The following is a 72,089-nucleotide window of genomic DNA, read 5'->3' on the forward strand; positions in this document are numbered from 1 at the left end:
AACCGTCCAGTTTGGGGGGCTGTCACAAGAGGATCCTAATATCATATTGCAAATTTCCTAGAAATTTGTGATACTTTTCAACACAAAGGAGTGACAAATGATGCGATTCGATTGAGACTTTTTTCTTTTTCACTTAGGGAAAAAGTAAAACCTTGGTTAAATTCTTTGCCGCTTGGCGTCATCACCACCTGGGAGCAGTTGACACAAAATTTCTTACAAAATATTTCCCTTCGGCCAAGATAGCGAAGTTAAAGAATGATATCACTACCTTCACCTAATTTAAGGGTGAATCATTATATGAGGCACGGCAGAGATACAAGGATGTATTGCGCAAGTGTCCATATCATGACCTCCCAACCTGGCTTCAAGTACAGACACTTTACAATGGTTTGTTACCCACAATTCGATCTATGGTTGATGCAGCTGCAGGAGAAGCATTAATGAGTAAGACCCCTAAAGCCGCATATGAACTTTTGGAAGAGTTGACGTCTAACAACTATCAGTGGGCTGCAAAGAGATCAATGTCAAAGAAGGCGGCCAGCATCGTTGAGCTTGACTTTATATCCACAATTACGGCTCAGTTAGCAAATATATCCAAACAAATAGGTAAAATGAACGTTAATGATATTCAAACTAATGTTGTTTGTGATCATTGCATAGAAAATCATTCAAGAGTAGATTGTAAAGTGGGGAATCCTTTTGCCCAGCCAAGTTATGAACAATTCCATTATGTGTCCAATTTCCAACGTCAAAACAATCATTATTCAAACACGTTCAATCCAGGATAGAGAATGTAATACCCGAACCCTACTACGTAGGTCCTTACGTTATTTATTAAATTTTTTTAAGTTAAATATTTGAGATAAAGACTTTTATTAATTTATTAATTTATTTTAAGATGGGTGTACTCTTATTTTTATGTGGGTATTAAATAATTCAAGGGTATGATTTTTATGACCTTACAATATTTTCTTTCAAGCCCTTTAATTTTATTTACTCAAGAAAAGGTCCAAACTCTTTTGATCTCCACCATCCATTCCCTAGCTTATGGGACAAGTTTGATTTAAATCCATTGACTTTTCTTCCCCTTGAAACCGTAGCTTCCTCAAGAAGCCAAGTAAATCTCATTTACCCGTAGCTTCCTCCATAAGCCAAATTAAATCCCCTTTCCTTCTCCTACACAACGGCTTCCAAGGCAAGTAAGTGAATTATTTTCCTCATTTCCCTACACCCGTCGGCCCTAAGGCAAACAAAAGAGAAAAATTCTTCAAGAGCACCTTTCATCACACGAGAAACCTCTCAGTTTCCCCTAGCCGCGCGACCTCTCTTCTCTTCCAAAACGTTCCTCCCACTTCCTAAACCTAAGATCCCCACCGAAATTCTTCAAGGAAAATGACCTTGTAAGTGAATTTCTATGACTCTAGTCTCTAGTTTGGAATCTTAGATCTATGGGTTTAACCTAGGGTTTTTTTTTAGGAAATTTTCTACTGTGTTTCAGCCTTGGATCTTTTGGATTTCTCTTCCTCTTCTCGTCTACTATGTGTTTCCGTGGCTTGAAAGGGAGCCCAAACAGGTGACGTTCCTTCTGTAAGATTTTCTTGAGATTGAGGTTTTTGCTAAGCAAGTTTGTGCCTTGTAATTGAGGGTTTTCGAATTTTTGGGCTAGCGGATTATTGTGTGGTAGTTCCTAGACTGGTTTCTCATTTTTTTTCCCTAATGATTGATCTAGTGGGTAGTAACCGAAAGCCCTGTTTTTCTGGTCAAACTAAGTATCTTAAGGTTGTTTTGCCGTGTGTCTCTTATAATTTGAAATGGTATATTTTCTTGTTTAAGTTGGTTAGTCACGAGTGATGATTAATTGATCTGTTGTGTATATATGTATATGAAGGAGCCGTGGGTCATGCTCTGTTTTGGTGTGTGTTCCAGTCATGTGTTGCAAGGCCAATTGTGTAGTCTTTCTTGTGTTTCCTTGAGTCTAAGCAATGTTTTGATTATGCCTTTATGTATTAAATTAATGGAGTGAAGGTTTATAAAAATTAGAGATACTTTCCTCAAATTTATGGCCTAGGTAAGCCACTAAGAATTTCTAGATTGAACTAGTAAACTTACTTTAGGAATTTTAAGTTGCCAAGAGTTGTATCCTTTTATTTATGCTATGTTTTTAGAAAATATATGAGGCTTTCATTAAGTTTTCTACCACTCTTGTATTATTTAATTGTATAGTTGAGATTTGGTTAAGAAAGGGATGTTTAAGACCATGAATGTACTAAGACTTGCTAGCTGCCCATGTATTGCAAAATCCCTGAAAATATGTTCTGTTTTGGAAGCCTAAATCAGCCCATTGCATCCCTTGCTCAACTTCACCTATTTTGTTTAATCAAAGATAAATTTTAGTATGAAAAACCCTTGAAAAACAAGTGACTACTTCCCACATGATGTTACAAAGCTGTCAAAATGCCCTTTTGATAAAATTCTAGATTTGGTAGTACCTCCTCGTTCACTACCATTCTTAAATAAATCCCTACCGTTCTATACATCTTAACTTATGATTTCTATCTATCCCTTATATAGAAAAACAATGGCCTAAAAGGGGGCAGCAAGTGAGTTATGTACTTTCATGGGTTTCTCTAAATGTCGAAATGAGGGTATTAATATTGACTTAGTGCCACGTATGTAGCTAAGAGGGTTAAGGAACACACTCTAATTCCAATTTGAAATTTGAGTGAGCACGTATGGGTGTCAGATAGTAAAGCTTAAAGTGAAATGCATATTAATATGTTTATCTCATTTTATTGAATATGAGTTTATTTTCAAGATTCAAGGAACCTACTTGTAAAGCATCGAGGTAAGTAGCTATGATCATGCTCCTTACACAAAATGCTCTTATGAAAGAATGTCTCTCTCTCTCTCTCACTTCAAATATTCTTTTAAAAAAAGAGTATATATTATGTACAAGCCCTTCTTGGTAGCCCATGTTAAGCACCCTATTGATTTTAATTGTGTGTATGTAAGGTAATGCATCATGAGACTTTTATGCATGCTCTCTCTTAAATAGCTATGCCTTACTTATATGTAACATGACATGAAACACTCTTTTCAAAGAAATGCATATGCATTTGGACTAAGGAAAGATAATGAAAATGTTTGACTACAAGTAAAGGAAAGAAAATGAATGAAAGCATGAAAGTACGTAACAGCCATATGAATGAAAGGGTATCAAAGGAATGAGCAGATTGCAATGCCGGGTAAGTAGTACTGGTAGTGCACCTAATGTTGTCCCCCATGAAAGGGATTCCCAACCTGTGGCCACGGACGGGATCTAGGTCTAAAAGACCACTAACCCTAACACACGGGGCGTAATAGTGTGTACTGGCCAAAGAAAGTGAAACGTAAAGTAAGGTTAATTCTTAGAAATGTTATGCATAAAAGTAAAGAAACGTTTATGGATGAAAGTATAGTTATTCCTTAAACTGTTTATGCATGAAAACATTGTCAAGAATCAGCAAATGTTTTATGTATGCATGTTTTCAAAAGAAAAGATTATGTGAATAATATGTTAACAGCATGGTGTACTGCTTATTGAGTATTAGACTCACTTTATGTTTATGTTTTAAACGTCCAGGTATGGATAAAGAGGCTGTGGAGCTAAGCACTACCGAGGAGGGAGGGGCCAATGCTTAGAGTTCCCTGGCAGTTCGGTTTTTTATGAAAATGGTTATGTTTTTATGTTTTTATGATGGGTCCCATGTTAGGACATTTTGTTGGCTTGACTTTAAAACAATATGCCTTCGAGCATGATGTAAATACTATGGTAGGCTGATGGTAATGGCGTAACATCTATGGTGGGGTGATGGTAACCCCACATAAGACGGTTAAAAGCCTTTTTGTATGTATTGTAGGGACTGAGTCCCCTCTTATTTAGGACTGGTTATGTTTGGTGAATGAATGATGGACTCTAAGAGTCCTTTATTTAGAATATTGAACAGATCGTTTATCAGTTGTTCCTTTTAAACTAGAAGTGCAGAGTACATGCATAACATGTTCACGCATATCCCTCGTAGAAAATATATATATATATAATATAAATAGTACTAATAATGATAAGGAAAGAACAGGTAAATCGTCGCGGCCTCATCCTAGGATTAGGGCGGGGTTGTGACAGAGAAATCACCCCAACTTTTCATGAAGCAATAACCAAGTGCCAGTTAGACCACCTCTACAGTTTCCACAGCAAGAGAAGAAGCCGACACTTGAAGATATGTTTATGCAGTACATGCAAAAGAATGATATGGTGATCCAAAACAACTCGGCTTCAATCCACAATCTTGAGGCGCAAATCAGTCAGCTCTCAAACATGCTTACCAAGAGGACAAGTGGGACTTTACCCAGGAACATTGTGACCAATCAGAAGGAACATGTCAAAGCTATCACATTGAGAAGCGGACGGACATATGACCAGCCACAGACAGTAAATACATAGCAAGATGTAGAAGCTGTCAAAAATATGGAGTCCGAGAAGAAGGAAACCGAGTACAAGATGAAAGAAACCAATCAGGATGCGACCGACCAGCAAGCTGGGAAGACTAAAGAGAATAAAGGGGTTGCAAAACCCAAGAAATCCAGGGAGTTTAATTCTAAAACTTATTCTCCTTCAATTTATGATCCACCAATTCTTTTTCCGCAAAGATTAAGAAAAATAAGATTGATAATCAATTTTTTAAATTTTTGAGTATTTTTAAGCAACTGCATATTAATATTCCTCTTATTGAAGCTTTACAGCAAATTCCTAAATATACAAAATTTTTTAAGGATATATTATCAAACAAGCAGAACTTGGAGGGGCATGAAACTGTAATGTTGACTAAGGAGAATGGTGCAATTTTACAAAAGAAGTTGTCGCCTAAGTTGAAAGATCCGGGGAGTTTCACGATCCCTTGCACTATAGGAAATTCATATTTTGATAAAGTTTTATGTGACTTAAGGACAAGTATTAATCTAATGCCTCTCTATTTTCAGGAAACTAGGTTTTGGAGAAGCAAAGCTGACCACCATCTCTCTACAGTTGGCGGACAAAACTATTAAATATCCGAGATGACTCATTAAGGATGTACTGGTGAAAGTTGATAAGTTCATCTTCTCGGTTGACTTCATTGCACTCGATATGGAGGAGGACGAGGAGATTCCTTTGATACTGGGCCGATCTTTCCTTGCAACGGGGAGAACCTTAATTGATGTCCAGCAAGGGAAACTCATTTTGAGGGTCAACGAGGAGTAGGTCACTTTTGATGTATTTAAATCTATAGAATTCCCTTCCGAGGTATATTTTTGTTTTCAAATAAGCGATCGAAATGTGGTCAGGGCTGATGAGACTTATGGAGCTAAATTTCAAAAGCTACCACTTGAGGTATGTCTTACTCACTCTACATCTATTGAATCCAAAGATGAAGAAGTTAGGAAGTGTGAGAGATATTTGGAAGCTACACCAATCCTTTCTCCTTCAATAAAACCCAAAGTGGAAGAGTTATACTCATTTTGGCCGACATCTCCAAGTAAGGAACCACCCAAACTTGAACTCAAACCGCTTCTATCAAATTTAAGGTACGTTTTCTTAGGCCAAAACTCTACTTTTCTAGTTATTATTAACAATTCATTGAGTGATGTAGAAGAAGAGAAGTTGCTGAGAGTCGTGCAGGAACACAAAATGGTCTTGGGTTGGACCATCTCGAACATTAAAGGAATTAGTCATTCAATTCGCATGCACAAGATTTTAATAGAAAATAATTTTAAACCGATTGTCCAACCCCAGAGGAGACTGAACCCATCAATGCAAGAAGTGGTGCATAAAGAAGTATTGAAGTTTGTAAATGCCAGGATCATTTGTCCAATCTCAGATAGTGCTTGGATAAGTCCAGTGCAAGTCGTCCCTAAGAAATGAGGGATAATTGTGATCAAGAATGATAACAATGAACTCATATCGACAAGGACGGTCACGAGATGATTAGTATGCAAAGACTATCGAAGATTGAATAATGCAACTCAGAAAGACTATTTTTCCTAACCTTTTATTGATCAAATGCAAGAAAGACTTGCCGGTCACGCTTACTACGGTTTTATAGATGGATATTCTTGTTACAATCAAATAGGCATTACACCCCATGATCAAGAGAAGACAACTTTCACCTGTCTTTATAGCACTTTTGCATATAGGTGCATGCCTTTTGGTCTTTGTAATGCGCCAACCACTTTCCAAAGATGCATGATGTCCACCTTCTCAGAGATGGTGTAAACATTTTTAGAAATCTTCATGGATGACTTCTCGGTTTTTTGTCACTCTTTTAAAAATTGCTTATCTAACTTATCTTTGGTTTTGTAGAGATGCAAGGAGATAAATCTTGTTTTAAATTAGAAAAAATGCCACTTTATGATCGAGGAGGGAATAGTGCTTGGCCACCGTAGTTCCATCAAGGGAATTGAGGTCGATCGAGCAAAAATAGAAATTATTGACAAACTCCCACCACCGACCAATGTGAAGGGGGTGAGGAGCTTCTTGGGTCACGTCGGGATTTTATCATCGGTTTATCAAGGATTTTTCCCAAATTACTAAACCCTTCTTCAATCTGTTGATTAAAAATACTTGGTTTGAACTTTCTGGTGAATGCTTGCATACTTTTGAAACATTGAAAAAGAAATTAATTTCAGCACCTATCATTGTATCACCAAATTGGAATTTACCTTTTGAATTAACGTGTGATGCTAGCGATTATGCTATAGGGGCTATTTTGGAGCAGAGAAAAGATAAAAATTATCATGTTATTTATTATGCAAGTTGAACCTTAACAGAAGTTCAACTTAATTATGTTACTACTGAAAAAGAATTGTTAGCAGTTATGTTTGCCTTTGACAAATTTCGTTCTTATTTGATAGGTTCAAATGTGGTCATCTACACCGATCGCTCAGCTCTTAAATACTTGTTATCGAAAAGGGATGCCAAACCAAAACTGTTAAGATGGATTTTGCTATTACAAGAGTTCGATTTGAAAATAAAAGATAAGAGAGGTACCGAGAATGTAGTAGCCGACCACTTATCTCATCCTGAACTTAAAGAGGCAGCTGGCAAGGAGAAATTCCCAATTAATGAAACCTTCCCAAACGAGCAATTAATGACTATACAAGTTGTTCCATGGTATGCTGACATGGTAAATTATTTGGTGTCCAAAATTCTACCGGCCGAGATGACATATCAACAAAAAAAGAAATTCTTCTTTGACTTGAAATATTATTTTTGGGAGGAAACTTTTCTATACTGGCATTGCGTGGACTAGATAATCAGGAGATGTGTGCCCAAGGAGGAGATGAAGAGCATACTCAAACATTGCCACTCATTGGAAGCAGGCGGCCACTTTGGTGGAGCAAAAACAGCAGCGAAAGTTTTACAATACGACTTTTATTGGCCGACTATTTTTAAAGACTATTTTAATTTTGTTAATTTCTGTGATTATTGTCAAAGGTTTGGTAACATTTCTAGGAAACAAGAGATGTCTTTAAACAATATTTTAGTATTGAATTATTTGATGTTTGGGGTATAGATTTCATGGATCCTTTTTCATCCTTATATTCTAATAAATTTATTTTGGTTGTTGAAAGTTATGTCTCCAAATGGATGGAAGTGGTCGACTTACCGACCAATGATACGAGGATCGTAGTGAATTTCCTACGAAAGAACATATTCTCCCGATTCGGCACTCCAAGGGCCATAATTAGTGATGGCGGGAAGCATTTTTGCAATTGTCAATTTGAAGTGTTATTGACCAAGTATGGAGTTACCCATCACATGGCGACACCATACCATCCTCAAACGAGCGGCCAGGTCAAGGTGTCTAATCAGGAGCTGAAGCACATATTGGAGAAGATCGTAAGTGTCTCTCAGACAGACTGGGCGAGAGGTTAGATGATGCACTATGGGCCTATCGGACAGCATTCAAAACACCGATCTGGATGTCGCCTTATTGGTTCGTTTATGGAAAAGTCTGTTATCTACTCGTGGAGCTAAAACACAGTGCCTATTGGGCAACGAGAATATTGAACTTTGATTTACAAGCAGCTGACGAGAAGAGAATATTGCAGATCAACGAGATGGATAAGTTTCGCAATAATGATTATGAGAATGCTCGGATTTACAAATATAAAACTAAAAGATGGCACGATAAGCATATTCTGATAAAGGAATTCGATGTTGGGTAGAAAAATAACTCAAGACTTCGACTCTTCCCAGGAAAGCTATGCTCTTGGTGGTCGGGACCGTTTGTGGTGACCTGTGTTTTTCTCTATGAGGCAGTTGAAGTCCATCACGAGACAAAAGACACATTTAAAGTAAATGGACACCGATTAAAACCCTATGTGGATGGAGATTTTAACTCGAAAAAGTATTCCATCGATCTCATCAGTAATAAATGATGAGAGGACAATGTCTAACTATAGACTTTAAACAAAGTGTTTTTGGGAGGCAATCCAAGTTTTTATTTTATTTTATTTCTTTTACTTAATATTATTCATTTGCTTTCATCTTGTAGGAACGAAAAGGGAAGGGGATCTCCAAGGAGTACATGGTTACACCTTTAAGGAAAATATTCAATTGGTAGAACTGGACACAATCAAGGGAGCATCTCTTATATTCTCTCATTCTTTGCTCTAGTTTTTCTTCCTTCTTCTCATTGAGGATAATGTGATATTTAAGTTTGGGGAGAAAAGATATTATATTATTTTAAAAAAAGCATAATAATAATAATAATAATAATAATAATAATAATAATAATAATATGATTTGATGAATAAAAAGCCTATGATAAGAATATGATTGAAATTGATTATAATTTTTAGGAAAAATTCTCATTGCTTAAGTCTAGTCGTTAATTCTATACTTGATCTTACTTAATTTGATATCTTCTATGTTCAATAAATGCTTCTTATGATCATTAATCATTTTTGAGTACCTAGAGAAATTTTATGTGAATTTTGTGAATTTGAATGGTCTCGACTTACTCTAGAACTTGTTTGATTACACTCGAGGTGAAATCCTAGACAGAATATTATTGGGGAAATGATTAAGGCATTTTTTGGACCGATTGAGTCTTTCAAGCTTACATGTTTAATTGTTTTATCCCTAGTCACCCCTTTGAGTTTTATTGAATTATATTTTGGCCTTATATTTTTCTTTCTTGAAAACCTCATATTCCATGTCCTATTTGAGCTTAAATATTGATTTCCTTACCTTTCAAGAGAACTAAGTTTATACAAATTCACAGACTCGCAAAAGTATGAAAGACAAGAGAGGTAGAAGGTCTACAAGTAAAGTTAATTATAACCATATTGTCAAAATCATAACTTTGGAGGTGAGAAAAGCCAACTTGTCTACTGTGTGGCCAACAAGAAAAGGCCAACGAGACTCATCCACAAAGGCAGTTGAAAAGGTATGGAATACTTCCATGAAAAACAAAAAAGAAAAAGAAAATGTCCGACCTACCAAATTGAGGGGAAAAGAGGAAGATACTTGAAAATACAATAAAGAGAGGTATGTTGAGAGATTTACAATGATTGAAAAGAGATGTTAGAAGTGAGAATGCTCTATTTGTTCTGTTGGTGTTCAAACTTAAGTTCTCTTACTTTGTTTGAATCCTACATTTTCTTTGTAGCCCTCACCCTAGCCGTACATTACAAGCTTAATAAAGACCTATTGATCCCTGGTAATAGTTTCTGTTCTACATTAGTGGAGAGTAATTTGAAAAGCAAACCTATGGAGTATCTAGAGATCCATTATTTATTTATTTATTTGCATAAAACTATCCAGAGAGCTAATGATGAAGTGAGAGTGATAGGTATGCATGAATGTGGGGATGGATAATGCAGTAAAATTGAGTTTTGAATTAACTTTTGGACTTGATTGATCTTAAATGATTCCTTTGAATTATAGACTTTAGGCAATCTTTGAGACAATAAATTTTATGAATCAAACCAATACTTGTTTTAATTGTCTTTCTTTTCTTCTTTGCTCGAGGGCAAGCAAAGCTTAAGTTTGGGGGTATTTGATAAGTGTTATTTTTATGTGATTTTTATTACTTTTTTATTTATGAAAAAATCATTTTTCCTTCAATTCAATTGATTTTACTTTATTTCTATATCTTTTTTCTTTATTTTCTTGGAATGAGAAGATTTAGTGCAAAATGAGTGCATTTTGGTACAAAAGAAGAAGACCTGGGCACGAAGACCTAGCGAGAAGACTTGGCGCAAGGCTCCGGGCGACTAGTCTAAGCGACCAACCTAAACGACATCGTGGGCGACAATTAGCAAAGGCAAACAGCTTTACCGCTTGATAGGTTGGCGAGGGTCTATCATCCCGATTTGGAGTCTTTCCTCTCAGCAATTGAGGAGACCAGTTATATTCAGGGCACACAACATCTACCCAGTGGGACCCTTCCGAGTTTCGCAATAAATCTGCTGACTACCAAATCCTCCCGAACTCTGCAATTCAAACCGCATATCACTAAATCTTCTATTTTAGATAATCCTATTATTTTTGGGATAATTTCTTTTATGTTAACTTTTATTTTTAGAAACTATTTTCCAGATCTTAAGCTAGACTGTAGTTGCATTTATCTTGTTTTCAGATTTGAATTTTGACATCTATTTAATCACGTCTTGTGGGATGAATAGAGGGTTCTGAGTTTTAGATTTCAATAATCCAGAGTTTATCATTTAAGTTTCTTTTAAGGAGGCAGATATGGGGAGCAGAGGCGAGAGCCGCATGCTTCATCAACTAACCCCAACGAATAATACTAGTTTTATTGTTTTTCTTTTCAGTTTTATTATGAACTAATTCTATTTTCTAGAGTTTTGATGTAGTCTAGCATTGAACACACAATTTATATTTTAAGTTATTTTATTTCAATATTTCCATGGTTGAGTGTTTATTCCTTGTTCTTAATGTTTACAATTTTCTAACTAATTATTATTCAATCTACTGAATCATAATGAGACTAAGAGGTGATTTGTGATTAAAATTCTAGGATTAAACACCATTAGTTAAGCGAAAGTAAAGATACTTTACCGCGATTAGTGTGATTTTCAAGAAAAGTTCAAAGGACTTAATGAGTCTTCAATTAGTTAAATTCACATAGAGATATAGAGTTATTAGTTGGAGATATGTTTGGTATTGTTCGAGAGAAAATATTGAATAGTTAGGAGATTTTTATCATTAACTTCGGATAATTGAAATTCTATAACAATGAAGAATAAATTGTGTGGGATTTGCTAGGTGAAATCAAACACTCTAGATCTATTCTTATTATCTTTAAAATCTAAATTTTGATGATATTTTCTTCAGTTTAATTTAGATAATTCATTCTTCAAATTTCAATTTTTCAAATAGTAATTAATTTAGTAAATTTCAATACTCAATAGAAAAATTATTCCTTGTGGGTTCGATTTCCGTTTTCTTAAAAACATTTTACTACTTGTTATGATTTTATGCACTTGCAGATATATTTTAATGTGAACAGGTGGAGATTTGATTTTGTGAAGGGTTATGCCCCTAGTATTATAAAACATTATATGGAACAAACGAAGCCAGATTTTGCAGTAGGGGAAAACTGGAATTCTCTTGCTTATGGGGAAGACGGGAAACCTAACCCCAACCAGAATGCACATCATGGTGCTCTAGCTGAATGGGTTGGGTCTGCAGGTGGGCTGTCACTGCATTTGATTTCACAACCAAAGGGATTCTGCAAGCGGCTGTGGAAGGGGAGTTATGGAGGTTAAAGGACTCCAACGGAAAGCCACCAGGATTGATTAGAATAAAGTCAGAAAGTGCTGTGATATTTATTGACAACCATGACACATGGGTCTACTCAAAATATTTGGCCATTCCCCTCTGATAAAGTCATGCAGGGATATGCTTACATTCTAAGTCATCCTGGCACCCCAACCATTGTAATTCCCATCTTATTTATTCGTATAATTTTTTGTTCTAAAGATGGCTAATGATTCATCATGGTATCATACCAACTTTGTTAACCGAAAGAGATTGTTCTATGCTTTGCAGTTCTATGAGCATTTCTTTGATTGGGGTTTAAAGGAGGAAATAAGCAAATTGACTGCAATTAGGTCGAGGAATGGGATCAATACCAGAAGCATTGTGAGCATACTAGCATTTGATGGTGATTTAAATGTAGCTGGGATTGATGACAAGATCATCATGAAGATTGGACCAAAGATGGATCTTGGAAACCTCATTCCCTCAAACTTTCAAGTTTCAACCTCTGGCAAAGATTACTCTGTGTGAGAGAAAAAGTGAAGAATAGAAATGATTTTGTGCTGGATCAACGTCATAATACCCTGTTACTAATACTTTAATGTAGAATAACGTTTGGCGACCCTTGAGCTGCTCAATCTAAGCCCTTAAAGGGTGACCAACATCGGCCAACCCTATAGAATTGTTGCAAATTCAATGAATATTGTTAGATAAAGAGACAATGAAGAGACAAGGAAAGGCAACATGTGTTTGATAGGCGACAGAGAGCGGAATCAGCAATTAAGATTTTCTTTGAGCATTTAAGAGGGTAGAAAAGGCACATACATGTGCCTAGGACCTAGCTAATCAGCCCTTTTGGGCGAAGTTGGAAGAGAAGATAAAGAGATGGAAGAGGCATGTTAGTAGGTCTCCGGTCACTTGTGTGAGGCCAACATTAGTGAGGAACATATGTGAGGAGCATGATCATAGGCATGCATGGGGTATTCCTGCAGTCCTGATAGGTGAGGAGCATGCTCGTGTTGGGAGAGCAAAACATATTGCTAGCATTATGGCGTTAGCTCCATTTTACATATTTTTGGGTTTTCCTTGAGTGCGTGCATCTGGCATGTAGAGCATAATATGGAAGATAGAGAGAATATAATCAAAACAATGTTTTCTAAAAAAAGAAAAAGGCGATACCCCCATATTACTGATAACCCTTACTTTTTGCAGATGAATATCTCTTACAAGTAAAGTTTGGGGAAGACAAGAAATCCCAACAAAACCAAGGCCTTGAAAAAACTATATCTATACCCTGTACTAATTGTAGTTGAAATCTACAAAACAATAGAACAAATTAGGGTTGTAAATTTAAACCGGAAAACCGGACCGGACCGAATCGGATTGGACCGGTTGGTCAGGTTTTGAACCGGTCCAGTCCGGAACCGGTTCCTATATTATGAAAACCGGTCGGAGCCGGTCCGGTTTCGGTTCCGTAGTTTCCGGAACCGGACCGGACCGGTTCAAAACCGGACAGATTAGGAAAAATATATATATAAAAATTAATTTTATATATTATACAAAATATTTATATATATAAGTTTTATATATAATATATAATTATATATTAAATTTTTATATATAATATATAATTATATATCATATATGAAATAATTTCATATTATAATTTATAAATTATAACATAAAATGTTAATCTTAAATATGAACATTTGTAATTTGTTTGATCATATGCTATTAATATAATTATATATAAGATAATGTTATTATAATTTATAAAATAAAAGTTTAATCTTAAAGATGAAAATTTAATTGATCATATGCTTTAAACATAATATATATATATTAAATTATTAATAACATTTTATCATAAGAAGTAACACTTTATTATATGTTTTTTATATTTTAAAAAAATCGAAAAACGAGACCGAACCTGACCGGAAACCAGTAAAACCGGATGTACCGGTTTAGGAGGGTAACCGAGGCGTAATCGGTATTGAAAAATAAAAATCGGTACATACCGGTTCGGTCTTAAGTTTTGTCCAAAACCGGACCGGATCGGGCCGGTTACATCCCTAGAACAAATGCTTACATGTTATTAGATAAAAGTGACTGAATCGAGGCATTCTCATAACATCCCTCCTATATTTCCCCAATGCCAAAGATGGCAACTGATTACCAAAAGAATAGACTGAGATGGCCGAAGCTCCTACCTTTGCAAGATGATCAGCCACAAAATTACCCTCTTGATAAGAATGTGGTATGGAATAATCTAACACTTGCTGGAATCCAAGAATGTCCTCCAAATATGAAAATATCATAGTGGTGGAGAAGTGGAATTATGAAACCATTGAACAACAATAGCTAATCAGTTTCAAAGAGAATATTTGAATAGTCTAGCTGTAAACAATACGACAAACCTTGTTTCAATGCCATCAACTCTGCCAGTGTGTTAGTTCCATTTTTCAAATAAAGTGTAAATGCAAACATAAGCTCGCTATTTGCATTCCCCAACACAACACCATGTCCTGCCATACCTGGATTTCCAAGAGTAGACCCATCAATACTAAACTTTAAATGTCTAGAAGGGGGAAAGGCTACCAAGTCACTGGTAAAGGCCTTTTAACCCAGAGTTTAATAGGATTACTACCCAGGATCGGTAGAGAGATCTGATAATGAAATTGAAGCTGCCGAGATGGCTTAATGAGGCCATTATACTCAATTACAGAAAGTTTTATCTTCTGAACTACTGCTGCAGCCACAGGTTCCTTATCATTTTGAAGATGCTCATTTCGAGTTAGCCATATGTCCCGTAAAGTAAAAAACAGGAGTTATGGAAACCAAAATAGAAGCTTGATCTTTTCTTCTGGAAAGCTGCCACCATCTCACAAACCTGTCTTTCTATAGTAATGAAATGAGATTTGAAAAACCAAGGATGAGGCAAAATGCTCCCATACCAACAAGCTTAATCTCCTTCAGCAAATAAGCGCTCAATATTTTCAATATTAGGTGCCATTTGCGGCAATGACATTTTGAAACTAATAGAATGCCACATCTTCTGACAATATAGTGTCAAATGCTAATCTCCAAACAAATACTTAAGAGAGATCAAATTACCCCAAATTGTTTTTGAACTAAGTGTAAAACCAAAAACTCCAAGTGTTGTTTTGTGATTTTTGGTGACTTTTGTTTGATGATTTAAAGCATGGTTGATTTTAGGATGATGTCATAAATATGTTAGAAGTAAGATTTGATTTTTTTTAAATTCTTGGAGATATTTTTATTAAGGTCAAAACTTGTGAATTAAGGGTTTACTTTTTGTTAAAAAGTTTGGGTCTTCTTACAAAAAATTTGGTGTTGATGATTAGCTTTTTCTTAATGGATATTTTAAGTTTGCTTTTAAACTTAGGATAGGAAGATCTTTGTTACAAAATTTTGGTTTAATCATGGGTTTTGAAGATGAAAGAAATTACAACCAAAATCAAGAGAAATGACCTATGAATGTTTCGGCCATAGTGAGTTTTCCATAGTTGTGAATGGTTTTAAATTTTTCTGAGTTGATATTTGAGTTTAGGACAGAATTTATATGAAAAATGTAAATTTTGATAATTTTTGGAGTTAGGATGTGAAATCCTTAAGTAAGGGATAAAATGATAATTTTCCCATATGTAGAGGGTAAAACTGTAATTTTACTCTAAATTGTCTCTTTTCATATTTCTAATTGTTAGTAATTAAATTTCTAACTTTTAGAATACCCTCTTACAGTTTCTCATATTTCGTGCTTTATTCTTGTAGAACGCAACGATCGAGGTAAATTAGCTCTTAACTTATTATCAGTTTACTGTGTATGTGTGATGGGTAAAGAAACTACAGTTTATGTTCATATGTTATTATATATGCCATGTCATCACATGTTTATCTATTGCACGAATTATTCTATCACAAAAATCTTATCTGTTACACAAGATCTCATGCTGCTATCGATTGCAAGTATGTCACATTACGTATGCCATTTGTTACATGTATGTCATGTCACGTAATATTCACTGTCACATGTTACAAAATATTGTTTGTTATATGGTATGTCATGTTACGAAATATTGTCTGTTACATGTATGACATGCTATGGAATATTGTCTGTTACATTTATGTCTCAAAGTATGTCATGTATGTCGTCTTATGTTTATGTCACGTTACGCTACATCAGGACTTCTGTCTTCTATGTCACGTTCATGTCACGTCACGTTATAAAAAGTCATGTATGTTAGCTAAGTTATTCAAGTCAATCATGACCCTAAGTGTTAGGATAAGATAATATACTAGTAGAACTCATTTGTTTACGCTAGAGTGTTTAAATAGGTGTGAAATTTTCTGGGTTGAAGAAGTACAGTCAACAGGTTGCAAATGGGGCCTAACTAGCTGGTCACCGGAGCGCGCCATACACTAACGCCGATGGAGCCATACTTTATTTTACGTATGTCCATAGTAAGTATGGCACAAACAATTCATGGGGCCACAACAACTGTGGAGCATGAAGTATGGGGCCACAACAATTATGGAGCATACACAACGTGAGACACAGCGATTGTGACACGTAGAATACGTGAGACCACAACAACTGTGGAGTACGTATTAACACACTCACAAATGGTATAGACACATGTGTTGTGATACGGTAATCGGCAGGGATACACGGCTTAAGGGGACCCGTGTAGCTCCCATATGGTCACTTTATTAATTAAGTCTATTGAATAAGATTCCAAATTCATATATTTCACGTTTAAGTCATATTTCAAGTTATGTTATGTTCAAGTTTACGTTCTTGTTATGTATACTCACGTTCATGCTTGTTTCAAGTTCATATCATGTTTCAAGTTCACGTTCATGATATGTCATGTTCACGTTTACGTTATGTTTCAAGTTCACGTTTATGTTATATTATGCTCAGGTTCATGTTATGCTCAAGTTCATGTTCAAATTATGTATGTTCACGTTCATTCTATGTTTCAAGTCAATGTTATGTTTCAAGTTCACATTTATGCTATGTTGCTAGTCCATGTTATATTTTAAGTTCACGTACATGCCATGTCATGTCAAACTAAGTTTCAATTTCAGTTCAAGTTATGTCATTTATGACATGCTATATGTCAAGTTATGATATGCTTATTTATGACTTTGATTATGCATTCATGCTTTTACTACCATGCATGCATCATTAACCTGTGTGGAAGTTTCCTGTTAACTTGATGAGATTTGTAATCAAATCTCACCGTGATAGTCTCAACTATCATTTCTCCCAAATGGTAGGCAATGTGTCAGGATCAGAACAAGAAGCAGACACTGGCAGACTGGAAGAGGTTGACTAGACGCCGTAGACGCAACACAGAGATTGCAGCCTCCATAGTTAGGTCTTTGGATAGTATTCCGGCATCGTTAGTCGAGTTATGCGAGTTACTCAACGAACTAGCCCCATAGTGTATTTTGGCAATGTAATTATGAAGCCAGGTCTCTGTTATTTTGAGATTACAGTCTTCTGAGACTCTTGCTGTAATCGTGGATGTTTATTTTGTTAAGTATGCATGAATTATGTTTTAACTATTTGGGATATTATAAATTTGGTGCATAGTATTGCTAAAAAAAAAATTATCCGCTGCGAATATTGCATAATGTTATATGCATGTTAGAAACATTGCATCTTATATGTCATGAACGGGGACAAGTAACCTTGTGTTGCATGTCTCGACGCTTCGGATGTCCGTCCAATCCTAAGTAGAATCTGGGGGCATCACAATTACCCTTCTGAATCATAGAGATCCTTCTCTACTCCAGTTTTTTTACCATAAGTTTATTTTGCCTTCTCTAATTTTTCATGTACTTTCAAAGAGTATGAATGGAAAAAGGTTGAGAAAACCTGAAGATGCTGATTAATAACCTTTTTAGGGTGTATATTTAGGAGTATATGGATAGGCATTCAAGACGAGACCTATTTTAATAATACAAGCTTACCACCAGATGAAAGCAGCTTCCATTTCCATCCTGCTACCTTCCTCTTAACTTTTTCCACCAGTGGTTCAAGCATTGCTACTGAGAGTTTTTTGTAGTGCAGTGGAGCCCCCAAGTAATTCAAAGGAAAACTTCCTTCTCAGAATTTGGTAGTAGCTGCAATAATTGCCCTCCTATTAACAGGCAACTTGGGATGCACTATATAATTACCCTTCTGAAGATTAATCAGCTGACTAGAAGCACTCTCATAGATTGATAAGAATTCCAGTAAGTTGATTAGAATTCTTATCAATCTATGAGAGTGCTTCTAGTCAATACTTTGTTTTCCCTTTGTGTCCCACCTCTTGGTTTATTTTTTTCCATTTTTATCCCTGCTTTTTATATTTGTTCTCGTCTATGTCCTTTCTTTTATTTTTTTCACCCTTTTTACCCCTACCTTTTTGTTGATCTTATTGTTGCGTCCTGGTAGCTGTTTCTCGAATATGTTCTCATTTTCTAGATCACTCTTTGATATTCCACATGGCTTCCACTTCCACCGCTTTCACTGCTTCGTTTTTCTTCTTATTTATTAGATTCTCAGTTTCTTTACCGTTTTTGATTTTTTTTCCCCATCTTTTTTGTTGTTATTTAGTGATTGAACCGCTTGTTATCAAATTTTTAATCTTAAAATTTCACCACCGCCTAAACAAGGGATATCAGATGATCTACTTTTTTTAGGCTGCTTTCACCGCCTGTGCTTCAGTATAAAAGCAATTGCTATGTCTTGTATTTTCTACTATTTGCAATCTGATGAAATCACAAATCTAACTGATGCCTTCTGACTTCTAAATTTGGTCGACTCAACTCTTTCATTTGTGAGTTTCTCGAGATAAATTAGGTATGTTTGTGTTTGCTTTTATACTTAGTTAAATATGCTTTTCCTAATAGAAATATTAAACATTTATGGATTTGATATTTCCAAGTTTCTTGCCTCCACTAATTTCTATGGATGCATCAAATAATACATACACATACATGTCAGGAAAAGTTTAGAGTGAAAAATTAAACAATATTATACAAAATAAGGTCAGATATGTGAAAATCTATTTAGATTTACAGAAAAATGAATATCACAGGTTAGAACACATTAACGTCAAACAAAATAAGACCACTTACAAAAAAAAAAAAAATTACATCTGCAGAAAAACATACAACAAACAAGGAAACTTGTCTACATAATTTTATGGAATATAGATTTTATTTCTCTGGTCTACACCAACTTGAGAAATAAAATTTAATGTGTTCTAATACACAAACAGAATACCAAATCACAGAAATAAAACCGCTTACAAAAAAAAATTACAACTGCAGAAAAAGATAAAATAAACAAAAGAAGTTATCTACATTCATACAAATCTAATATGTGAAGATGTGTTAAGATGTATAGGAAAAACAAAACAGAAATCAACAGTCATACATTTATGTACAAATTCACACAAGAAAGATAGAAAAAAAAATTGAACATCTAAAAAACAAATAACATTAACATCTGACACAATAACATCACAGATTTTGGAATTTGAGATGATAACAAACATAGCAAGTAAACATATTAGTATTATTAACAGACCTAATAAGAAAATAAAAAATGCAACAGAAAAATAGATAACAAACAAAGTAAATAAAAAGATCGAAAATATTGGAGTGGAAGTGAAAACAAAAAAAATTAGAGAGAATGGCAGAAAAAATTTGCACCTCTTTCTTCATTTACATTCAGCCAAACCATTGAGGGAAAAAAAAAATCAAGAAAAGCAAAAAAGAAATTTGAAAATCAACGAAAAAGTAAAGAAAAGAAAAATTAACAAGGGCTCAAATCAGGACATGAATTTCTTCAAATATATGAAGATCTATTCAGATCTATAGAGAAAACAAAATTAGAGATAGACGAACTAAAAATAAATAGAATAGATAAGACCACAAATAAAGATCTGTTATGGAGATCTATTATGAAATAGATAGATCTTATAAAATAAATTTAATAAACAAAATAGATTTCATCAAGACGAAGAAGGTCTCCATCTTATAGAATATATAAAATAGATAAACATAACAGAAAAAAAAAATCACCTGTTATGAAAATTTGTTATGGAGAAACCGCAAATAAAGATAACAACTCAGATTTGAACATAATCTCTTCAGATATATGAATATCTATTCAGATCTAAAGACAAAACAAATTCAGGGATAGACTAACTAAAAATAAATAAAATAGATCATGTTCGATCTGTATGTGCAAAACAGAAACATAAAAAAAAACCCAAAGAAATAAAACCATTCAGAGAAGAAAAAAAAAAAAACCTGCACATCAACGAAGAAAAAGACCAAAAAAATATAAAAGGGGAAGAAACAAACTGATGAGAGCCAAAACGTGGAGGCCTTCTTAGTATTCATCCGTTTGAGACAAGAACAAAGCCGGTCTCTGTAGTCTAATGGTGAGACTGCGATACAGATGAGAGAAAATGAGAAAGAAAGAGTACGGGGAGGAGGTGGTGAGATTGTTGGTGAAAGCAAGCGGTGGAGAAAGGGGTGGAAAAGGGAGGAAGAAGAATTTGGAGGCACGCTGTGATATGCATTGCTCATTTCGTGTACAGAGAGAGAGAGAGAGGAAGATGAGATTAGGGTTTGCTTGGAGAAAGAGGGGCGGCGAGAGAGAAATGCTCATTTCGTGTAGAGAGAGAGAGAGAGAGAGAGAGAGGAAGATGAGATTAGGGTTTGCTTGGAGAACGAGGGGTGGCGAAAGGGAAAGACGGAGACAATGTGTTCAGGAACTATGCAGTCCATAAGAATGTATTTATAGTGCCCTTGTGAATGTTAGGGTTGCTTTACCTGAAAACGATGCCGTTTTAATCTAGTGTTCTTCTCTATACATGAAGATCGGTGTGTTGGAAAATATAAGAAAACAAAAGATAGTTTAAAAGAAAAAAAAAAGTTTTGGACATTACTTATTACAATTATATTTGAAAGTTAAACTTTAAATTGATAATAAATTATATTAAAATTATTAATAAAGATAAATTTGTAAAAAAATCAATTTTAACATTCTGCAAAATTTATTTCTAATCACAAAAAAATCTCTTCTAAATACATAGTCAATTTTATTTACATAACATGACAGTTCTTCGTAAAATTTGAAAAAAAAATTATTGCAAAAAATAATAATATATTATTAAAATGATTATGTTATTTCTTATAATATATTTTTTTGCAACAGGATTGCTGCTTCTGTACTTTTGTTGCTGTCTCCCAATCTACTGGTTGCTGTTCTTCTCCATTTCCACTGATCTTTTATTCATTTTTATCTCTAGGTATGTTTTATTACTATGGATACAAATAGATGTTATTGTCCGTGTTGTGTAGCATTTTATGCACTTATTTGCTTGAAGCATTTTGTAATTAATAATAAATTATATTAGATTTATTAATAAAGATAAATTTGTTAAAAAAATCAATTTCAATATTCTGCAAAATTTATTTCTAATCACAAAAAAAAAAAAAAAAAAAAATCTCTTCTAAATACATAGTCAATTTTGTTTACATGATATGACAATTCTTCATAAAATTTGAAAAAAAAAATTATTGCAAAAAACAATAATATAATATTAAAATGATTATGTTATTTTTTATAATATATTTTTTTGCAACAGAATTGCTGCTTCTGTACTTTTGTTGCTGTCTCCCAATCTCCCAATTGCTATTCTGCTTTATTTCCACTGATCTTTTATTCGTTCCTATCTCTAGGTATGTTTTATTACTATCGTTCCAGTTATTATAATGTATAGCTATAAGAAACTCATATGTAAATGTAAATGTATTTATAAAATTTTGTATCTTAAGATGATAATGCATTAACTTCAATAGTCACTTTTTTTATCTAATATAGAAAATTGTGTAATTATATATATGTTCGTACAAATTCCTATGTTATAATCATAGATATTCTGCAGATAATGTGTGATTATTTTTATGATCAATGAGAATCTTAAAATATAAACAAAACTATTACATTTTATAATTATATATATTAACCTAATTTTTATTATTACATATTTTTAAATTTCATAAATGTTATTTTTAAAAATATTTTTTATATTTTTACAACTGGGCACACGTGCAATGCACGTGTTTGCCCTTTACTAGTGTATATATAAGTATGTATCATATATGTATATATGTGTATATTTATCGCTATTATATTATAGAAGAATTAAAGATTTATAAAATAAAGATACGTTGAAAATGTAAAAAAATAAATAAATAAACAAAAAGGTGGAGATATATGTGTCAAAAGATAATGATATAAAAATCACAAACTTGAGAAACACAATAAATAAATAAATAATAATGAGATTTAAAAAAAGATTGAGGGGACTTTCTTCACCAAATTTCTGTCTTATTTAGTTTTCTGGTTTCTTCATAATTTGGTAATCATGTGCTTGCTTTAATTCAAATCGGAGCTGTGATAATAAATATTCACAATTTCGTCAAGAAAAACAAAGTTATGCAATTGCCTTTCATAATCTGGGCGATCTTCAAGCCGCCCCCTTAGCTCTGGAGTCAGAAACACATGATGCAGTAATGAAAAGATTGAATCAAACTAAAATATATCATTCGCTTGACATATCTCGTTAATCTTCAATATAATGGGGTTGGTCCCCTGTTTTCAAAGAAGGAAAGAATAACGTATTGGTTTATTAGTACAAAAATTTCTTTTAAGAACCAAATATCTCCCTCCTCTGATTGATCGATCTCAACATTTTTCTTTATCTCTACGTTCTTTCCTGTATATGTGTGTATATTATATATATATATATATACACACATATGTATATATGTATACTATCTTGGATGCTGATTCCCCTCTATAAAGTTTTTGGAAGTAGCTTGCGCATTTATCTTCCAGTATTTTCCAGGGACTAACTGCTAATTAAAGGCTGTACTTGATTTTGTGTGGCTGTTAACTTCTTCAGTTGCTCCTGCTTCCAGCATATCTCCGGTTGCTATATGATGGGGTTTCACAGATCCATTTGAAAGGTGAAGGTTCTGCTCATGATGAGCTTGTGACATCCATATCAGAACCAAAATCATCATGATCACTGACAGGAACAACATTGACACCCACACCATCCGAACATATCTCTTCAAAGGTTTGCAGTGCTTAAACAGGATCTCAGAAAATGCATCCTTCACTGATTGACATTCTACTAGACTTTCCATTCCCGGATATGCGTCGAGCAGATTTTGTATTGAATTTGAGTAAGCCACCACTATCTTGTAGTTGCTATTAGATAGAGGTTGACCATTTTCGCATGTCCCATTGTTGGCATCCGAACAAGTAAAGAACTTCAATACCTTAACAAATGAGATAAGTAGAAATAATGAGAGAATGGACTCGCAGGGTTTTGTCAGGTCTTTCAAATAGTAGTAGAGATAAATTGTGAATAAAGAAAGAAGAGTTTCTCAATTTCAATTGGCATACCTTTGGGATGTCTCCTATTCGAATTGTATTAGCTGAACAATTGTCTGGCTGGTATTGGTAGTCTGGTGGTGCAGAGAAAGGATTGCAAACAAAAAGAAGATTTGGATTCGATGTTGCTTGAAAGAGGGATATGTTTGTATTCACCTGGAGAAAGATTTGACAGCATAAGAAAATTCTTAATTTTGTAGAAGTTTTTTCCTTTTTGTAGAAAATAAAGTAGCTGAGGCTACTTTGAAAGAGGATTGAATTAGTTAGAGCATTGGACCCTTTCTTTCCTCTTTCCCTTCCTTGATTTTGTTTTTCCCAATATATACAGTTTTAGGCATATTGAAATCTCTCCAGGTTTTTGCATTATCATGATGATAGTAATTCATTGAGGAAGTGCTCCAAGCATTATTTTCTATATCAAATTGGATTTGATTTAGTGGCCTTGTTTGGGAAATTTCACTAAGAGGCATGCAAAATGCAGCACAGACAACTTAGAATATTGGCAAAGAAACAACTCATAGCCAGCCAAGTAAATTTCTACAAGGTTAATAAAGAACTACAAAGTAGACATCTCAAAATAGTGACTTTGTGAGATGAGGACTCTTCTCATTACCTCATTAACAAGGTTGTAGATCCCTGCACTGACATCAAATAGGACTGATTTAGCTGATAGTACTTCATCACAAGGAAGGATTGAGCTCAAGCTGCTGTTGCTGGGATTTTCTTGGAAATTTTCAAGAGCTGTGCACGTATCACTAGAGAACCTGAAATAGAATTGAAACTCTTCTCAATTTTTATGCAGAGACTTCTTTTGGAATCCCACTTTCATGTTTTGGGTAATTCTATAAGCAAGAACTTGGCTTACTTCTCTAGAAAGAAATATATTCCAGAGAACAACCAGCAAAGAACCGTCAGGGACCAGCATAGTATAATGAACCTGTATGGAAAGAAGCTTAGTAAGCTTTGTACTCTAAATATATCGTGACTGAGAATTGTGCTATTAGATCCATGAATGGTATCTGTATACTCACAGGTAAAGTGCCTGGCGAAACCTCATACTTCCAGACACTACAAACAGGAAGAATTTTTACTTCAGTGACTTTAGGTAATTGGAGTATAAATAGTGAAAAGCTTACCTACTGTTTCCCATAATTTTAAGAAACTAAAGGCTTAGTATTTCCCTTGTTTTTAGTATAAAATTCTCTGATCCAAGTAATTTCTGCTTCTTTTTGGATTCTTTTCAAGTTTGAGCAGGTTCAGATTGATGTATCAATCAAATTTTACCACTAAATCCAAAGTTGAAGGAATTAGTTAATTGGTAATAGATCACTTAAGACTGACTACACTTTCAAAACACAACAAAAACACACCCATCCACCCACCTGAAAGAGCTATTACCGCAACCAGGTTGAATGAGACGGTAACTGTCGTTATTATATATCTGCAAGCATGAAAATGTCATTTACTGATGTTTAATGGGGGGAGAGAGAGAGAGAGAGAGAGAGACTAACACTATCCTCAGACCCTTGTCGATCAGATGCCTGTTCTTCTTTGCCTGCCTTTGTATTTCTGCAGCTTCAACATTAAGTTTCTCAGATGTGGAGGCAAGGAAGTCAGAAGCATCACTACTTCCTTCTGCCGCTCCCAAGTTATTTGTTATGTCTTTCATTGCTCCTGTTGTATTGTATATGGTTTCTGAAGCCTCATTTGCTGTGTTCATGATAATGTTCACCACTGTTTTGGCTCTTGAGTGAAACCTTGCGTTGGCCCCCAGAACTAACCCAGATGCAGTTCTGCAAGATAGCCACAATTATGCTTGGGCAGAGATATAATTAAGAATCTCTGAAACAAATGTTCTTTTATTCCTTCCATATTATGGAGACCAAATGTTGGTTTCGCTTTTGTTTTGACAATCTAAAGTGTAAACGCTCTACATTTGCAATACTTTTAAACAAAATCATCTTTCATGGAAAGCATTTTCAGAAGGATAAAACAAAAAGAAAGACAGTTCAATTTCAATTTCAAATGCAATATCATGTGCTTTAATTTTAGTAGAGATTATAGGTTAATCATAATTTTGATAATATATTTTTGTAGCTTTATTGAATGTGGACTTCAAAGTTAAATTGCTTACATTGCTAGAATTGTGAACAATGTGACAAGGAGAATTGGTCTGAGGCAACAATGCTTATTATGCAATCTTTTCCTCAGCTTTCCAATCTTTCTACTTGTACAACAAAAAGTAGTTGCCAGCAGAAAGCCTCCATATACAACTCCACACAAAAGCCACAGCAACCCAGCGCAATATCCATAAATTCCAGTAAATATGGTTGACTGCACAAAACAATATCCATCACACAATAGAATTTAGATATAACACACACACACACACAGAGAGAGAGAGATATATATATATATATATATATATATAGAGAGAGAGAGAGAGAGAGAGTTACACTCCAATAGTGCTTGTTGGTGATATCATATCCTCCCCTGTATTTTTTTAAGTTGTCTAGAGGATCCACCCTCACAGTATCATCGGACTGTTTAACTGGTTCTGAGACATTGTCTGTCTGAAGCAAATTTCTCCCTAGGTAATCAGAAAAGAAAAGGAAAATTAGTAGCTTATTAATCAAGGTGACTAGTGGTGTAGTTAGAACTGTATGCTTGTGCATATGTGCCAATCAAATTTTTAAGGGATGAAAACAGATAAATTTCAATTCTTTGGATTAGTGAATTGAAGTGCTCAAGTCTCTTCACTTAAGCTTGTATGGTAGACAGCTTTACATACATGAGCTAAACCATAAATGACCTTTATTCTATGGTAAAATGAGGTTAAGATACAGTTTTCATTCTGTTACCTATCTCTCCTTTTCTTTTTATGATTCACTCAGTTATCTTCATTTTATATCATTTTGAAAAAGGAGAAGAATCCATCAACTTTGATGAGGTGTCACTCTATCATGTATCCCACACAATAATTTTTTCCAATTATATAAACAATATGAAACAAAAAAAATCTACAACCATAACCCTTCTCACCCTCAAATTCAAACTTATCTGTGTAGATGCATATTTATGATTGAAGAGACTCTGGATTCAGCTTATTGCAGGGATCAATAAACCTTAAAAGTCCTAATGTTTTTACTTGAATCCTTAAGAGGAGCTCTAAAATGAATTGACATTAAGATTTGAAAATCATAAAGTTCTCAACCTCACCTGGTGCAAAGCCACTTGATGAAATTGTCTGTCCTGCAATTTCTGGAAGAGCCCTCAAGGCTAAAATTACCATCATGAAAGTCAGGGGCAGGACCAGTTGTATTCTGTGTGTGGAACCCATGATCTCTAACCTTTGAAAAAAGTAGAAGAAACAACAAGTTCAAATATAATACTCAACAGATTGATAAAATCTGCAACATTCTTTTCTAACGCATTAAACTTTAGATGGAAATCCATACCCATCAAACAAGATGAAAACAAAAACAAAAACCCATTCAAAGAAGCTCTTAATCAATCCAAACAGGCACCTAACCAATCAAAGAGACAGATGGAGCTCTCTCATTTCTTGAGTTAAGAAATAAGAACCGCTGACGTTTATATTAGCAAACAAAAAGCCAAACTCCTTAAAGAAGACTTGCATTTAAACTTAACAATTTTTATTGCAGCAGCACAACTTTTCTAAAAGTAGCCTCTTTTGTGTAGAATGAGTTCTTTGCTTGCAAGTAAAGAACATTTTTAGCGAACAAAATCTCAACATATGTACATATATATTCCAAAATAAACTTATATTGTTTTAAAGACTCTGAGAAAGTTGGAGAAAAAGCTGCAAAGTTTACGAAATTTGCCCATGAACCATAGCAGGAAGTTCCACGAACTTACCTGATCATAGAGATGAAATGTTTGTTAAATTTCAATGATGATTCTTCCAAAGATTTGAAAAAGACATCAAGGGAAAGAGCTCTGCATAAATTTCAGTCAAGGTTCTTCCACAGACAACTTCTATATAGAACTCGAGCCTCTAAAAAGTTTCTGAACTCCAATTCTCAAACACAGAATACCCATATAAAAAGAATTCTCTGCAATCCAATCTCTATATAGCCAAAAAAAATCCTGCTTGGATACTTGTGCCAAGTGAGCAATCCCGTTCTGGGCTCTCTGAGAATAACTTCTTGTGTCGATATTAATGCAGTACAATTATCTAGAAACTCCAATACTCTTCAAATACCACCTATCGGCCTCCGAGTCCTCTTAAACTCAAAATCTCAACTGAAACACCTCAAAAATCAAAATTCCCGTCAATAATTTTTATTGAATTTCAGACGTTCCACTATGTTGTCTAACATGATTTAAGGGCCAACAAAAACCGTGTCAAACACGCCCTTTGAGAATGGAGAGTTTTTTTTCTTTTGTTCTTCTCAACTGACTCCACTTCTGAATTAATGCAACAACTCCGTAGTTTCCCAATACATGTCATTCATTTCTAATGGGGTAGTCTGAACTGCATCTGATTCCAACCAAACCTCTCTCTCTCTCTCTCTCTCTCTCTCTCTCTCTCTCTGCAAAGTCAAAAAACAACAGACGTTACTCAAGTCAAAATGGACGACAATTTTAGTCATGGAAGTCGCAGATCTCTCTCTCTCTCTCTCTCTCTCTCTCTCTCTCTATCCCTTTTGTTTTCCGAAGTAGATGTGAATACAAAGGCAAACGAGCTGCCTCCTCGGCGTGAAAGAAGAATCAAGGAACCGAACGGACAAAAAGTAATATAATATAAATAAGGCGGTTCTGTTATTTTGGCAAAGAGAAAAAGGTGATCATCATGTTTCGAGTTTCTACGCAAATAAAACTGCATGGATACGAGGGAGGAGGAGTCAAGCAACCATTCTTTAATTGTAGAGTTGTGCTAGATGTAAGTTTTACATTTTGTACATCCTTTAAAAAATATATTTATTTTTTTATTTTTATATTTAATATTTCATATTTTATGAAATATTAAATTTACATATTGCGTAAAAATACGAAACTTATGTATAAAATTTATTTCTTTGTGACAGATCGTTGCATGTAAATCTCATCCGTCAATATTGGAGCGCGTTGGGATAAGTTTGAAAAGACTGAAGACAGGACCGTCCGACTCCTTCTCCTTCTCCTTCTCTCTCCTATGCTTATAAAGTTGTCAACCATAAGTTCTCTCTCATTCTCTAATAGGACAGATTCAGGTATGGTTTGTTTTCAAAAAATATTTTATCTCATCTCATTTCATTTTATTATTATAATTTTTTTAAATCTTTACATAAAATAAAATAAATAATTTAATTTTTTTAAATTTTAAAATAAAAATAATATTAAAAAATATATTCTAATAATATTTTATTTAACTTTTTAATTTTAATCTCATCTCATCTCATCTCATCTCTGAAAACAAACCAGTACACTGAAATTCTTGCTATAATTTGATATCCTCAGTTGGAAATGAGAAATGTCGTATTCATCATATACACTCTGTTTATTTAAATTTTTATTTATTTGACTTTCTTAAATACTTGTATGGATAGTACTAATAAATATTATAGAATCTATTTTTGAACAGAAATTTGAAGGGTCTCTATATGCAATTGCATATTCACAGAAAATAATAACTGAATATTTTCTTGTTTATTAATTATAGAAGATGCGGGAGATCATTAATTTCATGCAAAAATGATTTGAAAATGAGAAAATTCATGGGTTCAACATAGGGTAAGGCAAATTAAGGTCTTTTAGATTAGATGGAATAAGTCTGATCTTCAAATGAGAGAATTAGGTTCGAACTTCTCACCCTTATATTTATAAAAATAAATAAATAAATAACAAACACAAATACCGGATATGGTAAAAGAGTCCTACTAGAACCACCAGAGTGGCTTTCAAGGATTCCGACCGAGAAGTGCAATGCACTTTTTTATTTCATGTTATTTTATCCCTTTAAATATTTTTTTATAAAAAGAACAAATTTTATAAACTCATTTAAAAATATTTTATTAATAATTAAGTAAAAAAATATAAAAAAAAAAAAAAGGAAGAGGAATCGGTAGATTTTGTCGGGATGCATCCTTGGTGGCTGTAGCATTTTCCTATTCAGAATGAAATTAACAAACGTGTACGTACAACTTTGAAACCGAAGAGATGTAAAAAGAGCCTATAGATTTGTGAATAGTGCTGTTTTACTTGAAGGGTGGTTTTACTATTTTGCCCTTCTTTTTTGTTAAAGATTATATTCTTATTCTGATATAATTAATTTTTAATTTTATTATTGATGTAAATCGAAATTAGTATTATTTTTATATCAATTTATAGCCTTAAAAAGCCACGGTTTGTCAATAGTGGCTTTTACTTAATGAATGTATTTACGATTTCACCTTTTTTTTTTTTTTTTTTTTTTTTTTTTTTTTGCCTTTGCTTTGGGGCTTTTTTTACTTAATAATCTGTGGCAGAAACCGTCTTAACCTTGCTATCCTATATATTATTCTTATATGTGTATATATATATATATATATATATATATACACACATACATACGTACACATATACGTACTATACTAGAAAAGAGCTTACGAGGCACGTATTTCCTGTTGAAACTGCTACTACATTTCTGATATAGTAAATATGAATTTTAAGATGCATATTAGTTAGAATAAGAAGTATGATAAATGTAAAGATAATTTATTAATCTATATAACAAATTTTACAAATGAATGAAACAGAAAATTTAAAATTATTGAATTCTTAACAAATCAAATGTTTAGAATTAACACGTTATATTAAAATTATAATATTACCAATTAGACATGTACATAATACTAATAATAATAAAAATAATAATTTTCTTATAAATGAAAATAATATAATATAATATTATTTATATTATTGTTATTGGAATGATAAAATTTAAAAATAGAGTATTAATTTGAAATTTAAAAAAGTATAATATTCTTTTTTTCAAATGAAAATAAAATTACTTTAAAAAGTGTTAATCAATATGATTCATTGTTATGAGAAATAATATGAAGACAATTATTATTTTTTCAAAACAATATCTTACTGTAATAAAATATTAATCTTTATATTTAAAGACAATATTTTCATTTTTGGACTTCAATATAATATTATTATTCCTTTCAAATTTGGAATTTTAATATTGATCTTAGAAAATAAAGGCATGTTCTTACCAAAATAATTTTTAAAGGATAACAAGTGTTATTAATAATTTTTACAAATATTTTAAGAATTCATTACAAATATATTAATATGAAATGTGTTACCACAAAAAATAAAATAGTGAATATGATAAATTAAAGGCCATTATAAACTTATGCATAAATTGAAACCTAAAAATAATAATTACATTTTGTAAAATGAAAATATTATTAGTTCAATAACTATGATTTATTTTTATGAATTACTATGAAAAAGAATATGAAGATTATTGTTATTTTTTTTTTCATATAATATTATATGCAACAAACTACTATTATTTTTAAATATGAGAAGAAATAGAAATAAAAATCCTAAGTTGTTAATTTGTTCAAAATCTTCAATTGAGATTATTTGTAAGATATTAATATTTCATTCTTATTATTATTATATTCTAATTAATATTAGAATAAAAGAAAATTTTAATGTTGAATTAGAGGATAAAAACGTAATTATGCAAATAGGGATAGTGTGAACAACTCAAACGCAAATAACTATATATTTATGAGGCTATAGCCTCTTTTATTGTAGAATATATATATAGTATTTTAATACCATTATAGCCTATAAATTTGTGAATAGTGCTTTTTTACATTAAAGGTAGTTTTACGATTTTGCCCTTCTATATTTGTTTCGCCGTTGTTTCTAATTATGGTTGCGCTTCTGTGTTTTTCATTTGGAGAAGCGAGTTGAAAAGAAATCATACTATTATTCTGATATAGTTTAATTTCTTAAATTTATTATAGATGCAAATCGAAATTAATAGTCTTTTTTTCTTATATCAATTTTTAGTGTTAAGAATTTTTAAAACCTAAAAGTACCAATGTTTAATGGTTCATATTTAGAAATATCACTTTGCAGGTCATAATTTTCTAAATAAAATCTCTCTTAAAACAACCCAACTTATATAATCTATGTATTAATCATTCACACAAAAAATATCATTTTAGTGTACTCCAAACAATTGAAAGCTAAAATATTATCTAGAAGTTTAATAAGAGACCGTTTGGCCCTAAAAACGTACGTAAAAATGCTTTTTTATTGTGTTTGATAAAGGAAATTAAGGAGATATTTCATAAATTATCCACCTTATTTCAAAGTCATGTACTCCAAAGTCCAAACAATTAATTAAAACTCTGAATTTATATGTCAAACTACCACATTTCAGCAATTTACACCCTACATCCATTTACTCAATTGAATCTAATAGAATGCCTACACACGTGAATTACAAGTTTTTCTTAGGGAGGGCCACGTCCTTTGGTGGCCACCCATTTTATTTTATTTTATTTGAATTTTATTATTTTATTATTTTAATTCTAACTTAGGGATAGCTAAGTAAAGTAATCAAATTGATATTGGCGACCACATTATAATATTCAAACTATATATTAAGCAACAAGAGTAAGGCTACTCTGCTATCCAGAGTAGCCCGCTCAAGTTGACTGCTTATTATTGTTTAGTTTTTTTTTTTTCATTTTTTTTCATTTTTTTTTAATATATTTAAATATTTAAAAAAAATAAAAAAAATACCCAAATACACTTAAAATCACTAAGTAAAAAAAAATTGTCAAGCGATCAAATTGAACTGTACAACTTGGGAGGCAAAATAGTTTTTTTCAAGCAACAAAGAGATGTAATTAAAGGTGTAGGCTTGCTGGCTGGCTAGCTAGCTAGGATGCATATATGGTCCTAAACTTTATTGTTTATGATAATGAAATCAATTGATTATCTCAAACAGAACTAAGGGCTCGTTTATTTTCGGAAATGATATGAAATGAGTTGAGATTAAAATTAAAAAGTTGAATAAAATATTGTTAGAATATATTTTTTAATATTATTTTATTTTGAGATTTGAAAAAGTTGAATTGTTTATTTTATTTTGTATTAGAAGTTGAGAAAGTTGTAATGATTAGATGAGATGGGATGAGATGTTTTTTAAAAGCAAACGAGACCTAAGATTCTATGAAAGTTTCTCTTTGATGTGATGCTTATCGAGTTAGTTAATAGTAGTAATAATAGACCTATGAACTTTAATTTTATTTAGTGGTCCTTAATTGGAATTCGATCAGTTTTCAAGTTAACTTTTGAGTAAAAAAGTTTCTCAACTTAATACTCATAAATCAAAATGAATTTTCTCTGTACAGATTCTGCTCATTCATTAAATGAAATGTTGACATTGTGCTTATTTATCATGACATGAAAAATCGTATACAAAAATTGTAAAGCTTACAAACTAACATAATTCAATTTGATCTGTCAGATTGTAAAATTAAAATAAATCTGACTGATCACATTAAGTTACACCATTTGTAAGCCTACAAATGTAAGATTTCTGTGTAGACTAAGGAAGCGTTTGGTTACCAAACTCACCTCAACTCATCTCAACTTATCATTACAACTTTTTCAAATTCCAACACAAAATATAATAAATAATTCAACTTTTCCAAATTTTAAAATAATAATAATATTAAAAAATAATATTCTAACAATATTTTATCATCACAACTCAACTCAACTCAACTCACTTCAACATCCAAACACTAAGAATTTCTCAAATAAAGTTTTGATGCGATTGAAATATTTTGTTCCAATACCTGAACCGGATAGGTTAATGAAATGAAATTCAAAACTTTATTCCACATACATGTACCTAAATTTCTAATAGGACCAATACCAATCAAAGTGTGTTATATGGACTCCAAGTCCATTCACTTCTGGCAGTTTTTCCTTTTTTTTCTTTTTAAGTACCTAATGGAATCTTTTGATAGTAAAAATGGCTCCAGAAATCAAGACATCACATGAGAAAAACAAAAACAGACATGCAATCCAATCCTCGTCAAAGCCACCTCACAAAGGTTGACGAAAAGACACTTTGTTGCTGCTATACCTACTCCACAACGACCCGCAAGCACAGAACAGTGCTGCTAATGGAATTGGGATGGTCAGGAAAAGTGTTTGGCAGCCGAAGCGGCTAAAGAATAGTGGAGAGCCACCACAATCAACGGGGAAAGCTGATTGAGGTTGAAGTCAAAATTTTCTACTAGTTTTGTTTGAACACTAAAAGGCTGGAAGAGAGAGAGAGAGAGAGAGAGAGAGAGAGAGAGAGAGATGAAGTAGGTCTTCCAACTTTATTGAGCATGAAATCTCATGATGTCCAAAAAGTTAAAACAGATAACAAGGTCACAGTTCATTATCCTCAAACTGTAATCAGCTGTACGAAACTATAAGCACTAATTACATCATCATAAAAACATCCAAAATGATACTAAATTCTTACTCTTTTCATTCCCTAGTTTTTACCAAAAGATAACAAAAGAATCCTTATTCCCTAATTTCCAACTATCCAAAACAAAGAAAAAGAAAAAGAAATACTGCCTTTCTGAATTGGGACCACAATGGTCAATTTGGTAGAGAATTATTTTCCTTGTTTGGATGCCAGGATTTCATTGACAGATCCCAGTTGAGGAAGGACCATCTTTCCCTTGAGGCTGCGTAACGGGCCTTGGGAACAGATCTAAAACCTAGGTAAGGATAAGGGTGATCATTTCATTGGAAGGTTTGTGCGATTCAGCATGGAGTTAGCTAGCTCTTCATTCAACTTCACTGGCAGTGGTGGCATTTGCTTCATTACCTCCGGCGTGCCATTCAAGCTCAAGCTACATAGAAGATAAAGCAAAGGAGTAGCATTTATACATATTCAGTGATTCTACCAGAAAATTGATTGGCATAGCTCTTTCGACAGCATATCCAAATCAATCTCCCATTTCATAAAACATATTGTAACTAACTAATATTTTCATGCTACCTAATGGGTCAGAATGGAAACAATTAAAGATCTAGGTCATATTACACACATGGGAAACTTAGTGGAATTATATTATATTTATTACAATGCATGCGTGAATGATGTCTAAGCTAAAGCAGCATGATACTCTAATCTTGTCGTTTAAAAACTGTATTATACAATAAACTCAATCCACCTCAATACTTAAGGGGCATTGAAATGTATTTCATTGGCGTATAAAACTTGCTCCAGCCCTCCCCCCCCCCCAAAAAAAAAAAGAAAAAAGGAAAGATCTACCAAGATCTTTGTTTCGAGCCGGTTTCAACACAATGTGGGGATTTACTTTTCTATCTTTCTGTATGGAAAGCATCATAGTGCATTATATGGCAACCTTCTACATGGAAAGCATCACGGTGCAAGTATATGACAAATCAAAACATTTTCCCAACATACCAATCCTCTCTCATAACTCCCACTCCCCAGTTTTTCTTCTCATCTCCCCCCCCCCCCCCCCCCCCCCCCCCCCCGGCCCCCGCCCCCCCCAAAAAAAAAAAAAAAGAAAAACCTTTTGTCCTGGTCATTGGAGGCCGCTACACTGCCACTCCAAGATCCACTAGGCCCAACCTTTTTTGGGTAGAATCCATGCTACATGGCCTCCATGTGCCGCCTTTTTGAGGCCTCTTTCAGCTTGTTTTGAAGATCCAGCCTCCTCTGGGCTTAGTCCTCTGACCCACTTTCTTTTCTTTTTTTATGTTGCTATTTTGTTTGTGTTCTTTCTTTTTTTCCTTATTAGTTGTAGGGGACTAGAACTGGCCCACCAGATTTGCAGGCCCTGGTTCCCCCACAACCTAACCTCTGACACAATGTGTGGCTCATGCAGCACCGTCTCTTTCGGTGGCTTGTATGCACCTATAGAGCTCCAGATCTCACCTGTACCACTCTTTTGCGCGAGACTGAATTCCACTTTTGCCAGAAGCTATTGATGTGTGCTTTCTTTTCCATAGAAGGGAAGACAAGATCCTCATCGACCACCCCAACACCAGTGAACATTCTAGTGCTGTTGGGCTCTCCTTGAGCCAAAAAACTCCCTTCAAGATGGCCTCTGTCTTGACTTTTACTCCAAAAAATAAGGAACAGGAACCATCAGGTTCCATTTCATTTTGTTTCATATTTTACGGCATGTTTTTTTGGAGTGTTTGCTGGGATCCCCCCGCCCCTTCGATACTATTTAAATTGTAGTTAATTTTATATTTCTCTTAAAGAAACATATTCTCAATAGCTACAAGTAGAGCCAGCTACTTATCAAAAAGTATTACATAATGATGCATAAGATAAATGTGTACCTATATTACTAAGGTGATTTTGGTTCACAAAGATTAAAGAAGGTCAATAACATGTAGGTCACCAGGACAAATGCAAGTGATGATCAAGCAACTCAAGCCAATGTAGGCAACATGAACCAAATGCTCCAAACTAGCTGTTCTCTATTTTCATTGTGCGCTAAACTAGTTGTACCCATTGAAAATCAAAGCTCAGTCTAGCGATTACAAGAATAGTGAGAAAAGGGCAGTAAAAATGTAAAACACACAATGCACAAATATTTGAGAAACATATATCCACACGTATATGAAGGAAAATACTAATATTTCATATAAACTGATGCTAGGACAACTGTTAAAAACTAAAGATAATACCAGAATATTTAAAGAAAGCATTAAGCATGGTCAGCAACATACTCATTCATGATTTTGTGGATGTTATCGCGGGTTTGACAGAAGAGACTTATGTTGTCCTGCAGCTGAATGCAAAATGAAAATACAGCCACTTCATTTCGGTAATCACAAAGAGTACATGAGAATTAATAACAAAAACCCACTCCTTTAATTATAGTATTTTTTATTACTAAAATATCACAGGAAAATATATTTGATATGCTAATCACAGATGATCTTGGACAAAGTTAAAAAAATTCTAGACAACATTATGGGACGCTTAAAAACTAAATCGTTACAAGAAGTTAAAAATGATACATTAAGACTAGGCATTCCTTTCCAGAAATTAAAGTCAACGATTACAGCAGAACCTCTATTATTCGTATGTCGACTAGTGGGCTTCCCTATTAAGCACCTAAAACAAAGTCTTTTTTTGTTTTTTATCTAATAATTAATGAGGTCAGGAAGGGTGAGGGTTGGGATTTGGGAAATCCAGTAGCTAAACTGCAAATACTAAGCAAATAAATGGTGTTGCGCGAGAAAGGTAAACTGCAGCTAGATTATCTATAATCCACCCAAACCATCTAAACACAAGCATTCAAGCATAGAAATTAAAATAGCAGCAAGCAAAAGGTACATCAACATCTACAAGAGAGGGCTGTTGATTTTTTTTCATCAATATTAATGAAAAATTGGTAGCATTATTCTTGACTTTAAGATGCCTCCCAAACCAATGTAATAATTAGACTAATGTAAAAATAACTAACCATATGGTGCGTGTATGTTTTTTTTTTTTTTAATCGGTAAACAAGATTTTATTGATCAAGAGAATAGGCAAAATCCCAAGTATACGGGACATATACAAGAGCAACACCTATGCGGTGTATGTTCTTATTCACCTGCATAGCTGAAAGGTTTATAGAAATTTGATGTAAGGCCTGTGCATTTTGCTCCAGAGACTCTCCCGTGGCACCGCCAATAGCTGCAAACAACATAATTCAAATTTTCTGTAAGGCATTTTATGCTGCATAGAAAACAAACTCTGCTTCAAAACATGCTTGTGTAATGCCACAAGGGAGGCGCGAGCCATATCTGAGCCATATGCCAAAAGGATTAGTCAATGGCACAATTAGAGTCCCTTGAAATCATTCTAAAGAGCAAGGACTTTTCCCTCCCAAAATGTGCGATTCCATACACCACCTACACTCGTCAATCAATATGGAGTATCCCAGCTTGCCTAAAGGACTATACATTTTTTTAAAGACGCTTTGTTTGTTGAAAAAAAAAATCTCTTCTTGAAACCATTTTTTTATTAAAAAAATTGGTAAGTGCATTAGAGCATTTAAAAAAAATTAGTTTAGGACATTCTCTCATTGAAAATTTGGCACGTCAGATGCTTAAAGGCTCAACATTCAAGTCAATCTATCTATGACACTTGTTTGGACACTAACCAAAAAGAAATGTTTTTATTTACTGGTCAAACAAGTATGGTCAATTCGCTGTGCCCACATGAGAAAGAAGGTAAGTTTGCAGTTGATGAACTCATTCAGCCGGTCTCATACAGGCCAGTTGGCAAAGAGATGGTTCATAGCATAGACCAACTGAACTACGATGTACATAGATGTAAACATATAGTGTATATATAATTAAATTAGAAAGAATTTACTTTGTATTTTATATTGAAAGCATTGATTCCAAAGTACAACAAGCAATATCATGTCACCAACAAGGTGAATATAATAAGGCCTTCAAATAAGACCACATCAATGGCCACATACATCAACTCTTTCTAAATCAGTTCCTCTGTAGTGATTTCGCATAACTTTGAAAAATGAAAACAGCTTCTGGCAAAACTTAGAAGTACAATACTTATATTATGTTAGAGACAGCACGTGTTATTAAATCAGTAATCATCAAAGTTTCATAAAGCAATCCATTTCAGGCCTAGACATAATAAAACTTCCATTTTTTAGATGCAAATTTGTGCAAAGATACCAATTCGTGTCCAATATTGATCATAAGATACAAATACCAGAAAAAAAAATGCAAGAGTCATATGTATAACATTGAATAATGATGATGAAAATGTTAATTAAATGCGGCTAATAGTTGTAATTTTGAGGTTAGATTAAAAAAACCATGAGAAAGTAGGTGAGCAACTTGTTAAAATGAGATGCAACCTGAGTGGGGTAAACCAAAGAAATAAGTTTTTTGTACGTGCAACTATATAACTTGCCGCTGCATTGAAACAAGATATGATACCTTGCCGCTGCATTGAAAACTTAAAAAATAAAAAATAAATTAAAAAAAAAAAAGCAACTATATAACTAACCTTTGAATGAGATGCCATCATCATTATCCATTGCTGGTGGAGCATATGTGGGAACATTCGGCCGTGCCGCAAAGGGAGATGACTTAACTGAAGGATCATTGACTTTTTCCTACAAGATAATACAGAAAATACAATCATGGAGCATCTGGTGCTGAAAAAACAGACAATCCACAGGAACATTGCACCATGATATACACCTTAAATACTATTTTATGAGATAACAGACGGTATAAGGGAAGAGAGATAAAAAAAATATGCACTATAAACAAAACGAGGACTCCCAACTCTCAAGCCTCATTCATTCAGGTGGTGTGAAAGCATTATAATCCTAAGGCTGGTGAAAAAAAAAGAAAGATACCAAAGTAGCATATTGTCAAGACTATGTTTTCTATATGAAACAATGAGGTCTTCCCCGAAGAATCGGAGCACTTGAACATCATCGCATGAATGCCACCAAAGGTTAACTAGTTACTTAATTATTATTTAATATAAGGCTCTCGCATACATGTAGCAAGAGTAATGGACTTCTCATTCAAATTCCATAAACAGTAAGCATAACAAGACCACTTATCTACACATGTAAATATATTCCATGAGAATATTCAGAGATGTAGTGCAATTCGTTGAGTAATCATTTCTCTCATGCCCATTTGTCTTGTGTGGTTGCATCAGCTGTGCTTAAGCGTATACATTTTGTTGACCATCTATTCATCATCCAACTTGGCTATATCTGGTGCTTTCTAATCATATCAATCCCCAGATCTCAAGATCAAATAATGATGTCACATCCAATGATAAGGTGGCACCCCAAACAGCTAATAAGATTACTGTGTTACACATTCTCTCGCCAACAGAGTTATTTCCACAATATGCACATGGATGAACTTGTAAGTTAGTATATCAGCTTAAGGCTCAAGAATAATAAAAGTAACAGCAACAAACTGAAAGTATCATAATTAATGACAAGAGCTACCCAAATATGCTAATCATGAAATTCTCAAGCGAAACAAGGGGATTGATATTACCATTAGATGAAAGAGACATACATATCATTAAATAATCTATTCGATGTACCATGAAATGGTGTGGAACTGGTAAGAAAATTGCTGCTGTTTCTCAACTTTGCAATGTAACGTCATCAGAAATTTCCAATGCATGATGAGTAGATGATTTGATATATATATATATATAAAGGAACCAATTCATTCAGGGAACTAACAAAAACAAATCAAAGATCAAAGACACATTTGCACAAATGTCCACATCAAGAAACAAACTAAAAACTTCGCACAAGTAATTTCCAAAATATCATATAAGAAAAAAATAACTGCAAAACCTACCTTTTTGTCTTTGTGTTTCCTTGTTAAATTATGTTCGTCCTTCCTTCTCTTGCTATTTTCTTTTTTCTGGGAAGACAAAAAGAATCCATCAGAACACCATAAAATACAACTATCTTTTCTTCCTAAGTAACTCAAGCTTTATATCAAATAAAAAAGGAACAAATACAGAGTAGTGCCCTCTCAACAGGTTACAAATGGAGATTTAAAAAGCAATAAAATTCAAGAACAATGAAAACTGACTATAACACAAACCAGTCACAGAAACGATGGAAACTTTATCTAAGCAAGTTCCTATTAAGCACCGTTATTCCCATCCTGCCAAAATGTCCACATAATATAGGTTGAGACTGCACCTCAAATCACATCACTCTGTCGACAGCCAAATATACCTTTCCAATCTGTCAAGCCTCAAACACCATCCCAGGCTGATGCATCCTATATATAGACAATGCTAATGGCCACAATTTGCTCTGCCACTTCACGATGTAGGTTGAGATGATTTCCTGTCTCACCATTATTTTTACACATAACCCAAATCCACACTAATTTTACCCATTTTCATAAAATTTTTCAACACTTGAAATTCACAGAAAGTAGGTCCATCCAAAATATGCTACTTTTCATGATGCCTTCATAGAAATTATAGACAAAAGATTTCAGCAAGTTCCTATTAAGATCTACACCATTAAATGTGCAGTTGTCCCTCTTTCCAAAGTGACCACATAGTACCTTTCTTTATAAGGTAAATTTTATTCCAATACTGCTAGGTACAACCGGCCTGCGTAAATGTGGGGTAACCGGCTAGCCCACGTGGAAGAGAAAAAAAAGAGAATGCAAAAATACAAACGGAAAAAGCAAAGAAAGAAAAAAGGAAAGAAGAAAGCGGGTAAGCAAAAAGCTGAGATTTTCTTCTTCTTCAGGCCAGTAGCAAACCAGAGCTGGTACGTTGAAGCATTTCTCCACCAAGAAAAAAAAAAAACCCATCTCTTAGATTTCATTGTTAACATATTTCTCCCAAACCCATTTCAGATTTTTGCCAAACCCATTTCCTAGATTTTCCCCAAAACTCATTTCCAACGCATTTCTGTTGTTTCTTGTTGATCTTTCCAGACAAACCTCTGTTTGTAGCCAAATCTGCGCGGTGGGTAGGACCAAATCTGCATCTGTGTTTGGTGTCGTCACGCATTGTGGGTAGGACTGAATCTGCCGTCGTCAACTTCAAAGCTAGTTTTCTCCTTCCTTGTCTTGCAGCCTCTAAAATAGTCAGAAAACTAAAAGAAAACTGGAAAAAAAAAAGAAAAGGAAAGGGACCATGTCTGCTGCAAGTGCCATTACTTCGCTTCCTTTCTTAAAGCATAAAGCCAACTAACTTGTTCTCTTGTATCTCCCATTCTGTCTTCAATTTTTCAGAAAGCAAAATCTGAATTCTTGTAATGGATAAATATAGCAATCATTTGGACGTGGGGAACTCTGCTCCTGTTTCACTCAGTGAAACTTGTTTTATGGCAGTGCTACTAATTATAAGACGAATCTTCGGCTAAAAAAAAAAAAAGGCAAAGGAAGAATAGATATGGCGGCAACAGTGTCTCCTTGGGCCAAGCCCCGTGCCTGGGCACTTGACTTTGAGCAACACGAGGCCGAGCTTCACCAACTACAACAGAACAAAAACCAGCCCATCTCTAGAATTCCAACCAAGCCTCTTATCGATTTTCCATCCCTGTGAGCGCTCTGTAGAGGAGCTCTACCGCAACGGGCTCGGAGGCCAGATCTGAGTGGAGAAGAGAAGGGGTTGCTCTAAGTGGAGATGGTGAAGTGGTCTTCGATGGTAGCTTCGTGGGTTCACAGAGACAACTGGGGGTGGACAAGACGAAGGGAAGGGGTTGGCTTCGTGGAGAAGACGTTGGGCAACGGTGCATTTTGAGACATCAAATGAAATGGCGCATTTCATCTCCACATGGGAACGGTTCCCCAAAGGTTTCCCAAGGGCGGTTGTATACAGCATTTTTCATTTTATTTATATTCAACTCACAATCCAAGTACACGAGAGGCTCCAAACCTAACTCCGACTAATCCTTTGGCGTATGGCACAAATATGGCTAGTGCTTCCCTGGGTCATGATGGCTGGGATCCAAGAAACTTCTTACTGCCATAGGCTGGCTTATGGAAATATTCAGAAAGCAGGTAGAGCTACGTCACTATACATATTTAAAAACTCTAACAAAACCTAATTTGACCCTTAGACCCACAAATTCCAAACTTTACACTAAACCCTAAATCTAAGAAACCACAGTATAATAACTAGTATGCCTGAAATGATTATCATGGACATTAAAGCCAACCAAAGAACTCCCTAATTGGTTTGAGTATTTCAATTGCAGCAGACCAAACTCTCCGTCAATCACCCACAAAAGATTGTTCACATGCATAAGAAAGCATGTGCGACACAGTTTAAAGATGTCGCATAAAATATATGGAATCTCTTAGCAGTAACTACAAAAACTGTCAAATCTACCACATTTCATAGAACAAACAGCAAAAAGACATATGCCTATCCATAATTTCAATCTTCCCCGGATGTCCCCAACCAATGATTCCAGAGACTAATCACCTATGGATGCATAAGTGATCGTCTCAGCCAACTTGACCACTCTTGCAGGGTATTTAACTGAACAATCTGAACTTTTTTCAGCAATTATAATAGCATGTAGGGCCCAAGCTCTGTTATGGTTACTATAGCATAGCACATTAAATTTCAGGACACTAACTTGATGATTATTGATAAAATAAGTGAGTCAGAAGAATAATAGAGCTTACAGTCATCCATCGACAGCGCAATGCCACATCCCGAACAAGCTTCTCTGGAAGATTCATAGCAATCATTGAGCAGCGTCTTAAGAACGGTTCTGAGCTAAAGCTGAAAGGTAAATACAATATCATTTGGATGAACAGAATATGCATGAATAGAAATTGACATGAAAAATAATTAAAAATGAAAGATTCTAATTAAGATAACAAATCTGTAACTATATACATTAAAGTAAAAGAAATAAAAGTCGATATATATTGCCATTTCAAGCAAGTTAAACCTTTAAATATACAAAACTGTAATTCTATAACTAAAAAATAATAGGAATAAAAAAGTTAATACATGTCTCAAAACCAGTTTTTTCAAGGTTGCAATAATACAATATAATTTTTTTTTATAAGTGATAACACAATAAGATTCATGATTTTTAAAATCTCTAATTCAAAGCCGAACATGAGACTTTGGTTTGACTTCAACAGAGATATTGACACCATGTCGGTAGTTTAAAAGAGATGAAAGAGATGTTGACTTCAACAGACTTTGGTCAATAAATAGAGTTTGGAGGGTGTAGACTCCAAGGGGTGTGGTAGTCTTAGTGTTGTGGGTTTAGTGGAATGTTTGAATATGATTTGGAGTCATAGCTGAGTAGTAGTTGTGGTTGCCATCAGAGTTGCGGTTGGAGTAGAAATAGGTGACATGTAGTTGGAGTAGAACTAGACTTGTGCCTGCGCCTAGAAGTATAGTGCAAGTAGGTTTCGGGTATAACCTATGTGGGCTCACATTCATGGGCTATCTATTGACTTAGCAAGGATACTACTTGGGCTTGCTCATCCTTACATGGGCTTAGCGGGCATGTGGGTTTCTAAATCTTCATAAAATTAATCCTCCATAATCTTAGGGTCTAATCCTATGTGCCCAATAATTAACCTTAAGGAATGAACACGGATCTAACCCTAATTCATTCTCTAAAAATAGAAACCTTAATTATATTGTAAACCCCAATTTTCCTAAATTAGAACCTCAAAAGTTCAGGGTGTCACACGCTTCCTATCCATCACATTATTTTCTTCCATTTAAAGCATCAAACAAGGGATGGGAGCCCTTCTTCATTAGACACCTTTCCTTTACTTCCAACTCCCTACATCCAATTAGGCTATGAAGGCCTGAAAATCAAGGGATATGACTGAATAGGTGATAAAATTTAATAGTCAAATATAAATTATCATCAAATCTGGAAATCTTATCAAATAGAAAATCTATTACTCTAAGTGAGAATATAATATATGGAATTTTCATATATGACAAGTACATGGTGTATGAGGCATGCATAAAAGCACACACTAGTGCCACATTTTCTCGTATTTTCCCCCACTTACTACATTCTATCATCACATCACTACAAAAATAACTATATAATAACAAGATCAACATGATACAACAAAAGGAAAACACAAAGGTTTGCATAATGAATTTAACCAAATAAGATACTCTGCTTCATTATCTTTTTTCAAACATCTTCAAAGTCTCCAAACCAACTAAAAGATGAGTCCTCATGGCAATATATTAGAACAGATTGTGCAGAAAACTGTTTGAATAATGACTTTAACCATGCAAGCCCTCAAGTCATTATTCATCAATAAGATCATCTGACAATGCAGAAAATTGCAAGATTTAATGCCAATATTAGAGACAGATTGTGTGGAAAATTATATTAAATCTAAAACTTCTGGATTCAGATTCGGTAGACTGTACTTAGTGGGAAAAAAACTGATATTAGAATAAACATGGGATACATAGAAGAGTCAATAGCAATCGGAATCTTTCAAATCTTGCCATCTAGTAACTTGGTGCAACTAACAACTTCTCTTATTATGTAGATAGATTGAAAAAGGGATGAGGAAAAAAAAAAAGGAAACTTAGTTAATTCCCGATTGTCAGATCTTAAGTTCTACATGTCAAACAGGTTGGAACAAAATAGCAAGAAATTTTTCGGTTTCATTTTTCCCTTTTATAATTGATTGTCCAGCATACCTAGGCAATGGTGTCTCTGTGTTTAGTAATTCATAAATCCCACCAATGAGATCAGGAAAATATACAGGAACAGACGAAGCTGTCATTAGTAAATTAAATATCCATTTCTTGGGATCTGAGAAGGCCAATGAGATAGAAATCTAGATACCCAATCAATATGACCATTTTCAAGCAATAGATTACCCATTATAATACACGTGAAAAAAGCCAAAATAAAAAATCAAGTTGATGTTATAGGATTTCCAAGTCCAAAACAAGAGAAGTCAGAAGTTCAACCAGCAGTATACGGTGTTAATTTTGATGATTAACATAAACATGGCTAACAGTAGCTGAAATTCGTGATTTAAGAAAGTTTACAACACTAAATTCAGTGCTATACATAGTAAGACAAGGAAAAAAATCAGCCACTTGACCATGAAACATTTCAGAACAATTTTTCCAAGCTATATATATATATATATACCAAAATGGCATATCACCAAAGGCATATGCGAAGATTCATCAGCATTCTCCCCTATATATCATTCAAACTTAAAATACAAAAATCAAACTTTTCAAACTCTCACAGATGACTTTAGAATGTTAATAACCACACAACGAAAGACTGAAAAAAAAAAGGGAGCAAAAATATCTCGACTTTAAAATTCGAAAGCAACTCCAATAAAAAAAGCATGGAAAGAAGGGAAGAAAACAGAACTAGCACAATGGTCCAGCACACAAAACTATTGAAAAATAAACTGGAACTTTAGTTTTCTATATACCACATAATAAATTTTCTAGTTTAATATTTCAGTTTTCAGTTTTTGAGGAAAATAATGCCATGAGTCTTTTGCAACCAAGCCTTTAAAAGAACCCATAAACACTTCATAAGATGAGAAAAAAATAACGCAACCGACGTATCAATCACAAACCAAATTCTAAGATTCTCAACACCCAATTAAAACAAACCTACAGAAACCCATATATCTCAACAAGAAGCCAAATCAACACTCACAAACCAAAATTCATTCAAAATCCTCAATACCCAATTGAACAACAGCTACGATAACCAGGAAAAAACCTAACAGAAACACAAATTCCCCCTGATAAAAAAAAAAAAAAAAAAAAAAAAAAAAAGCAATCATAAAACCCAACTGCAGTAAACCTACAAAAGGACATCGAAACAAGAATAACTTAAATTGTTACTCTCGACATACTTTGCGAGCCCTTCTTCGAGTATGGCCTGCTCGTCCGCGGTCCAGTCCAAGGAGATTCCCGTGTTGTGCTTCATGACCTGGTTTTCCGGCGGCGCACCTGAATTCTCATTGCTCGTGTTCCCATCAGCGGCCGCGTGGCCATTGAACGGAGAAGACGATGCCTCCTGATGGCTTCCAGACGGGTTAGCCATGGAATCAAATAAAAAGAAATACAAACTCAAATCCCAGTAGAACCCAATTCCTAGAACCTCAGAATCAACCGTTGGTTCCCGCCAATTTGACTCTCCCACCCGTGCTCCACGATGTGCCAAGAACGCAGGACAAATTAATTGAGAGAGAGATAGAGAAATTATATAAGCACACAGACTGTGAAAAAACTGTATATAAATTTGAGACTGAAGGGAGCTCTACGTTAAACGAACTATTGAGATTTGACGAGGCAGAACCGGAGAGAGAGAGAGAGAGAGAGAGAGAGAGGGGGATGTTGGAAGTTTGTATTCAGAAAGAACTCGTTCTGTTTTTTTTCGTTAAAGTAATTAATTTCCTTTTTGTTTCTTTTGATTTTCTCACTCTGCAATTTGTTATGTCACCCGAATAAGTAACTATAATGACTATTTTATCCTTCTTGTTTTGAATTATGTCGGTGACATGAATTAGCAACGTAAATCTATAATTCTATTTTTCAAAATATTAATTTCCTATTATTTTACGGCTTTTACATAATCAATTTTAATTTTTATTATTTTCTCTAAATTTTATTAATTTCTCAATTAAATAATCATTGTGCTTCGCCGGTTTGACAGCTTTCTGAATCCCAGAGAGAAAAAGTCAAAGAAAAAAAGAAAATGTTTGTCTTTGTCTCATTCCGGCCAATTTTGGAGAAAGGAAAGGTCTGTTGTTAATGAGAAGAGTTATGCTATACCGTTACGTAAGTACAATCTTACTCGTAATATTATACGGATTGATTTTATCAGTATTTTTAAAAAAATTTGAATTCAAATCTTAAATTTTAAAATTTTTATAACTTTTAATAACTTAAACATCAATGCATATGATTCTAAGTAAAGTTTTAAGAAAATATAGATAACATTTTCCTAAAGGGAATGAAGATTTCTAGGTATGGTGGCTCGGAGAAAATTAGATATTAATAACGGTAAATCCATCTTAGATTTTGTTGATTCTTTTAGACTTAGTTGGATACAGAAACATTCTCAATTTATCTCATATCATCTCATTTTGTTAAAATGCTCAATTTGTATATATTTCTCGCATACATTACAATGAGGTAGGGCCTCTCTTTTATACAATTATCTGACAAAGAATATTCTACATAATAGAAATGGCAGGTGTGCACAAAGGCATGTACATTGCCAGTGTTATAGACGAAGGCACGTTTGCTGATAGTGCTACGAAGGGTGATTTGCTGCAGTGGTGAATATTCTGGAAGATGCTCGTGAGTCCTCATGGTTGTGCTCTGCTGTGTGCACTCCATTAGTTGGACTAATGGATGCACTGCATTATGGTTTGCATGGGCTGCAAGCATTACGTGAACATACCCCCTCAAGTCAAGCAACAGTGATTTTAAGCGTTGCCTTGAACATAGAAGTCGAAAACGAGCATCTAACAAAAGTTTGGTAAGGACGTCGGCTAGCTAATCCTTGCCTGAGATGAAAGACACTGTCGACTTGTTGAGAACCCTATTACGAACAAAATGGAAGTCTATCTCAATATGTTTGGTGCGAGCATGAAACACTAGATTGGATGACAAGTAGGTGGCCCCTAGGTTGTCACAATGAAGGACTAGTGCTGAGATAAGGTTGATCCCAATGTCCCTACACAGATGCTGCACCCAAATGATTTCTAAAGTGGCATTTGCCACTACCTTGAACTCATCTTCTGTTGATGAACGTGCAACTGTAGGTTGCTTCTTAGACGACCACGAGATCAGGTTCGAACCAAAGTATATGAGGTAGGCGTTTGTGGATCTTCTGTCATTAGTGCCCCCTGCCCAATCAACATCAGTGTATGAGGTGAGGTTCATAGTTGGTGACTTAGAAAATAAGTCCCTCGAAAAAATCCAAAAGGCATTTCATTCCCTCAACGGATTGCAATTCGACAACGCTAATGAATCGAAACCTAACTAGTATTTAATCCATGAAATCTCTCCTAAGTTTTCATGGCATACCTAATGTCTAAATAAAAGAAATTCTTTCCAGGAAAATTCTTTCAAGGCGTTACAAGTAGTAAGGCTTATCAAACACTCTTCAAAATCACTAGAGCAAGAGGAAGAGAAAAGGTTATGAAAGAAATCACAAAGTAAGCGGCTGATGTTACCTGGATTCTTTGATGTTTCTCCCTCTTAACTTGACACACTGGAGATGGTGTTGGTTTTCTTGATTTGGTTTGCACACAACTGGAAAACATTTTGTTTTTGTCTCATTCTTTTATCCATCTTTGCTTTGATCTCTACCTCCTTTTCGATATATATTTGTTTACTTTATCTTACAATTTATTGATTCTAGATTGGTTGTCACCACTCTCCATATCTTGTAAAACTGCAATTTGGTGAAACTTCCTTTTTATCAGTTTTCTTTTGTCTCCTAAAATCTCTTTACTCTACTCGGTCAAGACTAGTATGAATTTATTCAGATTTTAGAAATTAGCAACGGGTAGTGTAACAGCCCGACCCTATCATTAGGGATGGATTAAGATTGAGTTTGTTGGGCCATGACGTTTAGCAAAGTCATTTGAATTTGTTGGATGAGTGGTCAATCGCAAACACAAATAATAACTTGTTTATTTTCTCAACTTCTATCCAATATTTATCATTCTTTTATAACAATATCTGTTAGTCTTTTAAGTGAAGTTTGGAGCCCCTCAATAGTTGGCCGAGAAACTAATTCTCCTTCTTTTTTATATGACACACATGCTCTAAGTTCATTAGTTTTGATGCGAATGTATCATCAAAGCTAGGTATCAAGAAATATTATGGAGTATAAATATAAGATTGAATGATATTTTATAGAGGATGTTGAGGTACCAAACAATGATTTAACATTTTGATTTGGCGAAATGTCCATTCCACCAAATCTCCGGTCCTTTTCCAAGTAGACTAGAATGTGTTGGCTATTTCTATCACTACAGTTAGTTTTTAGTCGGCATTTATTCCCTAAGGTCATGTGTTGGATACTTACTAGAGTTTATTGGCTCCGAGAATAGTGGGGACCCTTATTTATTCGTAAAATTGACTTAAATCTATGCCTATGGGACTAGATGGTGTTGACGATGCCGAGAGTTAATAAGCTTGAGTCAAGTAAATAAGTAACTTTAATGACTATTTAGATAATTTTATATATTTTTTTATTCTTGAAATTATATGAGATTAATTTATTGTTTTGGTGTTGGTCGATCAACGGCATTATTATCTTTAATAATTAACTTAATTATTATCCTATAGTTTGGTGATGTATTCTCAATTTTTCTTTTTTAATTTTTAAAACAATGCAAGATATTTGGAAAGTTGAGAACTTGGAATTTGAAAAAGTGAAGGTGATTTATCTATTTGTAGTAATTTAACTCGAAATTGTTTAATTATGATACTATTGTAACTTTTCTTGGTTGTGGACAATGATTATGTGGTGGATTGTGGTTGGGTTGTGGACTATATAGTATGTGGTGCTTGTGCTGATGTGGACCGATAGGACGGAGTTGATACTTTATTTCAATGATTTGAGGTCCGGTTGTTGGCTATGTGGCAACCGGCAGGAGTTTGGAGTTATCAAGTTGAATTGTTATTGGAGAGTGGAGTCTTGACTCTTGAGTCTCTTGACTCTTGGAGATGGTAGGAAGCAAATGGCCCATTTGATATTTTGATTTAATATCAAAATATTATGTTTTAAAATATTATGGTAGGTTTGGGAGATGAGATGATAATTTTATGCTTTGCTTGAAAGTTTAAAATATTATGTTTTAATATTATTATTATTTTGAGATTTGAAAAAGTTGAATTAAGATTTGAAAATATTGAATTGTTTATTATATTTTGTATAAGAATTTGAAAAATGTGTAATGATGAGATGATATGAGAATTTTGTGTTTTATCTTGTGCCCTAAACCAGCTGTAGCAATGCTAGAGAGCTCGTTTTGGACTCCCAATTTTTTTGCCCAATTGGTTTTTTTAATTTTTTTTTAAATTTATTATTTTTTGCCCAATTGGTTTTTTATAAAAAAATTATTTAAATTTTTTCCCCAAAATATCTCTAAACTATTTTTTTGTATCATATCCAGTCTCTAAGCATAAGAATTAGGTACATATTATTCTTGTCTGTAAGGGAAACAATTAAGCTATTAAACAATTATTCCTGTTGTCTATTTTACGAATTAATTTATTCAGTACCATTCCAAATGCTCAAAATTTAAAAGCATTAATTTGATTGGTGTGGTCCACAGTTTAATCCTATATGTATGATAAAGTATCCCAAATTATGGGAAGAACTCTGGGGATGTGCTCAGCAGAATTCTCATTTTGTTGTGTAGAAATTTTGATTTCAGATCCTTAATTAATTTTCCTCACTTAAGTTGGGGTTGAAAGCTAAAATAATCCCAATGTATGCAGAAATTTCGAGTTTCCATTCTTTTGTTAATTTTAATCTTTTAAGTTATGGTTAAATACTAAAATAGTCTATGTAGTTTGTTTAGTGTTCTTGTTTCTACAGTTATATCTGAATCAACATTTAGTATTGGTGGGCATATCATCGATCAGTTTAGGAGTGCACTAAAACTAGATATTGTTGAAGTATTAGTTTACACAAGAGATTGGTTATATGGTGACTAAGGTAGTGTTATTTTTATTTTATTAGATAATAGCCTGGAATGCTTTTAATACAATAATTTTGTTTACTTTATTGATGTCATTTATTTTAATAAAAACACAAGAAATGAAATTGGAGGACCTAATTGAAGATGTTGTGTGTATTATTATCGGGATTATAACTTTGATATTGTACAATATGTTTATTTTTGTATTGTTTGGATTGTAATTTTGGACTTATGCTAATATTTGGTATTGTTGAGAATTTGATTTCGTGTTTTTATTGTTTGGATTGTAATATTGGATTTTAGTTTGGATTTGTGTTTTTATTGTTTGGATTATAATTTGTGGTATTGGTTTTATTATATGTTAAAATATGAAAAATATTGATATTGTTCATTAGGAGTTAGTTTTCTATTTTTGAGAGATGTGATTTTAATTTTTATGTGAAATTATGTTAATTTTTGGGTTAGTCTATTTATTTCAGCCCATTAACATAAAACGGGCTAAAACGGGTCGTGTCATGTTGATCTATTTTCTAATTAATTGATAACGGGTCAAAACGCATCGTGTCATATCAACTCGATATTTTAATGACTCTGATTAGAGTTTGAAATTGTGACACGTTTAGCTTAAAGGATTATGTTTGTGTTGACCCATATAATATAATGTATATGCCTTGACACGACACAAACATGATCGGTTAACATGATTTTCCACTCCTATTGATTACTTGATTATTGATTATGTTTTGTTATGATTTACATCATGAATTTAGATTGGTATTTGGACTTTGGTAGCTTAGTTTGGCTAAAGAACTAATAACGTAAAAATGTAAAACAGATGGAGCCTAAAATAGTTCAGATCAAGTTACGAAAAAGAGACAAGAAGGCCTAAAAGCCGATGAAGAAAAGGCTCAATCTGACTATTGAATCAAGCCCAACTTCGAAATGGATTTCGACTCAGGCTCCGACAACTCCAGCTCCTGATCAGACACAAGAGTCTAAAATGAACTCCACTTTTAATTGCAGTTGGAGGTTGGACCTGGGGAATCCGATTCTATAGGAGTCAAAGCCCAACCCTAATACTGTCTCTTTTTGGGAGTTTACTTTCTTAGCTCATGGTTTTTGTTTTAATATTCTTTTTGCGTGTATCTTAGCTAAGTTTTTTTTTTTTATGCTTGTGGAAACTTTTGATAGTAAATAGCTCCATAAATTAAGACACACATGAGACAACATGATTTAATAGCTTATACCATATTCGTTTGGATACAAAGATAAGACCCAAAATTGTTAAAATTTCTCATAATTTCATTTCCGAACACCACTCAAAATAAAACACTTTTGAATTTCAAATTTTTAACTTTTTTATCTAATCATTACCTGATAATTATTTAAATATAAAACCAATACAACTTTTACAAACTTAAAAACAAAACACAAAAATCAACACAACTTTTATAAACTTTAAAACAAAAATAATATTAAAAAAATATATTTAAACAAATTTTAAATTTTATAAGATATTTATTTAACATTTTCTCTCTCATTTCTCAAAACTCAATAAAACATTTTAATTCAAATTATTTTACTACTATTTACAAAATTCTGAAATACTGTCCAAATGAATATTGTAGAGATACATGGAAAAGTGTTGGCAATGGAATTGGAATATAGACAGGAAAGTGTTAGGCAGCCGAAAGGGCTAAAGAAGGTTTAATAATAATAATAATAATAATAATAATAATAATAATAATAATATATCAATAGAATAATGCTACATATACTTATAGTTTTTCTGAAACTTATATTTATAAGACTCATTTTATTAATTTTCTTTTGAAATTCAAATTTTAAATTTTAAATTTCATGATTTTCAGCATATCAATAACTGACATGTGAAGAAGTATATTTTTTGTAAGTTTTTCTTAAGTACATTTAGTATTTTCCATATCAATAATTAGAAAAGAGAGAGGAGGGAGAGACGATTGCACTGACACCAAAACAAATAATCTATCAAACTAATCAAGTAGAATTAGACAAATTGAAAATTTCTAGAATCTTTGTGCATAACACCAAAATTAGAGTAGAAAAGAGAGAGTCAGTCATATGATGCGCTTCTTGTAACTTTATAGAGCATTCCATTCCATGACAACGAAAAAATTTAAATATTGTAGACTCCATTTTGTGCATGTCTTCTTTAGCACTCTAATCCTAGAGTTCAGAAACTAGTCATCTCAACATCAAGACCTGAGCCTCAAATAAATCAACCAAACTACTCCCCATATAAAGTCACAACTCACATAAAGTTCCAATTGCTGTCATCACTCTTACACAACATAACATTACCACTCGATTTTGCATTTCTTTCTCAACGTCTGATTCCTTGGAATTTAAGAACTTCTCCAACCTCAAAAGATATATGCCATAATTATGCACTTACCTGTATTGTGATTAACATTGTATATAGAAATATATATAAGCTACCTTACCATCACGTACATATCAATATATAATATGTATCAAATAGTCATATACCAATGTATAAAGATGCATGAAGTAACACTAGATGGATGGGTGAACCAAGGGTCAACCTGACCCGACCCGAGGTCCTGAGTCTAAACTTGTAGACTCTGGGTCTGCTTGGTCTCCAAAACTCTTCAAACTGACTCAATTCCTCCCATCAGACTAACCCTTGAAAGGCCGGTAAAACTGGCGAGAGAAAAGGTAGAAAGAGTCTCAAGAAAGCAAAACCAGATGGTTACAAGAGTAACTTGCAACCTAACACACTTGAGCTTTCCAAAGTACTACAAGGTCACAGGTCATTACCATCACACTGAAATAGCTGTATGAAACTAAAAGAACTAATTACATCATCATAAAAACATCCAAAATGATACAAATTTTTACTCTTCATTCCCTAGTTTTTACTAAAAGATAACAAAAGAATCCTTATTCCCTAATTTATAAAAGCCCAAGTGACAGTCCAACTATCCAAAATAATTTATAGAACGAAACAAGAACATTAACAAAGACAAATAAATACTGCCTTTCTGCACACAACAATTGGGTCAGACAATATTTGGATTGGGACCACCATGGCCAATTTGGTAGAGAATTATTTTCCTTGTTTGGATGTCAGGATTTCATTGAAAGATCCCAGTTGAGGCAGGACCATCATTCGATTGAGAGGCTGTGCAACAGGCCTTGGGGGATAGATCCAAAACCTAGGTATGGATAAGGCTGATCATGGTTGCATTGGAAGGTTTGTGAGAGGAAGGATGGAGTTAGCTAGCTCTTCATTCAACTTCGCTGGAAGTGGTGGCATTTGCTTCATTACTTCTGGCGTGTCATTCAAGCTCAAGCTACATAGAAAATAAAGCAAAGGAGGAGCATTTATAAATGTTCAGTGATTCTACCAGAAAATTGATTGGCATAGCTCTTTCAACAGCGTATTTAAGTCAATCTTCCATTTTATAGAACATATATTCTAACCCACTAATATTTCATATCCCTGGAATGGGACAGGAATGGAAACAATTGGAGATCTAGGCCATAATCAACACATGGAGAACAACAATCTTTGTGACAATGCATGCATGAATGATGCTCTAATCTTGTCGTTTAAAAAATGTATTCTACAATAAACATAATTAACCTCAATAGTGAACAGGCACTGTGCATTTCATTCGTGTATAAGATTTGCTCAAGACAACAAAAATAAAAAACAACAGAAAAAAGAAAGATACTATGACCTCTATTTTGAGCAGGTTTTTACACAATGACAGATTTACTTTTCCATCCTTCTATATGTAAAATATAATAGTGCAATAATATGAAAAGTGAAAATGTTTTCCCAACAAACCAATCCTCTCACAACTCCCGCTCCCCCTTTTTTTCTACACAAAAATGCTCTCTCCCTCCCATGGCATCTTAAAAGGACGAAGCCCCCCCAGGGAATCCTCTTCTGTCTCTTTCTTCTTTATTTATTTTTCTCTCCATTTCCATGGTTTTCTCACCTTGTGTCCCGGTCATTAGAGGCACAAACTTTGGCGCTACACTAAAGGTCCTCCCACACATGTACCAACAAAAGAACCGTCACTCTAAGATCCACTGGGCCCACCCTTTTCAGGCAGAATCACCAATGTATGGCCTCCACATGCTGCCCCATTGCCATCTTTTCAGCCTCTTTCAACTTGTTTTGAAGATCTAGCCTTCTCTGGGCTTAGTCTAGGTTCTTTTTTAAGTTTCTATTTTATTTGCAATTTTTCTCCTTACTATTTGTAGGAGGCTAGACCTGGCCCTTTCTTTTTTTTTTTATAAGTAAACAAATTATATTACTCCAAGAATAGGCCTAGCCCAGTATATACAAAAGGCAACCCTAACTAGGAGGGTACAAGGGAAACAAGAAAATCATGAAGGGCCATGTTATTGAAATCAACAGCATTGGACCGAGTGCATAACGTGCTATAAAATAAAGCTATAAGTTCCTCTAGCAATCTCTCCTTGTCCTCAAACATCCGCGCACTACATTCCTGCCATAGACACCACATGATATACATAGAAATCATCTTCCAGACTACTGAAATCTGATGTACCCCTCCAATACTTGGCCAGCTGTCCAAAGCTGCCACCACAGTCTCTGGCATAACCCAACCCAACTCTACTCTACCCAACACTCCATCCCATAAAGCCCGTGCTTTGTCACAGTGTAGCAAGAGATGATCCACCGACTCGCCCCCTCCCCTACACATACAACACCAATTTGCTATAATAATTCTCCGCTTCCTCAAATTATCAGTTGTAAGAATCTTGCCCAAAGATGCTGTCCACACAAAGAAAGCTACTTTGGAGGGCACATTGTGTCTCCATATCTTCCTCCAAGGGAACCAAATGTTGGGGTCTTGGGTAAGAGCCTTATAAAATGAGCGAACTGAAAAAACACCTTTCCCGGCGGGTACCCACCACAATCTATCTTCTTGTACATTGCTTGGCTTCACAGAGTACAGAAGACTATAAAAATCAGCAAAATTGTTCATCTCTCAATCTTGTGCAGCCCTACTAAAACTGATATTCCAATGAAGTTGCTCACCCGATATTCCCATAACCTTCGCTATTGAAGCCTCTTTGACACTGGCAATTTGGAATAATGAGGGAAATGCATCTTGTAGAGCAGCATCTCCACACCAAATATCTTTCTAGAATTTAATCCTGAATCCATTGCCTATCAGAAGACGAGTGTGACGAAGAAAGACCATCCATCATCTTCTAATATGTTTCCATAACCCCACTCCATCAGCTCCTCTAATTTCTTTAGTGCACCATCCCCCCCCATATATCGCCATATTTGCATCCAATCACCTCTCTCCACAAGGCTTCCAGTTCCTTATTGTATTTTCACAACCATTTGCCGAGTAACGGCCGATTAAAAGTCCTCACATTTCTAATACCCAGACCACCATTGGATATTGGGCGACATACCGTTTCCCACTTGACCAAATGAAATTTAAACTCCTTCCCCAAACCACCCCCACAAGAAGTCACGTTGAAGTTTCTCAATCCGACCTGCCACACTTGCAAGTATAGGAAAAAGTGATAAAGAGTAAGTAGGTGTAACAGCCCGCTAGAAATTCAATGGTGGAATTTCTATTGACTTTAGAAACCCAATATGTTTTCACGAGTCAACCAATCACATAGGTTTTAGTTTGTCAACATAGTCAGTGTTATCACTCACTATGGTGCCAAAAGTGCGATTCTAATTATTTGAGTACTTATAAGTGTTAGAATGTGTTATGGTCTGCGCCATTAGATTCAGTTAATTATTTATGATTTTATGGCACAATAAGTCTATTTTCATATTTTCGAACAAAACGCCTGTTAGAAACTATGAAATTATTTTTAGGGGCACTTTGGGATTGAATTTCGGTAAACGATTTTCACTATAAGTTATGAATATTTAAGAATTTTTAGTGCTAAGTTTATGATTCACTTTTTCGGAGAGAATAGTAACCTCGATAAGCGCACCAAGTGCAGTGTTTCAAAATCATAGTATGGAATGTCCAAATTAGATTAGAGAAGTTTTATTTGGACACTTGGCAATATCATAGCCACACATAGTGAATAGTATTAGACATTTGGCACCATGAGGAACATTTGATAGATTTGAAGGAATCAAAATGTGAGATCATGCCACCTAAGCAAAAACCTTATTCCATCCAACCAATCAAATTGTGCCAAACCAAAGAGGTTTTCCACCCTAGTGAAGTCCTATACGGTTGGAATCCAACTGAGAATCCAAAAGCATGGTAGAAACCGAAATCTTAAATGGTTTTATCCAAACCATAAAGCTAACCACCAAAACCTAAATGAATCAGTTTTTAGCATTGTGATTAATCACTTGATTAAATTACTTCCACATGCTATTAATCCTTCAAATTTGGGTTGGATTTGGATTTGATAGCAACCCAAATCCTTTTAAAAACCCAAAATTTAAGCCCATTCGGTTTAGACCCACTAAGGCCTGAATTTGGTCATCTTAGCATTGTTTTTTGACCAAGCAAGTTCACTCCCCACATGGCTAACCAGATTTGTTAAAGAGGGACTAGAGGATTTTTGAAGTAAAAAGCTAAAGGGCCACCTCACTCTATCAATTCTACACTCAACCTTGAGAAAATATCTTGGGCTAATTTTTTTTATATTGAATTGGGTAGAAAAGACCAATATTCAAGTTTCATTTCAGCCTTATCATCTTCTATAACATGTCTAATAAGCCCTCTAGCCCACTTCCCACAAAAAAAATCTCTCCTTTACACTTTTCTTTGATAAAACACAAAAGACATCTCGGACAGTTTTTCTGAACTCTTTTGCACGCCTTATTCGAAGCTTTTGTAAGTGTTTTCTCGCAAAGTTTCCTTCATGAAAGTTGTTCATTTTTTAGTCTAGTTTACGTGGATACCTTATTTGTTCCATTTGGAAATCATTTGATCGGTCAAAAGTTGTTTAAACCTGATAAAGGTCATTTTGGGCGATAAACTGGAGAGTGTGTTATATTTTGAAGTTTTTGACCAAGCTAATGAATAGATCTTGGTCCGAACTTTTTATGGAGTACTGTCAACATGTGTATATGATTATTGGTTAAGGAGTTGTTGCATGATTAAAAGTTTTGGTGAAAGATTTTCTTAGATCTAGAAACTTAGAAACTGGAAGAGGAAAAACAGTTTCTGTTTTGAGAAAGTTTAAATTTTTTATGGTTTAATCCTAATCCAATGGCTTTAATATTTTTATTTGAGGATCCTAAGCCTCTTATATACATGTTAGAATGTTGTTTTTTAAGATATTTGATGTTAGTTTCAAAGATATGAAATTTTATGCAAGGAGATATTCGGTTAGGCCAAAGTGATGATGTTCTTGGTTAAATTTATGTTTTGGTTGATTTTTAACCATGTGATCTTTAGTTTAAAGTTTAAATCTGTTTTAGGACACCTTTCATGTGATGTTTTGGTTTGAAGATTACATTTTTTTAAGTCCTGGATCAAGAGGTTGATCAAAACAAGTTAGAAACAAAAATCTGTTTTGAACTTAGAAGAAAAATAGAAAAGTTCAAGTATGGTTTTAGTGATTTTGATGACTTTTATTCATGATTCAAAACATGATTATTCTTAGGAATATGTTATGAGTATATTAGAAGAAAACTTTTGGTTTAATCATGAGTTTTAAAATTTAAAAGAATTGCAACAAAAATCAAGGGAAATAGCTTATGTAAGTTTCGGTCCTATAGAGTTTTAATGGTTGTGTTTAGTTTTAAATTTTTCCGACCTGATATTTGAGTTTAGGATAAAATAAAATTTACATGAGGTATGAGAATTTTGATATTTTTTTAATTAGGATGCAAAATCTTTAAGTTAGGGGTAAAATGGTCATTTTTTCACATGTAGAGGGTAAAATGATAATTTTACTCTAAGTTGATATTTTTCCATATTTCTAATTTTTAGTGATTACGTTTTAACTTTTAAAAATCACTACTTCCAGTTCCTCGTGATCACGCTTGAGTTTTGTCTATAAATACGAAGCCCGAGATAAGTTAGCTTTTAACTCACTACTAGTTTAATGTGTATGTGTGATTAGTAAGGGAACTGCAGTTTATGTATGTATGTTATCATATGTACCATGCCAAGTCATTACATATTTATCTGTTACACAGAATTTATTCGGTCACAAGTTATTCATCGGTTACACAAGATATTGTCACGTATTGCTGTACATTGCAAGTATGTCATGTTAAGTATAGTATGCCATCTGTTACATGTATGTTATGTCATGTAATATTCACTGTTGCATGTATGCCATGTTAAGTATGTTGTCTATTACATATTATGCCATATTACGAAATATTGTCTGTTATATGTTATGTCATGTTACGAAATGTTTCTATTTCAAGTAAGTCATATCTTTTGAGTTACGTTCAAGTCATGTTGTGTTACGTCAGAGCTTCTGTCCTTTCGTACTCCAGTCACGTTTCGTCTCGAATACAGTTTGTGTACTTTGAGAACAGTCATGCCATGTTATTCATGTCAATCACGACCCTAAGTGCTAGGATGAGGTAATATCCTAGTGAAACTCCTTTGTTTATGCTGGAATGTCTAAATAGGTGTGAAATTCTCTGAGTTGATAAAATACTGTCAACGGGTAGCGGGTGGGACCTAACTAGCTGGTCACCGGAGCGCGCCAGACACTAACGCTGATGGAGTCACATTTCAGTTCTCGTGGAGTCCACAGTCAGTGTGGCACACGAGGTATGGGGACCACAATAAGTGTGGCACATACAACGCACTCATAGCTAGTGCAGATACCTGTGTTGTGATGGGGTAATGCAGGGACACATGGCTCTAGGGATCCATGTAGCACCCAAGTAGTTGAGTTTAATCAATTAAAGAACAAGATTCCAAGTTCATGTTAAGTCAAGCCTTAGATCAAGTTCATGTTAAGTCAAGTCTTAGATCAAGTTCATGTTAAGTCAAGTCTCAAATCAAGTTCATGTTAAGTCAAGTTTCAGATCAAGTCCATGTCAAGTAAGTCAAGTTCAGTTCATGTTTCAGTTCAAGTTATGTTAGTTATGTTATGTTGTATATCAAGTTATGCTATGATTATTTATGATTTTGATTATACATTCATACTTTTACTGTCATGCATGCATCATTAACTTGAGTGGAGGTTTTCTGTTAACTTACTAAGATTTGTAATCAAATCTCACTGTGGTAGTCTCAACTACCATTCCCACTCGAATGATAAATCTTGTTACAGGACCCGAAGGAGAATCGGGATACGACCAACTGGACACGGTCGATTGAACGACGATGCGGCATCAATGTTAATATAGTAGTTAACTTAAATTACTACTTGTACTATGTAGTTGCATCTCCAGTACTCTTTTGATCATAGCCATTTTGGACTAGAGTTATGATGTCAGTTGGTTAGTATGTCCTTTGTATGAAATATGTTTTTAAGTGTTTAGGATATTTTCAATTTGTTGCATAGTATTGCTAAAGAAAAGAAAAATTGATCTGCTACGAATATTGCATAATGTTGGATGCATGTTAAGAACATCGCATCATATATGTCATAAACGGAGGCAGGTAACCTTGTGTTGCATGTCGCGACGCTTCAAATATCCGTCCAATCCCAAGCGGAATTTGGGGGCGTCACAATAGATAAGTTAGAAAGTGTACTCTTTATCAAAGTAAGCCTACCACCTTTCGACATGTACATTCTCTTCTAACACACTAATCTCTTCTCTATTTTCTCAATCACTGACTCCCATATAGCAAGCGTCCTTGCATCAACCCCCAACGGAAGACCCAGGTACTTCAAAGGTAGAGAGGCAACCTTACAACCCAACGCATGAGCCAGTTTGCTGTGCATTAGACACCACACCGATTGGCACCAATTCGGACTTATCAAAATTCACTTTTAAACTAGACACTGCTTCAAAACACAGAAGCAACGCCTTTAAAGCCCGCACCTGATTCTGATCTGGATCACAAAAAACAAGCTATCATCTGCAAACAATAAATGAGATATGTTAATGATGCCCCTATCCGGGGTTCCAACCAAAAATCCTTCCACAAAACCATGATGGGTCAAGGCCGAAATCATCTTGCCTAATCCCTCCATCACAATAACAAACAATAAAGGCGACAATGGATCGCCTTGTCTTAGGCGATAATGGATCGCCTTGTCTTAGGCCTCACCAACTATGAAAGAAACCCGCCGGGCTACCATTTACACAGAATTTGGCCATTGATATACACCACTAGATCCATGACCACCACCTCTCACCAAAACCACATCTCCCAAGAAGATAGAGAAGGAAATCCCAGTTAACGTGATTGTACGCCTTCTCCATGTCTAACTTGCATATGATCCCTATTGAGCCTGCCTTAATTTTAATGTCCAGACACTTATTGGCAATAGGAACCGCATCAAGTATTTGCCTACCTTTAACAAAGGCATTTTGGGGCTTGGTGATGATCTTCCCCACCACCTCACTAAGTCGGTTGGCTAATACTTTGGAAATGATCTTGTAAACCACTCCCACTAAGCTAATGGGACGATACTCCGTTATCTCGTTTGCCCCACCTTCTTTGGGATCAATGCAATGAAAGTAGTATTTAACCTTTTCTCAAATTTTCCAACCACAAAGAGCTCTTGAAACATCTTCATGATATCTTCCTTTACAACATTTTAGCAATCTTGGAAGAAACCCATAGAGAAGCCATCCGGCCCCGGCGCCTTGTCCTTGGCCATTTTCTGCACTACCTCCGCCACCTCCTCTTCCTCAAAAGCTCTCTCCAACCGAGAGACATCACTCGTTCCAATGGCGTCAAATACCAAGCCATCAAGGGATGGCCGCCAACACATCGGTTTAGTTAGGAGTTGCTCATAGAATCCAACTATGTCATCCTGAATAACATGTTCTTCTATACACTCAACACCATCAATCTTCAGCATCTCAATGTTATTGTTCCTCCTGTGAGAATTTGCAACTCGATGAAAGAACTTGGTGCTTCTGTCTCCTTCCCTGAGCCACAAGGACTTTGATTTTTGTCACCAAGAAATCTCTTCTAGCAAGATAATTCTCTCAAGCTCCTCACCCAACAAAGACTTTCGAGCTACTTCATCTTGGGTAAGGGACCTAGCCTCTTGGATCCTCTCAATTTCCTGGATCTCCTTCAACTTACCCTTCTTGTTTGCCCCTAGATCACCAAAAGATTGCACATTCCATAGTTTCAGATCTCTTTTTAGCGCTTTCAGTTTACCTACAAGGACAACTAGGGGAACCCTAAAACTGGTACAAAGACCACCACCGTCTTACTCTTTCAATGAAGTCTTCAGATTTTAACCACATTTTCGAATTTAAAGTACATTCGACCACCTCGGATACCACCACAATCAAGCAAGATAGGCCAATGGTCTGAGCTAATACAAGGCAGACGCTTTTGCCATACGTTTGGAAAGTGGCGGGCTAATAATCAAACCTGGAGTATGACAAAGTTTGGCAAATCTACCAAATTCAAATTCGAGATGCACTCAGAGAACTCTATCATAGCAGGCCGCCCTCTTCTATTGCCAGAAGACTTACTTGGAAATCTAGTGACATTAAAATCTCCCCCTATACACCATGGGAGGTTCCACCAACTATGAATCCCAGCCAGTTCTTCCCACAAACATACTCTGTTGCTGTCTAAGATTTGGACTGTAAACGCCTGCAAAAGCCCATAAAAAATTATCTGACACACTCTTAAAAGAGCATGCTACTGGCCCTTTCTTACCACAGCCACCCTACACATGCCCTTACTAGACTTGCAGCCCTCAGTTCCCTCGTAGCATATCCCCAATCACCATATCACCAATACGTGTGGCTCACACATTGTCTCTTCCTGTGGCTCATATGCGCCTTTAGAGGTCCAGATGTCACCTGTTCCACTCTTTTGTGCGAGACAAAAGGCCCCTTTTGCCAGGTCATTAGCATGTGCTTCTCTTATCAATAGATGTAGAAACGAGATCCTCATTGACCGCCCCAACACCAGTGAACATATGGAACCAGGACCATCAGGTTCCATTTTCCGTTTGTTTTGTATTTTATGCCTTTGTTTGGAGTGTTTGTTTGGGTCCCCCAACCCTTCTATTGTAGTTTAATTTTAGTTAATTTAATTTTCCATTAAAAACTTTTTCCCAACAGCTACAAGTATAGATACTTATCAAAAAGTATTACATAATGATGCATAAGATAAATGTGTTCCAATGTTATCAAGGCAATTTTGGTGCACCTGGATTATAGCAGGCCAATAACACGTAGGTCACCAGTACAAATGCAAATGGTTGATCGGGCAATTCAAGTCAATGACACAACATGAACCAAATTCTATAAACTAGTTGTTCTCTATAGTTATTGTGCTCTAGACTATATATTCACATGTACAGAAAGAAAAGTAGACATTCATATAAACTAATGCTAATACCACTGTAAAAGCTAAAGATAATACCAGAGCAATAACAAAAAGCACTAAGCATGGTCTACAACGTACTCATTCATTATTTTGTGGATGTTATCGCGAGTTTGACAGAAGAGACTCGTGTTTTCCCGTAGCTGAATACAAATGAAAATACAGCCAAGTCATTTAGGTAATCACAAAGAATACATGAGATTAATAACAAAAAAATCCACTCTTTTAATTGTGGTATTTATGATTATTAAAATATTGCAGTAAAATAGATTTGATGCAATCACAGATGATCTTAGACAAAGTTATAATCAATTCTATTGGGCGTTTATAAACTAAACTGTTATGAGGAGTTAAAAATGGACAGGTACATAAAGGTTAGACATTACTTTTCAGAAAGTAAATTCTTACAAGAACCTCTATTAGTAGTATGTCGACTAATGGGTATTCCAATTATGCACCTAAAACAAACTAATTTTTTTTTTCTAATAATAAATGAGGTCAAAAAGCTTGAGGGTTGGCGTTTGGGAGATACAGTAGGTAAATTACAAGTTCGGAGCAAAAAACATGGTGTAGCATAAAAAAGTGTAATTGCAGCTAGATTATCTATGATCCACCAACCCATGTAAACATGAGCATTCTGTGCATTCATGCGTAGAAAATAATATAGCAGCAAGCAAAAGGTACATCAATGTTTACAAGAGAGGGCTGTTGATTTTTTTCATCAATGATTTATGAAAAATCTGTAGCAGTATTCTTGACTTTAAGATGTGTCCCAAACTAACGTAATAATTAGACTAACAGAAAAATCAATCCATATGGTACGTTCTTATTCACCTGCATAGCTGTAAGGTTTAATGAAATTTGATGTAAGGCCTGTGCATTTTGCTCCAGAAGATCTCCCGTCACACCACCAATAGCTGCAAACAGCAGAATTAAAATTTGCTGTAAGGATTTTTTTAAACTTCAAAGAAAACAGACTCTGCACCAAAACATACTTGCCTAAAGGAGACTATACATTTTTTAAAGAGGTTTCGTTTGTTGAAAGAAAAAATCTCTTCTTGAAACCATTTTTTTTTTTTAAATAAAAGAATTGGTGAGGGCATTAAAGCATGTTAAAACATTGTTTTCGGACATTCTCTCTGATTAATTGGTGTGCCAAATGCTTAAAGACTCAACATTCAAGTCAATCTATCTATGAAACTTTTTGGAAACTAACCAAAAAGAAACATTTTTATTTATAGGCCAAACAAGTATGTTCCAATAACCATACCCGTATGAGAAAAAGGTAAGTTTGCAGTATGACAAGCTCAAATAGCCAGTCCTGTACAGGCCAGTAGGACTGTTCACCAGCCTGTCCCGGTCCGAAAAGTCACTATTCCAACCTGACCCGAAAGCAGACTTCCGAATAAATAATGCCAGACTGAACATATTAACCGAATTTCTGGAGCCAATATAATTTCGAAAAATCGGGTTTTTCCACAATTCCAATTTTCCATGGTAACTGACGTGGTCTAGTGAAATTTCCGATTTTAACTCTCTCTCTGCTTTGATTTGTGACATATCAACGTACAATTGTCAGATTTTTTGCTTGCAACCTGCGTTTGTCTTGATTTTGACAACCAATAAACAAAATAAAAGGAAGTTGTACCTCAAAGCATGTTCTGCCTGCATGCAATGCCTCGCTATTCCCATAAGTAATCATGATCCTCACCGTTTAACCACTTCTTCCATATCTAATCTCACAGTTTGGAGCAAGCCACGTAATATACATAAGACAAAAAGGGATATATACGTGTGGACTCTGGAGTAGCAGATAAAAGACATTGAAGGGTCATGTGATGGCCTGAGATCAAAAGTTGGGCAAAAATTGCTCTAAGGTGAGTGTCACGAATACCGTCCAACCAAGTGCAAAGAGATATATAGCTAGCTAGGGTCTGTGAGACTGTGACAACCTTGATTAGATAAATTAGTACATGGTGAGGGGAGTCGTGATGATGGAAGAATATCGGACGACAGCCACGTTCAGGTATCAGGTAATTACCTGAACCGAACCCACCACAATCAGAAACGCAATGGAAATTTCCGTTTTCAACCCGTTTTGTTTCGGGTTGGTCATTTCGACTCGGGTCGGGTTGGAACTTTTGGCCGGGCCGGGTACACGGGTTAATTGTTCAGCCTAATAGGCCAGTTGGCATAAAGATGGTTCAAGACCAACTGAACTACTACGGCGTACATAGATGTAAACACACATACGCACATGCACGTATACACATACCCACTCAAATTAGAAAGAATGTACGTTGTATTTTATATTATAAGCACTGATTCTGAAGTAAAACCAGCAATATAATGTCACCAACATAATAAGACCAAATCAATGCAACAACATCAATTCTTTTTAAATCAGTTATTTAGTAGAGATTTTGCATAACTTTGAAAAACGAAAAAGGTTCATCTGCTGGAAACTTAGAGAATTACAATACATATATTATGTACAGAAAACAAGTGTTATTCAGTTGGTAATCATCAAAAGTTTCATACAGAAAACCATTTCAGGCCTAGACATGATAGAACTCCCAGTTTAGTCGCAAATGTGTAAAAGACATCGATTCGAGTCCGATATTGATTGTAGGATACAAATACCAGCAAAAAAAATGCAAGTCATATGTATAACATTCCAGAATGAAACTGAAAATGTTAATTAAATGCTGCTAATAGTTACAACTTTTTAGGTTAAATCAAACAACTGTGAGAGAATGGGGAAGCCACTTGTTAGAATGAGATGCAACTTGAGTGAGGTAAACTATAGAAATGAGTTTTTCTTAAGTGCAACAAAATCACCCAGGAAATAAGCAAATGATGCCATGCCGCTGCATTGGAAACTTAAAAAAAAAAATCCCTAGAACTGACCTTTGAATGAGATGCCATCATCATTATCCATTGTTGGTGGAGCGTATGGGGGAACATTGGGTCGTGCCGCAAAGGGAGATGACTTAGCTGAAGAATCAATGACTCTTTCCTAAAAAAGAATATAGAAAATACAATCACGGAGCATCTGGTGGCTGAAAGAATAGGCAATCAAGAGAGATGTAAAACTAAAACATTGCACCATGATACATTAAACACTATTTCACAAGATAAGGGAACAGAGATCAAAATGCGCACCATAAATAAGACCAGGACTCCTGACACTCAAGCCTCATGTCATTCAGGTGGCGTGGAAAGCATTATAATTCTAAGGCTAGTTAAAAAAAAGAGAAGTTTTGCTCTTTATAATGATTTTAAGGGGGCCCTAATTATATCATTAACTGGTCATTTCGGAGTACGAGCCCAAATGTGACTTGAGCTCTCTATGGGGTGTTACAAATGGTATTAGAGTCAATCCTAACCAAAAGTGTAGGACTTGAGCCATAGTGAATGGCCCGATGAGGATGTGCAGAATTTAAAGAGGGAGACTGTGATACCCCACAATGAATGAGTACAAGTGGTCAATGAGATCCCACTATGCTTAGGAGGGAGAAGTTTTTTTTTTTTTTTTGATAAGTAAGAATCTTTATTGACGAGAATGAGATTAAGCAATGCCCAAGTACAATGATTCCAAGGGGTTCTAATTGTATAATTTACTAGTTCTTTTGGAAGATAGGCCCAGTGGTGGCTTGGGCCTTCCTTGGTGCATTATAGACAATGTTTTTAAATCCGTTCCGGTGATCATTCCGGTTTAAGTACAGGAACGAAATATTTCGGTATCGGTGCATTCCGGAATGCCGTTTCGGAATTAACTATAAATATATATTTTACATGTATATATAAACTAATAACTAATAGAATAAATATATGTATATGTAAGTGTGTGTGTGTGTGTGTGTGTGTGTGTGGAAGGATTGATGATTTATAAAATGAATATATGTTGAAAATATTAAAAAAATAAAAGTAGAGATATTGGTGTCAAATGATATTATTAAAAAAAATCACAAACTTGTGTTGAGACACAAAAAGAGCAAAGACAAAAATAAGAGTATATAAATTATTAAAAATAATGATATTTTAAAAAGAGAGAATGATGGGACATATTTAAAGTTACAAAATAATTACAATTATATAAATACCTTTTAGATTTTAGAATTAATTAAATACCATTTAGATTTAAAATTTTAAAAATACCATCCAAACTCAAGAAAATTACAAAAATGCCATTAAAACAGTCCGGAATGGAATAGGGCCCGGAATGGCCAAAATAACCGGAACGGGCCAAAATTTGGAACGAAACAAAATGAGGAGGGTACCGGATACTACACCAGAATGGAAAATTCTGTCCAGAACAGAATGGAATTGAAAACTATGGTTACAGGCCTTCCCTTGAACAATCTAAATACTTGAACATCATTGCATGAATGTCACCAAAGATTAACTAGTTACTAATAATTCTTCAATGCACCATAAGGCTTGTGCATATATAGATGCAAGTCTCATGCATATCATTAAATAATCTATCTGATGTGCCACAAAATGGAGTGGAATTGCTAACACAACCGCAACTGTTTATCAACCTCCCAACGTAGGGTTCTATCTTCCTCTTCAATGGATGAACATTATAAGTGTTTTTTTATTGGTAAGCAAAATTTATTGATCATAAGGATAGACAATAGCCCATGTACACAGGACATATACAAGAGCATCACCTATGCATGCTGGATGAAGTGTAGATAATTTGATACATATAAACACACCAATTCATCAAGGGAACTAACAAAAATGAATCAAAAACACATTTGCCAAATGTTCACATGTAGACAAACTAAAAAACTCGCACAAGTAATTCCCAAAATATCATCTAAAAGAAAAATAAAAAAGAACCGCAAAAGAACTGCAAAACATACCTTTTTGTCTTTGTTTTTCCTTGTTAAATTATGTTCATCCTTCCGTCTCTTGCTATTCTCTTTTTTCTGGGAAACAAAAAGAATCAATCAGAACACCATAAAATACAGTTACCTTGTTTCTTCATATGAAACTCAAGCTTTATATCAAACAAAAAGAGAACAAGCATAGATAGTGTCCTCTCGACAGGTTACAAATAAAAATTAAAAAGCAATAAATTCAAGAAACCCACGAATGAAAAGCAATAAATACTGACTATAACCCAAATCACTCACAGAAATGATCGAAAATTTATCTAAGCAAGTTCCCATTAAGCTCTATGCCATTGTCCTGCTAAAATGTCCACATGATACACAGTGAGACTGCACCTCAAATCACACCACTCTGTTCACAACCATACCTACCTTTCCAATCTGTCAATCCTCCAACAGCAGCTGATGCATCCTGAATATAGACAATGCTAATGACCACAATCTGCTCTGCCACCTCATGATGTAGGTTGAGATGAATTCCTGTATCACCACAATTTTTGCACAGGACCCTAATCCATACAAATTTTACCCATTTTCATAAAATTGTCAACTGTTGAAAATTCTAGAGAAAGTAGTCGTCCATCCAAAAAATGCTACTTCTTATAGTACCTTCAAGGAATTATAGAACCCCAATCCACATAAATTTTACCCATTTCCATAAAATTGTAAACTGTTGAACTCCTAGAGAAAGTATATTGTCCATCCAAAAAATGCTACTTTTCATAGTACCTTCAAGGAATTATAGAAAAATGATTTCAGCAAGTTCCTATTTTGCTCTATGCCATTAATCTGCAGTTTTCCATCTTGCCAAAGTGACCACATCGTACCTTTCTTTATATGCAAGGTAAATTTTATTCAAGAAGCAATATAAGCATGCAGGAAGCTCCAAACCTAACCTGACTAGTCCTTTGGCGTATAGCACAAATAAGGCTAGTACTTCCCTGGGTCATGATGGGTGGGATCCAAGAAACTTCTTACTGCCCCAAGCTTCAGAAAGCAGGTAGAGTTATGACCCACTACATATTAGAAAACTCTTAACAAAAACTACTTTTGACCCTTAGATCCAAACCATCCAAACTTTACACTAAACCCTAAATATGATAGACCAAATTACAATAAACTAGTATGCATGAAACCATTATGATGGACATTAAAGCCAACCAAAGCACTCCCTGATTGGTTTGAGCATTTCAGTTGGAGAAAGGCCCAAACTCTTGGTCAATCACCCACAAAAGATTGTCCACATGTGAGATAGCATGTGTGCACACAATTTGAAGATGAACTAGATGAAATCTCCATGCTGTAATTAAAAGTCCATCACATCTACCACATTTCATAGAACAAACTGCAAAAAAAAGTATACCTATCCATATTTTCAATCTTTCCCAGGTGTGCTTGTTTCTGGAGACTAATCCCCTATGGATGCATAAACCATCTCCTCAGCGATCTTGACCTCTCGGGGTATTTAACTAAAGCATCTGAACTTTATTCAGAAATTCTATAACATGTAGGGCCCAAGCCCTGTTCTGGTTACTAAAGCATGGCACAAGCAGGTTTGGGGCATGGGATGAGACATAAAATTCTCATCTAATCTCATTTTATCTCATCCCATCTTATTCCCAAACATAATTCAAATACAAAATTTTCAAACTAATCATTACAACTGTTTCAAACTAATCATTACAACTTTTTCAAATTTTCAAATAAAAAATAAAAAAAATTACAATTTTTTCAAATCCCAAACAAAAATAATATTATAAAACTATATTCTTACAATATTTTAATTTTATTCAATTTTTTCTCTATCCTTTCCCAAAACCCAAAAAAATACTCTAACTCAAACTATCTCACTGCTATTCACAAACTATCTTACTACTATTCACAAAATTCTCATCTCATTTCACTCCCCAAACTATCTTACTATAATTTTTTTATTCAATTGTAGGACACTAACTTGATGATTATTGACATAAGAAGTGAGCCAGAAAAATAATAGAACTTACAGTCATCCATCGGCAACGCAATGCCACATCCCGAACCGACTTATTTGGCAGTTTCATAGCTATCTTTGCATAGCGTATTATGTTTGATTCCGAACAAAAGCTGCAAGGCAAATACCATATCATTTTAATGAAGAAAATCATGCATGAAATAGAAATTGATATGGAAAATAAATTAAAAACCAAAGAGTCAGTTCCTAATTGGGATAAAAAAAACTGTAATTCCACACATAAAAGTAAGAGAAATAAAAGAAGTCGCTAAATAGGGCCATTTCAAGCAACTCACTCCTTTAAAGAGTCATTACATGTATTTAACATCAGTTTTCTTAAGCCTACAATCAAACAATAAAAAATTCATACATAAAAATAATAGAACTCTACTTCCAGCATCAACATTTTGAAGGTTGCAATCATAAGAAAGGAGGTATCATGCTGATTCAAGATCTCTAATTCAAAACTGCATATGAAAACTTTAATTTGACTTCAACAGAGATATTGACACCATATTCAGGTGTATAGAAGAAATAGAAGAAGACAGTATAAATGCATCCCTAGGAAGAAGACAGGAAAGGAATGGTGTACAAATATTCTGCCCTTCTTTCACAATGTTTATATGAGAACATAGATGAATAAACTCAAAAATTCACCATTATACCCTCTGGTATCTATCTATTTTATCTATTAGCTGATTGATAAATTGGTCATAACAAGAAAACTCATTAAAGAAGTTTCCTATCCCTCCAAATCCCGCCATGTGTAGGTGGCTTGCAAAGTGAGGGATGAGAGCTCTATGTAGGAGAGGCGCTTCCCATCCATCACATTATTTTCTTCCAATTAGAGCATCAAAATAAAAATTCTTGTTGATGTTTTAGAATTTCCAAATCCAAGAAAGCCGAGTAGAATGAGATAAGTCAGTAGTTCAATCAGCAGTATCAGATGCAGATTGTACAGAAAATTATATTAAATCTAAAACTTAAGGATTCAGTAAATTGTATTTTTGCAACAATAGAAACGAAAAGACTGAAATCAGATCAAAAGTGGGATACATAGAAGACTATAAGGCAATAGGAAATCTTTCAAATCTCGACATCTAGTAACTTGGTGCAACTAAAAACTTCACTTATTATATATATGGATTGGAAAGGGAGGAGAAAAAAAAGAAACCAAGTTAAATACCGATGGTCAGATCTTAAGTTCTACATGTCTAACAGGTTGGAACAAAAGAGCAAGACATATTTTTCTGTTTCATTTTTTTCTTTTGTAATTGTCCAGCATGCCTGGGCAATAGTGTCTCTATCAGTTTAGTAATTCATCAATCCCCCGATGAAGCTCAGGAACATATACAGCAACAGAAGTAATTGTCATTAGTAGAAAGTAATTTATTGGGATCTGAGAAGGCCAATGAGATAGAAATTAGATACCCAATCAATATGATCATTCAAAGCAACAAATTCCCCATTACAATACTCACGAAAAGTGAATAAAAATTCTAGTTGATGTTGTAGGATTTCCTAGTCCAAGAAAGACACAAGGAAAAAGTCAACCAATCAACCATCAACCATTTCTGAACAATTTTTCTAAGCAATACATAGCAAAATGGCATATCATCAAAGACCGATGCAAAGCTTTTCATCTGCATTCCCCTCTATGTATAATTCACACTTAAAATACCCAAATCAAACTTTTCAAACTCTCACAGACAGACGTTAGAGTTTTAATAACCACATAAAGAAACACTGAAAATAAAAGGTAGCAGAAAAATTTCAAACTTTGAAATTCGAAAGTCGCTCCAAAAAAATAAAACATGGAAACAATGGAAGATGACAGAACTAGTACAACTTTGATGGTTCAGCACGCATAACTATTAACATGCAGACTGGAAATTTTAGTTTTCTAACAAATTTTCTAGTTTAAAATTTCAAGTTTTCAGTTTTAAGGAAAAAAACACTAGGAGCCTTTTAGCAACCAAGCCTTTAAAAGAACCCACAAAAACTTCATAAGATGGGAAAAATTACAATTTATAATTCTCAAACTGACCAACCATCCAAGAATGAACGTCAAACCACCAAATGGTAAAATTTCGAACTACGTAAACCAAATACACTCGTAGTCATTGAAAACTAAAGCAAC

General features: G+C 34.4%; 3 protein-coding genes, 1 non-coding gene and 1 pseudogene across 8 annotated transcripts in view; 1 reads left to right on the plus strand and 4 right to left on the minus strand.

Moving 5' to 3' along the window:
• Positions 1-245: 245 nt before the first annotated feature.
• LOC121243311 lies at positions 246-352 on the minus strand. Its single transcript, XR_005936107.1, has one exon. It is a non-coding gene; the product is annotated as a small nucleolar RNA R71 (small nucleolar RNA).
• Positions 353-7,831: 7,479 nt separating this feature from the next.
• On the plus strand, positions 7,832-12,518 carry LOC121238961 (annotated as a pseudogene).
• A 9,825-nt stretch (positions 12,519-22,343) lies between these two features.
• LOC121251491 lies at positions 22,344-27,806 on the minus strand. Of its 4 annotated transcripts, none has more exons than XM_041150856.1 (11): positions 26,765-26,995; positions 26,526-26,651; positions 25,763-25,896; positions 25,441-25,640; positions 24,818-25,099; positions 24,689-24,747; positions 24,338-24,374; positions 24,172-24,243; positions 23,920-24,070; positions 23,319-23,462; positions 22,344-23,191 (listed from the first exon to the last, which is right to left on the minus strand). In XM_041150856.1, the coding sequence occupies exons 1-11, from the start codon at positions 26,766-26,768 to the stop codon at positions 22,763-22,765; spliced, it is 1,638 nt and encodes a 545-aa protein (XP_041006790.1). In that variant the 5' UTR covers positions 26,769-26,995; the 3' UTR covers positions 22,344-22,762. The 4 variants fall into 4 exon arrangements, with proteins under 4 accessions (XP_041006790.1, XP_041006938.1, XP_041006725.1 ...); XM_041151004.1 differs by lacking the exon at positions 26,765-26,995 and adding an exon at positions 27,186-27,806 and having other exon boundaries at positions 22,345-23,191; XM_041150791.1 differs by lacking the exon at positions 26,765-26,995 and adding an exon at positions 27,186-27,806 and having other exon boundaries at positions 22,345-23,191; positions 26,526-26,656.
• Positions 27,807-34,057: 6,251 nt separating this feature from the next.
• On the minus strand, positions 34,058-46,259 carry LOC121253967. 2 transcript variants are annotated; one of them, XM_041153927.1, is made up of 8 exons: positions 46,189-46,204; positions 45,741-46,081; positions 42,522-42,621; positions 39,708-39,773; positions 38,368-38,476; positions 36,935-37,017; positions 36,060-36,121; positions 34,058-34,195 (listed from the first exon to the last, which is right to left on the minus strand). In XM_041153927.1, exons 2-8 carry the CDS (start codon positions 45,929-45,931, stop codon positions 34,081-34,083), a joined length of 726 nt encoding a protein of 241 aa, XP_041009861.1. In that variant the 5' UTR covers positions 45,932-46,081; positions 46,189-46,204; the 3' UTR covers positions 34,058-34,080. The 2 variants fall into 2 exon arrangements, with proteins under 2 accessions (XP_041009861.1, XP_041009854.1); XM_041153920.1 differs by having other exon boundaries at positions 45,741-46,259.
• Positions 46,260-53,408: 7,149 nt separating this feature from the next.
• LOC121253959 overlaps positions 53,409-72,089 on the minus strand; it is a 19,650-nt gene continuing 969 nt past the window's right edge. The window contains exons 2-7 of the mRNA XM_041153908.1: positions 69,963-70,062; positions 67,930-67,995; positions 65,963-66,071; positions 63,887-63,969; positions 63,134-63,195; positions 53,409-53,914 (exon numbers count right to left, since the gene is read on the minus strand). Of these exons, the coding sequence (XP_041009842.1) occupies positions 53,797-53,914; positions 63,134-63,195; positions 63,887-63,969; positions 65,963-66,071; positions 67,930-67,995; positions 69,963-70,062 (538 nt within the window). The 3' untranslated portion in view covers positions 53,409-53,796. The remainder of the gene's footprint in view (positions 53,915-63,133; positions 63,196-63,886; positions 63,970-65,962; positions 66,072-67,929; positions 67,996-69,962; positions 70,063-72,089) is intronic.

The sequence above is a fragment of the Juglans microcarpa x Juglans regia genome, chromosome 1D (genome assembly GCF_004785595.1).
Source record: "Juglans microcarpa x Juglans regia isolate MS1-56 chromosome 1D, Jm3101_v1.0, whole genome shotgun sequence".
NCBI lineage: Eukaryota > Viridiplantae > Streptophyta > Magnoliopsida > Fagales > Juglandaceae > Juglans > Juglans microcarpa x Juglans regia.

What these genes read in the sequence shown, in the direction of transcription:
- LOC121251491 (XM_041150791.1), bottom strand. An exon ending in TCTACAACCTTGTTAATGAG is followed by an intron (nt 23,463 to 23,919) that starts GTAATGAGAAGA and finishes ATCTTTCTCCAG; the next exon opens with GTGAATACAAACATATCCCT. An exon ending in GAATAGGAGACATCCCAAAG is followed by an intron (nt 23,192 to 23,318) that starts GTATGCCAATTG and finishes TCATTTGTTAAG; the next exon opens with GTATTGAAGTTCTTTACTTG.
- LOC121253967 (XM_041153920.1), bottom strand. Translation starts at nt 45,931, where the DNA reads ATGGCTAACCCGTCTGGAAGCCATCAGGAGGCATCGTCTTCTCCGTTC. An exon ending in CTCGAAGAAGGGCTCGCAAA is followed by an intron (nt 42,622 to 45,740) that starts GTATGTCGAGAG and finishes TTTACCTTTCAG; the next exon opens with CTTTAGCTCAGAACCGTTCT. An exon ending in TGATGGCATCTCATTCAAAG is followed by an intron (nt 37,018 to 38,367) that starts GTTAGTTATATA and finishes TGTTGTTTGCAG; the next exon opens with CTATTGGCGGTGCCACGGGA.